Source organism: Clinocottus analis, unplaced genomic scaffold (genome assembly GCF_023055335.1).
Source record: "Clinocottus analis isolate CAN_PGR_092001 unplaced genomic scaffold, fCliAna1.0.p SCAF_7, whole genome shotgun sequence".
NCBI lineage: Eukaryota > Metazoa > Chordata > Actinopteri > Perciformes > Cottidae > Clinocottus > Clinocottus analis.
In genome coordinates, this window is record NW_027176229.1 from 5743148 (window position 1) to 5815236 (window position 72089).

Sequence of the window (72089 nt, forward strand, 5' to 3'; positions counted from 1 at the left end):
GATACAAACGAGGCAACCCTGCGTGACTGTCCTCTGCCACTTACTACTCAAATTGCTTTGTTTAAAAGAAACTTTCTCCACTGTAAGCCACAAAAAACTTTAAATATTAAATGTATATTCTCAAACATGTGTAGCCCTTACCCTAACTCTAACTCCTATGTATTGTTTTGAGGTTGTACATGGGGATTATATATTATTGTAGCACTGTTTTTTATGTTTATGTTGATACCAAACATGTTGTGTTTCTTTTTTGGGAAGGGGGGATTCATACCATGTTTTTTTCTTGATTTGTACCATGTGACCTGATATAAAAAGGTTCCCATTTTAGGGGACGCGAGGGCACAAAGATTGATTTTAACTTTCAATTGTTTTGTTTGTGGTGATGGATTGTATGAGCTGTTGGTCAGTGGAAATAAGAAATATATGAAGATGTTCCAAAGACGTGATTTACAGGTTTTATTGCAGGCAAGCCAACTAAAATAACAATCTTCATGCATCGCGTATAGTTGCCATCAAATACAAATCCATAGTTCAAAGTCAACTTTTTTTTGTCACATGATTTGCCAATAAAGGAGACTTTGACTTTGATTTCTCAATCAGCGAAAATATATTTCCCCTAAAATCCCAGGGTCATGTGCTCATGAATCGGTTCTGGAAACAATTTGCTCATTTTGTGATACATCGTTCAAGAAACTCCTCGATTATTCCATGTGACGACGATTGAAAGTACACGCTGCTGTGCAAGGCAGCGGGGAAGGAGTCATGGCCACCATCTGCTATCTGTGACCCCGATCACCTCGCGGAGGAGCCTAAATCAAATCCACACGGGACAGAAGCACAAAGCCTGCATTCAGCCAAGCATCACTCTTCCTCTCTGTCTCTTTATCTTTCTTTGTTTTTCCTTTTTTTTTTTTTCCCCTCCCATGAAAAGGAAGAGGAAATCAAGGTCAGGCCACCGATCACGTGAAGTTGCGGGGGAATAAATTTCCACATACTTGTCCTCTCCGACCCACTGACAGTCTGAAGGAATGTAGCCTTGTCAAGCCAGGTAATATATGGCTATGAAGACATACGGCATGTTTGCATGGGATGCTTGTTCACCGCTCTCTCTCTCTCTCTCTCTCTCTCTCTCTCTCTCTCTCTCTCTCTCTCTCTCTCTCTCTCTCTCTCTCTCTCTCTCTTCACACACACAGCATGCATTCAAATTCATATAGGAAGTGATGGGGTGGGTGGATGCTTGATTCATGAGTCAAAAGCCACAAGTCCACATTGTCAATGTTTGAGGAGAGGAGAATCTAATTAAAACGGCAAATGGGAAGAGGAGAGAGAGAGTGAGAGAGGAAGTGAGTAAATCAGGATAATTACAGTTTAGTGCAAACAACTCCACATTGTCTTTATTCCAATAAGTTAATGAGGTTACAGAATGGAAAATAAAGAATAATTCCATCACTGCTGTGGCCTGATGCAGGCCACCAAGGAGAATGAGCTGTCAGCCGATCTTAATAGCGACAGGGTTTTCACCGAGGCCTGAATTAATTTCCGACTCACAGGCCTAATGAGCAGGAGCTGGAGAGGCAGAGTGGACTCTTTGTCCGGCGAGTTTGGTGGAGAGAAAAAAAAGAAAAAAAAAGAGTAGGAAAAGCAAGGAAATAAGGAATAGTCGGCGCAGAGAGTAACGTCACTCGTGACGGAATACATCGCCGTGATTGGATTCTGCTCCTCAAGGGCAATGCCAATTCCAAGATGCCTTATCCGCGTGACAATAGGAAAATTAACAATGCCCTCAAAGTCTTTCACTACACACTGCAGAACTATGCACGAAGACATGATTGGGTACCTCCGTTGTAGCAGTAGTAGTAGTGGTGGCAGGAAAGCTCATCACAGCCTTAGCACCTTTACCTAGAACGGTGTTATTTGCATTTTTTGCTATTCCCTAAATGTAAAGAGCAGTTGTATTAATACATTGGAACCCAGTATATGACTGCTAATGACAATGAGGTCTCGTGATTGGGAATTTGGGGATTATTTTTGATTTATGGGGAGGTCATATTCTACAACACAAACTCCCTTAAAGGGCCAGTTCAATACAAAATCAAAAATACTTATTGTTCCTTACCTTTAGTGCTATTTATGAGGATATATTCTATAGTCGATATACTACCCTGCTCGCGACAAGGCCTGTAGATTCTCGTGAGTAAGATGGTCATTTATTTGCTGCCGTATTTAATGTGCCTTGAGGCCAATTCGATTAACCTGTTATTCACTCGGATGACTTTTAATTCCTGTCGAAGGTGAAATACCACGCAAATATCTACTTTTGCTTCACAGCAATCTCACGCCATAGACGAGAGGGAATCACATGTTTTTTTTGTTTTTTTTATTATTACAGGTGCCATATCGTCCCATTACGTTGGCAAGAAGTTAGACGCTGCTGCCGCTGACGTCTCCAAAACGAAGCAACTTTCAACAAAGTGTTCTCGATTGATGATCAGCACTACAGGTAAAAGTATAAATATATATTTTGACTGTCCTTTTAACACTCAGGCTGCCAAAAGGTTAAATTTAACTGATGCTGCTGCTTGTTTTTGTATACTAACTTTTTGCAATAAAATACCCTAAAAGGAAATCATATATCACCCACTGCTGTTAAATATTGCCAAAATAAAGCCAGATTTGGAAAATGTCCAATTATACCTATAAGTGCAAGCAAGTAAAAATGTAGCACGACATTTCCGCTGTAACCTCCGTGATAACACTTTTGTATTGATGGCGACACGTTCTGCTCCTGCGCTTGATAGAGCTGCGTCATAAATCAGCCATTGGACCCCTCAGTGCATTGAGTGAAGAAGCTGCTGATGGATCGAGCCGTTGATCCTGGTGTGATTGTGAGCGTAGTTATGAGAGGCATACGGCAACGAAACAGCACTTCAATGTTCAATCACAATCAGAACTTTTTAGTGCCAAGTATGTTACACATACAAGAAATGTGGCTGGCTGAATGGTGCATAACAATAAACACAATGCAGTAGCTCAAGGATAAGTCATGTCAGCCAGCAACACAGAGATGCAGGGAGAAATGCAGTCGGAGACTATTTTCAACTTCAGAAAAACATGGCAAACCAGAAAAAAATCATTTCTGCATTCCTGTTGTGCATTCTTGTGTTTTGTATTTGCAGCATAAGGAATGTACGCAGCCGCATCACACAGCCCTGTGTTGGAGAAGGGTAAACTTGACCTTGTGTTGAACATCGATGATACTGGCATTTCTACTCGGTGTATTCCAGGTTTGACGGCTTTGTTGGGGCAACTGCAATAAAGGATTCCATGTTTTTGTATTTCTGATGTTGTGGCTTGGAAACCGTTCCTTCATTTGGGGACATACCGTTGCCGCTTCACTTCTTAATGTCTCGCTCGAGGGCCCCGTCAGTACATTACTGGTTCAAGTGTAACTATGTGCTTCATTTGCATGACTGGGTTTGCAGTTTTTGCAAAAGCAAATATAGGCACACACACACGCACGCACAAATAAACAAACAAACACAGACACACACACACACATGGGCAGTACATTGGCCTCACATTGTCACATTGGAGACAGATGTGTTCAGTTTGAGTTGATTGAGCAGATGTGGATAGTAATCTGCATAATCTGTATCTATGAATCTTTTTTCTTTCTTCATAGTTTGGAACTGATATTTCTTTGATATCTTGATATTTAAGAGAGTGCATATTCTGCTCGTCTTTTATTACCAAACAGCTCAAAAACACACCAAACATGTTAGCTTGTTAATTCACAGCTGTTCCTGAGTTTATGATACTTTCTGATGAAAGTGATTTCAAACTGATGTCATGTCCATATAGGATGGATGATGATTTGTTAACCCATGGGCCACACGTATTTATCAAACAATGCTGTATTGTCATTTCTGTGTTTGATCACTTTCATCAAATATGGACGCCCAGTCTGTGCAAAACTGAAGGTTTCCACTTCATTGTTTTCTTTACAAATTGGGTTTTAATAATTCAAGTTTTCATACATTTTAAAGGGAAATAAACATTGTTTCGTAAGGTATTATTTGTTTTCATGATGTGAGGCCCAATATGTTGAGAAAATAAAGCCAAAGTCAACAGAACATCAAAGATTCACACACGTTTTCCTTCCTCCTGATACCTCTGCTTGTTTTGTTCAATAGGATTTCCATCACTGTACGAAGGTATTATTTAATGTGCTCTTGCTTTCGTATCTTCTGATGCATTTTATATAATACTGTGTGTGTGTGTGTGTGTGTGTGTTTGTGTTTAATGTTTGCTAATCCACCACTTTCATTATTATGTGCAGAGTTACGAGGCCAATAAAAATAACTCTCACTCCAACGATTAGTGTAAGAAATAACAGCACTGCTCTGAACATGGCTTTATTTCACAAACTGCCAAAACTTAGCCAGAGGGATTCCCTATCCAAGCAGGATTTGCATTTTTCTCTCTTTTTGTTTCCAACCGTTTTTATTTTTGAACAGTTCCTTTGACAACCTTTAATATTTCTTTCTATTCTTTCTCGTCATCCCACGCTGGAGGTTCAGGGTCAACGTTGGAAAAATACTACTATTGCCTCCAAAGTGACAAATGGACTCTCCTCTTCCAGCTCAGCTGCGGCTTGGCAACGGCCGACCACGGCGGAGAATGTGTAACGCCGGCAAAGCGCCTGCATTTCTTGGCCCATTCTTGAATATTGAAACGTTTTGGAGGACTTTGGAAGACATACATTCTCAGCCAGGACCAAAAATGTCAGAGCCGTGCTTTTGTCGTGAGCGTGTGTTGTATTGATGACCTTCTAAAGAGCCACATGACCTCATAACCTGCATCGCCACACTTTTAAAGCCTTCAGTCTCAGCTTTCATCCATGCCTCATAATTAACACTGGTCCTACTGTCACTCCTGTGGCAGTGGGACACGACTAACTTTCCCCATCACCAAAGGAAGTCATTTATGCCCCCGTTCTCCTTTTGATCCGTCAAACTTGTGATGAAAGAATGGCAGAGCCTCGGCATCGGGATCCGCTGCCTTTGAGACTCAACAGCTTGACTCGTTCCATTACTGCCATGAATTAAAGATCTTCAATCTCCTTTATTTTTTTTCCCCCCGCATTCGCATGCCAATGGTGCGCCTTTAGTTAATTTGCGGTGGTTTCGCCGTGCGAGGCCTCCAGCCTCAAAGCTCCCATGACAATTTACCTGTGTCCTTTTCACTGGCTGCCGCATATCATTGCGATAATGGAATGAGCGAAGGACTAAAGAGTGAGTGGTTCTGTTTTATAATGAGCTAGGGGAGGTAATCAGTTACAGTCTACCGTCACTTCCTGGTTGAAGCAGACACCTTAACCAGTGAGCCACGTACATATTTCCCTACCTTTGGTTGTAGTGAGGAACTCTGGGAATGTATTTCAGGGGCTATTTGTTGTGATAAGGTTAGCACAGTACGCTGTGACTTTATTACGATCCCATTTTAAATGCAACTCCAATTATAGTCGATTTAATGATGCTTCTGCTGTAAACGAATAGTTTTTTGTTTTTTTTTAAAAGGTATTTCACAGCATCACCTACATCACCAGAATATATTTTATATTTTCACTCTACAAATGACAGAAAATAGATGAATATTTGGGAGGAGAACGCTGCGTTTGAATGTGTCGTCCGTCTGTTGCCTCCCAGTGTTGTTAGTTGTGGTGATAACAGCGTTCTTGTTTATTTTTTTTTCCTCTTGAGAAAAGCCTCATGAAATCCTGCGCAAGAAATGGCGCTTTGCCTGTTGTACAGTACACGCCCGGGAATACAAACAAAGAACCTACAAATGCTTGACAGGATCGTCCACACACGTGTGTCTGCCCACACGGGAAGAGCAGGAGGGACGGAGACGAGCGTGAAAAAGGTGACAGCGTCTTCCGATTCTCTCGGGGTGACCTCGATCCCACCAGGTCGCCGCCGTGGCTTTGGACCGTGTCTCTACCGGCCATCTGGCCCTGCCGGTCTCCTCTGTGAGCAGCCATGCGAGTGGCTCGCCGACATATTCTGACGGGTGTGATTCAATATTAGTGGTGGTTGTAAGCTCGGCATTAGCCTGCAGCTCATCCCCCCCCCCCCCCTTACCCCTTTTCACTCGACTACACCACCCACCTGGCTGTGGTTTTCCATTCACCTGCTCCCTGCGGTAATGTCTTGGCTTCTTCCTGTCTCGGTCTCCGTACTAAAGTATAATTAACGCAGGCATTTCATCCTGTGCCAGTGCGCCTGATAACACACACACACACACACACACACACACACACACTATTGTGTTTGTTTTTGTCTGTGCCCTTTGTAGAGTTTCCCATATTGCAGTATAATAAGATGTACGGCAGATGGACATGTTCCAGATTCCCTCTATACATTGTAATGAATACAAACAACATTGTCTCCACTGTGAATTGAATAGTCTCCCTTGCAAAGCTTACAGACACAGACACAGTGTGATGCCTCGCTGTCTCTTAGGTGAGCATCTTCCACAGAGGAGGCTTCTCCTGTCGGTGCTGAAGATGGTGTTTCTGTGTCCGCCGGTAGGGGGCGTGTGGTACCTAAAGATTGCCGGCGCCGCTGCTGTACAGCCCTGTCCTCCTGGGCTTCAGCACAGCGAGCATCACTGCGAAGCTGCTCTTCGGTCCAGTCAGCAATGCCAGAGTGCGTCTCTGCTGCTCACTTTGGTCTAATCACTTCGTAAAAAGACAGCATTTTCATATCAAATGTGCGGAAACGGAATGTTTAAATGTCGGACTAGCTGCAAGGACATGCTATGCCTCGAGGCACTTTGAGTCCGCACATGAAGAAAATGCAGAGAGGAAAAATGTCCGCCTGTGCTGAAAAATAACAAATGACTGAAACTTATTTATTTTCTCCCCAAAATATAATAACAAACACGAGCAAACAATTGTGAAGGGGGGGAAATGAAGGGGAAACAGTCTTAGAATTAAAACACTAAATTTAAAAAAAAGGAAAATTATGGGATGATTTCTGGAACAGTCCCGGGGCTGCAGGTAGGTTTGATGTTGGGTTAACCAAGCAGAAGTGAATACAGCGACCGCCTACGACATCACATCCGAGCGGTCCCCCCTCCGTCCGTCCCCGTCACCCCCGGGGAGGCAGCGCGGGTCCCACCAGCAGGCCGGGCTCTTCTTTTTTGGGAGGGGGAGGGGGGTTGCATGCATGTGCGTGCCTGTCCGTGTCCTATCCAAATAGATTCCCCTCACGTCACCTTCCAACACCACCCACCCGCCCCCCCATCACCTCCATCGCACATAAAACATTCATTAGAGAGCAGCCCTGCGCTGCAAGAAATGTCCGTCTGAATAAGTCATTAAGTCTCAGATTCATCTCGTCTATAATCTTTCAAATCCATCACTTATGTAAACTCACTTCTGTTTCCAGTTGATTTTTTGAGTTGTGTTTGGTATCCAGTGAAGCAGGCAGAGCACACAGCAAGTTATAATAACACATACGTAAAACCCCGTGTGGCGATTCCACTTTGGAAAGAGGAATATATAGATAGCTATATAGATATATCTGTGTGTATATGTTTTATTTGCGTGACACATACCCATCAAACATTCATCTCTGAATCCTCTCTCCCTCTTTCCGCCAAGCGCGCCTCGCCGCCCCGCCCTCCCTCCCGCACCTCCCCGTGGTAAACGCACACTGACGCTCAGCAGTGCGGCCGACATCCGTGCGCGCATCCGCCACACTTTTTTTTTCCTCCGTTGTACTTTGGGAAATATACAGCGGGGCAGCAGATCGTACTGGATATGAGCTGCGTTTTCTAAACCATGGATCCCATACTGATGATTCGCCTGCGCCGTTGATGCTCCACTTGTGCGGGTAACACTTTGCGCTCCCTCCGTCTGCGCGTCCTACATTTTGGGGAGGTGTCGACTGGTGTGTCGGAGAGTCTGCTGATCCCAATTTGGATGTTTATTGCTGACTATTTTTTTCTTCTTCCTGAATCTCTCGTCCAAATGACTGAGCTCGGGTGCAGCCGAAGACGTGGCTCCCCACTCGGGAAGACCTACGGCTAAAGTTTGAAGGGTGCCGGGGTGCTCCGAGGCTGTGCGTCTCCCACTGCGCACTGGATTTGCAACTACCCATAAATTGCAATAAAACAGCGGATATCCTCTCCGTCTCCGCGCACGCTGGGATTCATTCGACTTGGATTTACACGGCGTCTGGATTCCTCCCCTTCCCCCCCCCCCAACGTATAAATCATGAAGAGCGTTATTATCGATGGTGAGTATACGCATCAGACAATAAGACGCCTTTGTAAAGTTTTAGCACATAAAACAAGCAGACAGGGGAGAGATCCTGCGTGCTTTACTGCGCAATGACCAAATCCACAGCAAGTGGCACTGGTCTGTGGAGAGCAGACACAGCCAAAAGGTACAATCACATGTCCTAATTGGAGTTTACTCGGCTGGCTTCCTCTGGGGTTTGGTGACACTGGTGCACTGCTGGAAAAAAACAAAACACCTCTAATCTGCACAAAAAACACTCCGTTCTCTTGTTTCTAGTGCGGATAAAACGCAGCGTCAATATCAGTTATTGCGGCTGTAAACGACCTTGACTCAGGCTCTTAATTGAGTCATAAATCAGAGCAGAATTTGTGCATGTCGCTTTATTTCTCCCCTCCCTCTCTCCCTCTCTCCATCTCTCTCTCTCTCTCTTTGCATGCGTGCGCGTATCCGTTCGCGAGACACCGTGTGTGTGTGTGTGTGTGTGTGTGTGTGTGTGTGTGTGTGTGTGTGTGTGTGTGTGTGTGTGTGTGTGGTGGTCAATATGCTCGCCATAATAACGCAACTTAACCCAGGCACCCGATCAGCGCGTCTGGACGCTGGGGAGCGAGCTGATGATGAAGTCCGCAGATGGTCCGCTTGGCGGCCCAAACAGGAACCTCTTTCATCTCCAGCTTGTAATTGCTGTTTTTGAGGCATCGTCCTACTCAGGGTGCCGCCAAAAAACACTACAGGGAAAAGGCGCGACTGGACGTGGAGCTATTCTAATGAGGACAGAAAAAGGCTCCTCCATTCCCGCCGGAAATGGTTGAGAATCGCGTCCCTTGGCAGGAGTGTGTGTGCGCGCGCGCGCGCGCGCGCAGATAGGTGGAGAGAGGGGAGGGGCAGGGAGGAGGACGCACCTGGCATGCCAGTGCGCGTGTGCTCCCGCACTGTCGTGGCTGCATGCGTGTTGTGTACATATGCTGAACGCAGTGCGGAGAGACCAACACTGACATGTGCGTGTGATGCCGCCATGATGGGATGTATAAGTGCATGTCGGCTCCATCCAATTTGTTCCATGATGAGCTGGTGGGAAGAAGAAAAAAAAAAAACAAACCCTCATCTCCACCCTGCCCCACCCCACCCAGACACACAGACACATGCACGCAGCGCTTATGCAACGCGCTGTACACACTCTCCTCTTCCTCACGTTGTTCATTACTTGGCTAAAACTGCAGGATTATGGCAGGAAAGCTGCAGATTATTGTGGGCCTACGGAGTAACGTTGCATTTAAAATCAAAGAGGCATGTGGACTAGTGGATTCTCTTTGATATGTCACAGGGTGATGCAAATTCAAGTGCACACCCCTCCGTTGGAACAGAGTGGCTCTGGGTCCCTCGGACCCCTCAGGCGGGTTTTCATCATCCAACTGGTGTGATTTAGCGCCACACCTTTTGTCAGATTGTTTTTCTTCTCCCTCTGCTACAATTTTAATTGGTATCCATCTCTGAAGGCTTCTGATTTGGATGAGAAAATATGGCCTGTCGTGTCTTGTGTTTAAAGTGTCAGCGTGAGGAGGGACTTTAATTTACACTCTTTTTCACCCAGTCAGCACACGATCAAATGGCTCTGTGGGAAAGCTGTTGCTTCGGGGTGCCACTGCTGCCTGTCTGCCAAGCAAAGCCAATCAAGCCCAAATTAATGATAAAACCTATTATGTTGGAAGTGAAAGCTTTCTTTCTCTTCGGGAGTTTTAAACCCGTACACAATGAGATCTTTGTTTCCTTCTTCATTAAAAGTTCAACTTTTGCTGTTGTGTTGGTGTGGCCTTGCCAAAAACTCTGCCCTATTTAAAACAGATGAAGATGAAGCATCTGTGGTGGCGAGATAATAATTGTTTAGAACGTATCAAGCCGTAAAAAAAATAAGACGGCAAGCAAAAAACAAATAAAAATGGGAAGAAAGGACTGACAATGGCTGATTTGCATGGTGGCATTAGCGGGATCAAACGTTGCGCCATAAACTGGCAATGAGACACGGCATCTTCCTTATCCTGAAAGAGAATTTGAAAGTCATCCATCCTTGTGTTTATATGGGTTTGCATGTGTGTACACGGGTTGGGGGGTACTGTCTGTGTGTGTGTGTTGGCTTTCATGAGTGTATGGGGGAGGGGTTTGAGGAAAGGAGGACAAGCGGAAGAAAGACGACGCTCATGAAATTGATAAGTGTGGTGGTTGTTTTTGCATCATGTGTTTCTGGTTAAATTGTCTTTCATCACATGTCGGTCTGGATGCTGCAGCAAAGCCGGAGCCTTTTTCTTTCGCGCTGCATCCATCAGTCTGGAATGTGTTACTTGGACACAGGATGATGATAATAAATCTGTAGCTGGAGCGATTGTTGAGCAATACGACGGACTCATTGATCGCTCTGGCATGTGCCAAGATTGCTGGCTTTCATTTTTAGCTTCTTTTTTTTTTATCCCGGCCTGTATTTCAAGACCCTCCCAGTCTCCCCGGTCTCATTTATTCACTTTTTCTAAGTCTTTAACAACTAAGGACGCTGCTATGAGCCAAACCTCTCGAGCTATGAAGACTCACAAGCCTGATTAGCTCCAAAGAAGAGGAGACGATAAGTCAACGTTGTGCCAATGTTGTTGCAATTCCTTCTGGTCAACAATAGAGGTCAATAAAGGGTTGAAGAGTGATACTTGTCCCCCGTGTGAGGAAGGGTTGGTGGGAAGTAGGAGTTGTGGAAGAACAAATGTGACCTGATGAGATCGGTACATCAGGATGTGTGGGAAGAGAGGAGCGAGAGCATTTCCCAGAAAGACCCGTCGTTTACACATGATGCCAAGGACATTCCATCAGTCAACCAATATGTGGCAATAAGAGGAGGAAATATGCGAGTAAACATCCATCCAGATGTGTCCGAGTTGACTCCCTAAGGTCTGATTGGTGGAAAAGTGGTGTGAAGGGCGGTATATAATTCAGATTTAGGGATTTTGATTCTTTGGAGCTGGTTGGAGTTGTTGGAAGAACAAGAAAATAGACGCCGACGAAGGCCGTCTTCCTCTTCATGCCGTCTTCCTCTTCATGCCGTCTTCCTCTTCATGCTTACGAAGCGATTGGCAACATTTGGCGACAACAGAGTCAACGTAACCTCGATGAGCGCAACATGTGGTTAGGCTGCAGACCACGACCAAGACCCGGTTCCAACCCGGCCCCGATGCTGACTCAGCGTGAGTAAAGCTTTGTGTCCGAGCTGGAACGCGCTCCGATTAAAAATGATGCGACCACTCGGACAAACGTTTACCCGTGAACTGCTCAAACATAAAGACATACGTCATACAGCTACGTCATAACTCAAAGGTTGCATTGTGTTTAATACGATGCACCTTTGCCTTGTCTATGAAAACAGCTGATGTGTTAATTTGATTGTAAAGTATTTTATATTTATTTAACACACACAACAAATATTTTGTATTGTTTGCTCATTTCACATCTATGTTAAACGTCCAATTATTTAATATTCTGATATTACTCTATTTAGATTGTTGTTATAGATCATTTACATACGACTTATGTGTATTGTTAAATTCAAGCATAAAGATCATTTTTTTGTTCATTTATGTTGTTTTATATTTCAATTCTAGATTGTAACTCAAATTAACAAATTACGTGGATCGATAAAGTATTTCTGATTGTGAAACCTTTTTATACTTTCCTTATTGGAGAGAGGAACGTTTATCTTGGAGAACTCTTGTTGAACTAAAATAAGAAGATCTATTTGAGTTTTTTACAAGTCATTTTTAGCAGCTCTTCTAATAGACAGAAAATGTCGCCTTTATTACAGGATAATATTCATTGATCCTTTTGAAGGACATTCAATTACAAGTGGGAAACATTTGGTTTAACCTTGTAAGATTAGTACAGCTATTAATGTTGTATTTCATCATTTCAAAAGATGAATGTTGATTTCACATCCAAATAAATGATCACTATTTACTTGTTATCAGAACAGAAACGTGAGAGCCATACATAGGAATATGTTACTTTTGAATGTGTGATTCTGCCAGCCATTACATTCAAATCAATATATTGCGCGACGCCGCCTCGGTGGTAACAATGCCTTAGTTACAGCGACAAACAGCAGATCCTCTCAGATCGCCTGCTGCAGCGTTCACTGCATCCGGATGAGCCCACTCCTTCAGGGGCTTCTTTTAATTGGCCGCGCCCTTCAAGTAGCACTGCATTTATTTATACAGTACACACACACAGACTCCCTGACACACACACACACACACACACACACACACACACAGACACACAGGCATGCTGGCCTCAGATATCCTTGGATCCATTCGCTCTAGGATGTCCCGGCCTCACAGCCCTTCAGTGCTAATCAGCAAGACAGAGGAACTAAGTGGATAAACGAGTAAAATTCTATTTGTTTATACAGAGGAAGCTAAGGGGCGACATAAGACAGAAAGCAGTCGAAATGAAATACACCATTCCCCCAGATTACCACCCCTTAATCCTCTTTGTGGGTTTTTATTCTACTGTCAGACTATTTAAAGGGAGAATGAGCAGAAAACTGTCGACGCTAGCCCCCTACACTTCTCTCCAGAAATAATACATGTTGGTTCTTCTTGAGCTGAGTGTGGGAGCAGAGGGAGGACCAGAAGAATCCGTGTTATGCAACGTGAGGGCGGTGGGGCGGGTGGAGTCTTTATAGGGGGATTTTATGCATGTCTTTTTTTGAAATTTTACAAAAATTCCGCCCCGACACTGCATCATAATCCCTCAAAAGGTGCAGGTGCATGACGGAGCAGATCAAAACCTCCCATGCGCCTGCAAGGCCAACCCTCAGATAGAAGACAAGTGGAGTGTGCACACACCTCGCGGTTGCGGCGTTGCGGCGTTCGCACCGGAGTCGTGACACTCGTTGGCCGGCTGAGCCACGCGGAGCTGCATAATCTGTCAAACGCGTTGCCCGTCACACGCCGCTGCCCGGCGTCTCCTTTTAGTCGCGGGGGTCGCTCTCTCGCGGCGTCCTTTGAACTCCACGCGCCCACTTCTCTGCCCGTGTAGCCATGAAAGTTGCACGCTCCTTCTAATCCCATTGCAGACGCGCTGCGCCTGAGCTGCCTGAGCGCCGGTGACGCTGATTATACCACAATGGGGAGGCTGACTGATGGCCTAGTAAATTGTTAATTAGACAGAGCAGAAGCCGCTCTTAAATTAGGCGCATGAATGGAGCCGCTGTCAGCCCTATAAGTCAACCTGTGGCCCCCGCTCCTCGTCTTGCAGGAGGCAGTGCCACTCCGAGAGATAAAGCGGCTGCCCGAGATCCGAGATGCGAGCATGAGTACACGGTAATTGAGCACAGTGTTGGGAGGAAGGCTAGCACGACTGATACACACGCTACGGCTAACCTTCGGATGTGCGGTATACCATGTGTTTAAAACGTCCGCTCTCATGGACAGCTTGATGATGGCGAAGAGGCGGGCCCATCAATACTTGGTTTCAGTAAACACGGAGGACATTTTGATATAATGAGCCACATTTTGCTGACATACGCTCTGATGTGAATTCTGCTTTCAGTCAGTGCACTGGCAGCTTTTAACAGCAGGGCTGTCAAATGTTGAACTGAATATTTCAGAGGGAGGATGTCCGAAGGCATTGTTTTTTGTTTTCACCCCTTTGGCTGGATAAACATCCTCATGTAGTCGTAGCCATGTTGATCTCATTAGCATCAGCGACGCGGAAATGGATTCCCGACTAGTCCTCGTGATCATCCTTTGGAAGGAGGAAAACAGTGGTCATTAGCATGCAAACCAGACAGATGGAAGTTGATATTTTGGTGCTGTGATTGATGTAGTCTGTGGACTAACTAACCGCCTCCCCCACCCACCCACCTCCCACCACTCCCCCTGTTAGAGTATATCTTTAGGATGAGGTGTGTTAATTGTATAACATCACAGCAATGAAACTGTTTAATCTGCAATAAACCAAGCGGTGCACAGCGGTGCTGCCAAAACAGTTACATAGTGGAAAGTGCTAAGCTTGTGGCTGGATGTTGGTGCATATAAAAGATCATATATTTGAGTATTCAGTTGCTTCTTGTTAGACTCATGATTGAAATCTCTGCTGAAGAGCTCTGTCTCCTGCTGCATACTTTAAGGGGGGGGGGGGGGTCTTCTCATTATTTATCGTCATTCAAGGCAATGTTTTAAAAGACTGCCTTAGAACGCCTCTGTGACTTGCACAAATAGCTGCATATATTGGTGTTTATTTTATGTGAAGGACACATACTGTATCCAGTATTTACTGCATATTTAAGCAACCTTTCAAAGGGTAGTTCTTCAGCGTGGGGTGAAATAAAAGAAAACCTTGAGATTGCAGAGCCCACCTGATGTCAGAGAGGGCAGCATTCTCAGACAGGCAGGCTAGACGAGCCATTCATTGGACGGTTGTATAAACTCATTCTAAAAGTCTGCATCCGAACAAGGTATTGCTCATTATTAGTTCGGTCTTATTTCAAGGTAATGCCGCTTATTTCTAGAATTTCGAAGGAGCAACTTGTCTATTTTTCGGTGCAACCAAAGAAACCTGTTGAGACTTGTTGTTTTAATAAAAATGTGTCTGTGCTTCCACTCGGCTGTGTCCACCGGATCAGATTTTGAGATTCAAACTAAACACAAACCAGGACATCTCGCCATGTGGTCTCACAGATCGGATCCCAATGAGAGCAAAATGTGGTCATAGTCTTGACAGTTAATCGTGTCCTGGCATGATCGGATGTCGAATGTTGCGTTGAAATGGTACCAAGGTGCAGAATAGCCGGTTACCTTGTTGAGAAGTTGGAGGTGGGCAGCCTGTATCCTGCAGCTCTTAATCTCACAGCTCACTGCTTCTTTCTGTTCTGAACCTCCCTGACACTAAAAATGATCCAATCTCGGGTAATGCAGTGACCATCGTCTTGTTCTGTGTTGTAAGATTCAGAGGTCGGTGCTAACGCAATGTCTTTAAACAGATTCTGCATTCATGTGTAATAGTTTCCCATCCAGCTGTTTGAGTCAGTATTGGCTCGATATCGGTGTCAGGAGACTTTGAGTTGATTGAGAAAAACTGACTTTGTTTTTTTTTAAACAGTAAGCGCAACGGTTTTCTCTGGACATCATCACTCAACTGCATGTCTGCAAGAGGTCAAACCTTTTTCATTCTTGTAATTGTGTGTCAATACGTTGGCCAGGGCCACCAAACTGAAAAGCTGTTAAGTCATTGTGTGAGCCTTACTGGTCAAAATGTGTTTTCACCATCGCAGTAAACCTTGAAAAAAAAAAAAATCAAATCATTTTTTTCTTCTTTGTTGAAGCCAATTGTCAATTGTAGTAGACTAAAACTAGCTGGGTGCTATTGTGTGTCAATCCCACTGAGCTTCCTGTATCTTATTCCAACAGCAAGTTAAAGTTTACTGGAAGTCAATACTGTACAATATTGTAGTATTAGTATACAGAAAAGAGGTATTGTAGAGTCTTTTATAGAGTACATATATTTGTGGACCAATATGTTACATGGACTGTAAACTCAACATTCACTTTTAATCTGTCATGAAAAGCCAATGAACACAAATTTAAAGAAAATGAAAATGAAAACATCTGTTCTATTTCAGTAGAAAACCACAAACATATCGTAACTCCTCTCTTCACAAACCACGACAGCAAAGACGTTCATACATATATGTGTATTTTTTAATAGTGATGAAGATGTTGAGTGTGATGAGTATAACCGAGATCAGATGACAAGCAACTCATCACTTTTGATTAGCAAGCCGTGTGCTTATTCTGCTAATTGTCTTTTGCGCGCATGTGCCAAAACGAGTACAATATGCTTCATTAATGAGACGATAAATCTTTTGCGAACAAAAAAATAACTGTTCAGAGATTTACACAATAATAAAAGAAAATTAAGCAAAAACAAAAGAGGAAAAAAAATGTAAATAAAGCTGTTAATTAGTCAAAAAGAGAGTGAATGGCAATCAATGAGGCTTATCAATGAGATAGAATTGCACTGGATTACATGCAAGAGTCATTTTCACGGATGCCTGCCATTCCCTCATGTTTAGGTCGGCTTGAGGGACGCACAGTTTATGGTGCTACAGTCTTCCTCACTACTATTAAAATACTGATTTACTAAATGTGATTAGATGACGTGGAGTCACTCAACTCGATGGATTAGTGGATGGATGGATGGATACATACGTAGATAGATGGATGGATGGATAGATACATACGTTGGTGGTTAGATAGATGCATACACAGATAGATAGATGGATGGATAGATGGATAGATAGATGGATACATGTGTTCTCCATTTTGCCATCGGCTACTCCCATTTAGAATTGAGGCAGAACAAAGCTTCAGAACTCAATGACAGATTGTGCTTTCATACAGTCACACTGAAACACATTCACAACAGTAATGTGTCCCTGTGAGCTCGGTGGGTAGTTCACAGCAGATAGATGTATGGGGAGCCCTTCAAAGGAAATAGGTCGTCACTCCTCAGGCTCAGGGGGAATTGATCTGTTATAGATGTGAAAGCTCGTGCCCCAGGTGCTCAACATATATAATACATACCTGCTCTGGCGGCTTTTTTTTTTTTACAAGACTTCCAAAAATCTTTGGCGGCTGATAAAACTTCTTTTCATACACAAATCAATGTCCTCAGTGGTGGGAGGAAACGCGCTTTGTCGAGCAGGAGATGCACGATCTTGCAACTGTTGCGGGAGTGAAGCAAGACTTCCCAAAAACAGTCTCAAACCTAAAAGTGGAATCAATGGAGCGCTTGTAGATGTGTCTGCTCCAGGAAGAGGGCCCCATAACCTTCCCTTTTAAGAGAACAACACTGTTGTGTATCGGGATCAAATTGGACAAGGCTGCCCTCTCAGCAAAATACGCGAGGAAGGGAAGGTAACTCCCTCCAAGCTGAGATGTAACATCTGTGTTCAGGGATGTTCATTTGAATCAGGTTTTGCTCTCACTCATCTCAGGGGCTCAAAGTAGGTCATTCTTATTAGAATGCAAATCTGACAAGTGCGCTTCACCGTTACTCTCCTTTTGTCCCACTGGATTGTGTGCCGAATACATATTCCTTCTGATTCTCTGCAGTCGTTCCTCACCGGCCCTCCTCTCGCACTGCGCCATTCTCTGACTGTCTCACCCACACGCAGCCCGTCACCTGTCTGTCCGTCTTCACTCTCAGGTGCAAACGCTGATCATCTCGTGTAGATATCGGGCCACGGCAAATTAAATGTGACCGCAGCTGCCCTGCCCGGACGCCCATTATAATGATATCTGTAATCTGTTGGGCTCAGGGGAAGCAGTGGGGAGGGCCGGGAAGACGGAGGGGCTGACGGTGGAGGGGCATTCAGGATGTATCTGGTCGCTGGATTTTCCTCCACTGATGAGGTTCGTACGGACTCGGACCACATGTCATCCGTGGGTTTAAGTCCCATAAACCAGAATATCGGCGAAGGCTGGAATAGCATCCCGAAGCTGAGGTCATGAACCATTGTATACAGTATGTTGTGTTGGCGAAAAGATTATTTAGAGTGTTGTTCCGATAAGGGAAATGTCTTTTCGATATTGCCTACAGGAATGGCTATTGGCAATATGCCGATCCAATATCAGGTTTTATCCTTCATCAGCGCATTTATGCTACACGGGATCAACAACTCGTGGCACTCTCTCCCTGACCTCTACATGCCGCCCGAGCATTACTTCATGTGTGCGACGTTCAACAGAGATGAGAAGAAAGACAGATGGCTCACTCGTTAGCTACTTCTGTCGCTCCCGCGTCCAAAATCTACTTAATTGTGATTGCACTTTCACAATTTATTGAAGGGAGTTTTTGATAATTCCTTCAATATCTATATCTTTTTTTTGTTGTTGTTATAGCTGGCTGTCAATCTAGAGAATAAAAGAATATTTTATGGCATTCATTCCCTTTTGCAAAGGCTTTAACCGGAGCCAGGAAATATCAACCATGTCCTTATTTTTTTAACAGTTGTATACAAATATGTCTGTATGGATGGAATATACTTTTTTTTTCTCCATTTTTAAAGCACTGGCATCAGAACAATATTTGACTTTGGCCGATACACAACTTTAGGGATCGAACTCTGTATTGGAAAGGATTAAAAAAAAGAAGTTTTTATTATCTTTTTCTCTTCCGAAATATTAGTTTCAGTCAAGTATTATGATCGCTATCTGTTCAGCCATAAGGTAGAAATCAACGATCAGGATAACCAGTTTTTTTGTCATTATTATTGTAAAATTACAGTGATATCAATCTTCCCCTAAGGGAGGACTTCACCAGGTGTTAACAGCACATTTGGATACTTTTCCCCTCATCTATCATCAGTCAGTGTTGAGATGTTTTGACAGGACTCTCATCGCATTAGAGCGGGAGGGAGACCTGCCCGAAAAATGTCCCATGGAATCCCTTTGGCACCGCGGGGACGAAGAAAACCACGGGAAGTTTAATCTGAGGAGCGAGTAGATTGTTCCCGGGGAAGAAGAAAAAAACGTCGGCGTCGCGAGGGCCGCGTCAGTCGGCTCGCTTCCCAAACCTCTAATTTCGAACTGTTGCTTGATTTCACATGCCCGTCCGTGTTCCCAGCGAAGCCCCATCATCACAGCGATTATTCCAGTGAGGGAGACGAGCGCTGCCAACTCTCCATCTCCGAGCTGTAAACAAATTATGCCGAAGGGGTCTTGATGTCTGCGCGAGAAACAGAATAATCTGAGACCAACGCTGATGGTCCCACCGAGCCTCCTCGGTTCCTCAGCCAGCAGACACTCGAGGGGGTGAAGCTGGAAGGAAGCTGGCTGCGCAGATGATTGGTGTCGTTGTGATGCTTTATTTTTTTATTTTATATATATATATAGCCGTTTTGCATCCCTCATCAAAAACACATAACCCGCTCCATTGTTTGGATAATGAGTTTTGACGGATCCAGCTTTTTCCTCTGCTGGCATAAATCAAAGCCTGAGATTTCCACCTGGCACTCTTAAGAAGTAAATGATGAAGATACCGCCGTATGTACCCCTTAAATGTAATTCAACTTCATACCATTCAGTCAGAGGAGGCTGATTTTACTGACGTGATTTCGTAATTAGTCAAACAACCGATGACTTTGTGTTTTGATCCGTCGCATGTTTGAGCTCTTTTGTCTTGCGGAAATTTCTGGCTGCTTTCAATAAATCTTTCAGTGTTTTTTGCTGCGGGTAATTGACAGGTTATGTTTTCTCCCCCTCCATCACTCCCTTGGAGGGCATTAGCATATTGAGTTTCGTGCCCGACTGTGAAGCGATTCCCACCATGCCTTTAAAAGGCATCGCATGAATAGACGGCGCATTACACCGCAGAGAAATATGAGACAGGAGAAGCAGCACACTCTCCCTCCACTTTCCCTCCCGGCTCATACGCACTTCAGCGGGATGAGCGCACACACACACACACACACACACACACACCGGCTGCTAGAACCCCCTGCTGCTTGCTGACTCACACAAGGTTTAGGAGGCGGGCCGCATTTCAGGTTGGGTGAGTCGGACATGTTATATTCCCATCTCCCAGAGTTAACTGCAGAAACAGCCATGAGATACGTGCACCTTTTCCCCTTCAGGTTAAAGAGACCTGAGTGTTCCCACCTTTTTCCAGTTGTTTATTGTGTGTTGTTTATTTTTGCTTATTCCTACTTTTGACTGGATCTTGATTTCATTCAGATTTTTTCTTCCACAGCCCTTGTAATCGATGTATTTTGAGTCGTCCCTTTGCATAAATGTTGCTTTACGTCCGATTGTCTTCATTCTAATTGACTACATAGAAAGTTTGTTGTGGGAGGAAGAGGATGAAGTTCAGCTTTTAGCTAAGTATTGTCATATCGATGCTGTGCAAAAGCTCCTGTCTGCACTTTGTGGATTTTGTATTGTTTTGTATTATGTATTGGGCATCCTTAACAAAAAGCATCCTGCAATAAAACAACAAGGTGGTTTTTGTTTTCTTAAAAAAAGTGATATTTTTGGTTAAGAGGTTTTGACTCTACGGCCATCGATACATGGGCCGGTTTCCGATGTATAGACATAGCAGGTCATTTTTTATATCAACTATAATTCAAAGAGGTCCAGTTAGAGAATACGTTCTCACACAAAGGTCTGGACCATCATAATATCTAACTTACGTTATCAATAGCGTACATATGAAAGTAATGTTAGCAGGCTAGATGGTATATTTTCCGTGTCCTAGGTTAAAATTTGTATATATATATATATATATATATATATATATATATACAGGCGGTCCCTTGTGGATCACAGTATTTCCCGTCAATGGATGCTATCGGCACACGTAATGGAGATCCGTAGTTTCAAAAGCTAAAGCACCATGCATTAGAAACCATAACCAACCATTAGCTTCCTCCAGCGTGAGAGCACTGCACCTCACCACCGGCCGGGGCGAGGCATTACTCAGCAAATGGAGCGACTGGAGACTGGAAACTTTATTGCAGATGAGGGGATGGAGGGAGAAATGGTTTACTGACATGCACTTTATGGGTCTCACTTCCTCAAAGTAGCCTCATTTACTGAACCTGCAGGGGAAGCATTTATTGGGCAACCAAAAATTCTTGACTGAAGCTGAAAAAAGGATGTTGGTGTTGCAGTATTATTTCAGAAAACTCTCATTCCTGAACGACAGAAGAACAAAAAAGAAGCTTTTTTTCCCTCCCCAATTGTACTGTACGTTGTTTGTTTTTCCACGCATTTCAAGGATATGTTTACTTTATTTTGACAGGAAGATGTCACAATAGTGTCCCTTTCCATCCACTGAAAATATGCCCGGCTGATGTTTCATCTCCTCCAGTGGAAACTTATTATAATGTAACCGACATTGAAACTGCTCCAATGAAAGGATTCCTCTGTCAATACAACAGCACTCTAATTATGGCTTATTTTGTTCATATGAGAGCAGTAAGTGAATACTGCCTGACGTCCCTCTGGAGTATGAGATACCTCCTTTATTACTGAATGGGATTTTCTGGCCCGCCCTCTGCCATTGCCGTGCTCAACCTTCTCAATGAGATAGAGCTGGAGCGGTGCATATTGAGACTGTATTACAGTATCGACTCCTCGTCCATTTAACTGGTGAATCAGCTTCGTTTACGACTAATTAAAGCCATTAACGGGGGCACACGCTAATGCATTTTTGCACAGATTACAGAAACATGGTCGCCGGTGGCAGCCGGGCTGATTTCACCGGCAGGTCAAGATGAGAGTAATTAACTGGATATTAACGGCGCAGCGCGACTTGTACGTGACAAGATGGATGCTCGGGTGCAGAGACCCGCTATACATGTGCTTGGCACTCTTCACACTCTCAGCTCTTATTCGTTGCTCTTTATCGAGGATACTGGAAGAAGAGTGACTGCAACCAAGCCGAGATGAGCATCACATGTTTATTCTAATAATAGATGTTGTAATGGAAATGGTGGATCAAAAGGAAAAGACCTGTATTCTGTATCTACAGGACAGTGTTGAGTGGAAGATGTTAGATTATTAATACAAAGCCTGATGCGGGTTAAGGCAGAGATAACGGGAGAAGAGAGTCCATCAGGGATGGATGTTGTTTGTAGGCCAACCCTGAGAGGTAGCATCACATGGGTTCCCTTGAAACAAAAAAGCCAAGAACATTTTTACAAAGAAACAACACTTTTATGATCCGATATCTTATTTAGCAACCTCCTTTTTTAAGGCTTCAGAAGTTTTGTTGTTATCGTGTAGATAGGTATCTATCAAGTATCTCACAAAAAGCCATTTAACAAAAAGAACTCTTCCAGACAAATGCACCAGAGGTGCAAAAAATGCTGACTGGTGTTCAGGTTTGAGGACTCCTTCCTGCAGCACTATATTAGGTGCTTGGGGACGCGAGGAAAAAGCTGCCTCCAAAAAAGGTGTTACAACTTCAGGAGCATATTGAAGACACTCGTTTGCATTGCAGTGTTTGCTGAAACACCGCCTCGCTTTGGAGCAATTCTCAAGAGCACCTCTGTAGGAAAATTACAGGTTACATCATCAGAATTTGCATAACATTGCCTGCCGATTAACTGAGTTTTGTGCCGCAATGTACTGAGTTGTTTCGACTTAATAACCTTCTAATGGAGGGTTATGCAGGTAAAAGGCATGAAGGACTTGCAGAGAAGCGATGCCTGCACACAGGTAGTCGTTATTGATGTGCACGCCGCCATCATTCCACAACAGCCTGAAGCTTATGAGCAGAAAGGGTTTTACTCGATATATATGCACGTTCCCATCGTGCAAACCAAGGAGGAGGTTAATTTTTACCCAGAGGTGCAAAGTAACATTACTCAAGTACTGTACTATAAATTTCTCCCCACAAATATTTGACAGCTATGCATTAAGTTTTACATACAAACCTGCATGTTGTAGGCGATGGGGACAAATGCATGGTGCCATCCATCCATGCGGAAGAATAAAAAAGGTGAATTTGTTGATACTATTTAAATACTATTATTTTGTAATGCTATAAAAATGCCCACAACAAAGAAATCATGTAGCACTACCTAGTTACTCCCACCTTGCAATGTTTAGGGAAAGTTGGAAAGACTATTCAGGTCTTTGGGGAATAACCTCCAGCATCATTTTATGAGCTGCCCGGACCTTACAAATATGAATGACAATTCACAATCACATTGTGTTGAAAAATGACACAAGAAAAGCCCAAAAATGTGTTATCGGAACATGCAGGAGGTCCCTAAAATGTTGACCTATTTTCCCGCCTTCCCATGAGATCAGGTTGCTGCGAGTGTATGGACAAGAAGACTGGTGGTAGAATTAGCTGCGATGGAGGGGGAACCAGCTCAAATCCTTCTGAGACTACATTGGTCAGCTCTTATTCAAGCAATAAGATCAGTTTAACATGCCACAATGTCAAGTGTCATTATGCAGATTGAGTACTTTTACTCTTCTGCTATACTTCCTCCAGCAGCATATAAGCATTTTAAATCCAGCCAGAAAGGAGAAGTCTGCCTCTCTCTGCAGGGGAGAATGTAGGAAGAAACAGAAAATTACACAGCTAAATATTCAGTGTCCAGATGTAGATTAAAGAAGACAAAACAAAGCCTGATCTGCCACGAGGAGCAAGATGAAAGCAGAGGGCTCTAAGAGTTCCCCCACCTAAGGTAAGCCGCCGCTAAGCTGAGTCTGCAGTTATCTCTCATCCACTGCGCTGAATACAGGAAGAGGGGAAAGGGAAGGGAAAATAAGGGCTCGGCATTCTGTTGCCAGATTGACTCCATCTTCAAAGAGATATTAACATAGCGCCAGTTTCCCTTTTATCTTTCTTTAATTTCAAGGATGCCAGCCCAAATTAAAATGCAAGGCAACTGAAATGAACCTTAAAATATCAGACACAAAGGAGCATAAAAAAAGAAGGCAGCCAGGTTGAAAACATTGATCTGGTAGAACGTAAACATCTCTCATGAACTGCAGCGTTTGCCAATAATCCATTGTGACACATTTCATTATCACAAACTAATGCGTGTGTGTGCTGATGATCCCAAAATCTAAATATGACATTCTAGTGGACTTTTGTAGATCCTGGCTGATTAGAGAGGCTGAGCTGTTTTTTTGTAATCAAGTTGCAGGTATAATAAAGAAATCACAGGACTGTTGGGTTCATTAACATTCACAGAGAATGATATTAGATCCACAGGGAATTTGGGAACGTAATAATAAGTAGGACACTTGGAACTGTAACCTTGTTGTTGTTACCTTTAAACTTGGGAAGTGAACTTATTATTTGGATTGTTTGGCGATGGCATCAGGCCGTAAAGCTAATCACACTGATTCTCCACTTATGGGATTTAAAAGTCTTTTTCATAGAATAAATGAAAATTCCCTTTTCAAATACACTGTCACAAAAATAATTACCACTAATAATTACCACTATTTTTCCATATTTACCAGCAGGAGCAGGTTTGTGAATTCCCTGGATTCCCAGGTGAAGGTTGTCATTTCACTGGTTTCGCAAAGCGGGCTCTGCATACCCTGCAAGAAATTGCTTGGATGACTTGCAGCTGTTCCCCTCGCCATTTCTTAAAAAACACATTTAAAAACGAGCTTCTGATGAGGCAACGTCGCTCGCCCAGATGTGGCCTGGAAGTAAAAGAACGAGAGCAAGTGGAACTTGCTCTGATTAAAGAATAGAGGGTTTAAATGAAGTCTGTGTAAGTCCCACCGGCGTCACCCAACATGGGATTGGAAATAGCGTAGTCTCGATCGCCTGCCACCACACAACAAAGCCGACATCTGGCATTGCGGCTGCAAGACAAAACCGTCCTCTCTCCCCCTGTCACCCCAGTTCCATATAAATATATAAATATATGTATATTTCATGGGCCTTTCGGCAGGTAGTTGCGTGCCTCTTCCTTCTCCGTGGAGCCAGCTGGCAGCAGAGCGTTCCAAATCGAGTGTCACGAGCGCATCCTGAGCTTCTCCAAAGAACATTTCGGCTGCTCTTTCCCTTATGCGATGCCGCTGTCACCGACATAGCATGTTTAAGATAAAGCGGGGAACAAAGCATCTTGCAAGGTGATGTAGCAGGGGCTGGTGATGGCACAGAATATCAGACCGCAGGAGAGAACTCTGGGAACAGAGGAAGACGGAGACGGAGAGGGGAAGCGTGCATACTAATGCCGCCCTCTGGATTCTCGTCGCTCGTTCACTATTTTGCATATCGGGGTTTTTCCCTCAACTTTTCAAAGTTCAGTTTTTCCCTGTCATGACGCCTCCTGCACACCATCCCTGTTTTCACATAACTTCCCCACTGAAGCACTCATGAATCACCGCGCTGAGGCTGTTTCCAGTCCGTGCCGCCAATCTGTCACCCTGATCCCTCCAACTGCCTTCACCGCCGCGTGGACCTGATGGAGGTGTCTGCACCGCATGGAAGTCATCTACCTGCGGTAAATTGCAGGTAATAACTGACACAGCATATTGACTGTGCTAATTGACTTAGAAATGATGGCCGTACGGAGATAAATGGCAGGGCGTCTGTGCTATACTTGTGTCATTAGCTGCAAACTGTAGCTTAGTGAATACTCAAGGAGGCGCTCGAATGGGTTGTCATATGAAAGTGACTGGTGCGGGCGTCCACTCAGCAGAGGCGGAGATGGAAAGGTGATTTTCAAAAGGCCCATATGGTCTTTGTTCAATGTTGAGATACACTGCAAATAGACCATTTTGATTCAGTGCAGTTTTGGCCATCCATCTTGTCTTTAATAACGACGTTGCACTCATCGAGTGTGTGCCCCAGATCCAGGAAGGGTAAAGAAGTCGGATGTGGCAAGGCACATGAGCAGTCAGACAATTACATGGGATTCAAACTATTCTGCAGTTGAGCTAAGCTTAACTAATGCCGAAAGTATTGTTTGTTCACTTAATATAAGACACAAGAGTACACACACACGAGTAAAACATATGGCAATAAAAAGAAAGTAAGACACAATAAATACATAATTAAATAACACTATTCCTTTTATGTGTGTTCATACTGGGTTCATCTCGTTGCTTACTGACCAAGAACATGCATAAAACATAATCTAATGCAAGGAAACTAACATTTGCAGGACGTTGCTGCACGAGGCCCAGCGCTCATCTCAGTTTAGAGCTGCGTTTGTAAACTGCTTCAACTTTGACCGACCGTTCTATGTGTTATTGTATGCACTCCTTTGCCCGGAGCATCAATTATTTTAGACATTTCTTGAGTGTGCACTTTTGGTTTCATGTCCAAATGAATATATAACTTGTTCACAGCCTCACAACGTTCACAACTTAATCAGTTTATGTTGCTTTGTTTCTTATTTTAGCTGGAAAAAAACACCCCAGTGACAGAAATGACAGCTAACGCAAAAAATAAAAAAGTACCAAAGTCTGACAATTAGAATCATAATCAACCCATCTGCCTAGTATTTTCTGGATGTATTTATTATTATTTCATTATTTATTATTACATTTTTATATAAAAAACAAAATATATCCAAGAGTCCAAGGTTGTTGTTTTTTTGTCAGACTGACATCACTGATGACAACAGAATATCTTTATTTGGGTTTTGGGCATTGGAGTCTCAAAAGAAGAAAAGGTCACACGTTGATTATTGAATTATTCCCTAATCTACATTTTAAATCATCGAAATATAGTTTTTTATTTAAAGTTGGAAAGAATGCGCCCCCAGACAGTGGAATGGTCTTTTTTTTAAAAGTAAAAGTGCACTGTGAGTAGATTTGACTCGTGTACAATACTAAATGGCGATGTTTAACTGCAGGGTTCGATGCGTGACAGAAAATGTCAAAATACAGTTCTGAAAGAGAAAGTAGGTCAGAAGTCGGCACGAGACCTCTGTCTCAACACATTCACACCACCAACACAACCGCCCCCAAACCAGTGCCAGGGTTCCCCCGCAATAGGACGGCAGCGTTCTCCGAAGTAGCTCACAGACACGTGTTCAGATTCTGGGTGACAAGCGTAGTCAACAGGTGCCAGAACAGAACAGCTGCTGCTGCTGTGACTCGCCTGCTCCGACGTTGCCCCGGGGAGCCGGATGCCAGAGCTGGTTTGGGTTTATCTTGCATCCATTTTTTTTTTTTTGCATTTCTGCAAAGGTTTGTTCTGGCAGAAACGAGGCGCCACGATGAAAAGGCTGACGGAGGATAGGGTAGGACGGGGGGGCGGGAGAGGTGAGCTGCGGGTGTGAACTGGTCTTTATCTTCTGTCATCTTTATGACATCTGACATCCTCCAGAAACAAGGCTCTCACTTTACAGTGAAAGTGATAACATGAAGTGGAGACAGGAGGACAGCTCGTTTTCGGAATTCAGAAAGTGTTCGGTTCTCAATCGACGGAAGCGCTGAAGGACTTCTTGAGTGTGGAATGCCCTCTCGACCCCTCTCCGAAATAAGAGAGATGGCGAAGGTCTCCACTCGGCTCCATCGGTGCCTATTTAAGGAGCCACCCGTCTGCGCTCCCTATTTTATCTGAGCCCCGAGCGGCTATTGGAGTCCGCATGATTGATGTGGTCTCATCTCTCCCGCTGTCACGGTCTCCTGATGAGCAGATACTTTATCGACTCCGTTTTGGAGAGTGCGTCCAGTCTCACCACTCACAAGAAAAGTATAATCTCTTTAAAGGAGTAGATTCCAAATGGCGACCTCAGCCTTTGGCTTCAACATGTCGATTTAAGTGTAACGTCTCATCTGATAAGTTCTCCTGGTAGGATATTAGTCTTGAGAAGAGGGCAGAACACAAACACAATGAGCTGCTGGCGCTTGGATACAATTCATATTGGCAAAGCAGGAAATACTGAAGGCTGAATAATGGCATTTTCTAAGGTGGCAACAGTCCATTGATGTTTGCTTTTGATCTGGAGTCTTTTTTTCACCCCAATTGTTGGCGCTATGCCGCGGCCAATAATGTCTCGCTGGTCAGCTTGTACAAACATCAATCCTGCGAGCTTCTCAGAGGAATGAACCCCATCGCGAATGCCAGACAACACAAACCGACCCGATTGTACATTTAAAAGTACAAGCCGATTGCCCGCTCCTGTTTGCTCATCCCTGCTTTGTGCTATGATTTTCAGTTTATGGAGGGTGGGGGGGGGATATTTAAAAACTGTAATTCACAAATTCTTTCTCTTTCCTTGCTATAAGGTAATGGCTTTGCATTTTTTCACTACTGAGCCCTGCCCGCTGTATCAGAGGGCAGCGTTTCTGTGTTGGGGGACCATCCCATAGCAGAAGAAACATGTGAAAGAACTGGAAATACTGTGGAAAAATCCATTAGAGGAGATACCGTCTTTTGAGAGGGATGTGTGCTTTTCCCACTGTGCCCTTTTCCCCTTTCGTGTCTTGCACTGCGTAAGGAAGTCGTGGTTAAGGCAACCAATTTGTTCCACTACGGGAAGCAGAAATGCTTAGATAATAGGTCTAAGTGTCAGGGGATTGTCAGCAATGTTTTTTTATGCCCTGTTAAATCATAATGAGAGGACAAGTAAAACATAATAAAAGAGTGATCCATAAATCAGTTCGCAACATTTGATTAGGAATTAAGTCTGTCACGTTCCTTTCTGCCTACGTGACTCGGCTTTTCAAGTTGACTCGTTCAAAAAATAAAAGAAAGTGTCTTTCATTCTGCTTTTTAGACAAACAACCTTTTTGAAAATCTTTTGAAATCCTGCAACCAAAACAAGCAGCTGGTTTTACTACAGCGTGTTGTTGCACGTAGGTGTTTCCTGCCCCAACCAAGAATTGGCCCTCAACAAGCAAGAGTTTTGACTGGAAGCCAGCGTCGTAGACAGTCAGGGTTCCCAGTGTTAGGATTCACAGACTGCGGAGCCTGGGAGTAAAAATACCACAAAGTAACACAGCAATAACACTACACCACGATGTGTTACTCGTTTGATAAGTTATAGAAATACGAGGTTCTGTATTGACCATTGTCTCTTGTTGTGTACATTGGACTGGATCTGAAAGGAAGAACTGAGTAAGTTCTACCCAATGTTTACTCTGTCCGCACTGTTGCCTTTGGTCGCGCTGTTAGCACTGTTAGCAGCGTTAGCTCCTCGCTTCTGGCGCCGACGTCTCCCTGTACAGAGTCGCATGCAGACAGGCGACTCCCAACTGTACGGGCAGCACTTTGGTCCAATCACACGTCACATTAAATTGAAGTGTCAGCAAAACCATACAAATACATTGTTGTTTTTTTCCGGATCTAAGCACAAAATAGAACAACGCTGAAGTTTTGAAACCAGTCCAGGTATCGAGTACCGTAGCCCAGCAGTTGGATCACCAGCTGCTCCTGCCCAAGTGTCCTTGGGCAAAACACTGATCTTTCTCCTGATGGTCAGGCAGCGTCTTGAATGGAAGCTAACTGACGTCCCTGTGGGAGCTGAAAAAGAGGCAAATTATAAAAGCGTGATTCAAACTACACACTATTCCTAACCTTTATTTGGATTCAGACTTTTTGTAAAAACAAAGTAATCTAAGTAATCTAGTTCTGGGAACTTTCCCCTATTTTCTTTAAAATGTTAGAGAAAGCAATTCATCAAGTAATTAATCAAACAAATCAACAAATTAACCAACAGTGAATGTAATTGATACTTGTATATTTACATTGGTTCATATACACCAAAATCAAAACTTTGTGTTCATGCATCTCCCGCTAGTACCATGTACTACAATTAAATTGTGATTCTTACATCAGAGATATTTGTAATTGCATTAAACTTCACATTTTGAAGATGAATAAAATCCATACCAACTCATGGCTTGGCTGACAGGACTATTGATCTGGGTTGTGTCCACTCGTCCGCTGATGTAATAACCTAAATATGTTTTTGACAAGGTGTTGATTGTGGGAATTTACCTTGATCAGGGCTATTGACACTGTTCACTGATATTTCTACAAACGCCATTGATACCCATGTCAAGCCAATGACAGCAGAGCAGCTCCAGTCACTGTGCTGTGATTTGGCTTTTATACCGGCGGCTGCACGGATCTGAGCTGTCAAACTGCAAAGTTTAGCTCCACACAAAGAGATGAGCAGACAAAAACATTTCAGAACATATCTGGTGCACAAGGGAAACATGTCGCATGATGAATGTGCCTTTTTACCTACACAGACAGATATCACCTGGGCCCCTGGAAAATGCTAACAAAAATGGAAATGAAGTACAAACACTGATATACGCTGATCTACGAGATTAGATTTCACTTTTCAACCTTTTTAATACAGCGTTGGGCTTTTTTTTTAATCCTCGTTTAATCACTCGTTTGGTTTGTCCAGGCATGTTGCATGTAAATAGTCTTTTGTGTTGTCTTTGTTGGCTTGCCCTGTGCTGGCATTTCAGTGTTTGAATCATTGCACATTATTAAATAAAATCTGCTCCTGGCAATACAAAATGGAGAACTTCCAGAGCTGAGAGGATGAAGGTCTAATTAATGGACCACATTCTTTTTTATCTTCTTCAAATAATGAATCTTTCTGACTTTGATGTCGATTCACAGGCTTACACACAATTAGTTATGACGCTGTCTACTTCTTACTCCATTTCTTGTGTTTTTTTCCCCACTTTAAGACACACTTTTATCATGGCCTTTGATGTACAATCGCTATATTATTCATCAACATACTTGAACACCCAGAAACAGAACACATTTGCATGCTGGATTCACATATCCACGTCTAGCAGTCTCCGCGTCTCTATTTATTTATTTATACAGTAACTATCTACAAAGTAGGTGGGCATGGTGGTCAAATGTCGGTTAAATAAATGATTATCTATATAACAGTGACAACATAAAAATGAACACGGATGGCTTTACAAGGGTCCTCCCTTTACCAGCAAGCCCAGACAAATTTAAATCGCCGACGAGGCAAGAAAAGTCCACTTGTTCCCAATGCAGCTGTCCTGGTATGAGAAGATGTATTGAAATGAGCATCACTATCTTGGAAAAGGGCAGATAGCTGCACTACAATCAGGAAAATGACACTCTGTTAAAAAAAAAAGATCTCGGAGAAATAAGATGAAAACTGTTTCAATACTCATATTGCTCTTTTGTCAGACTTTTGTTTGTCCTTATAAAAAAATAGGATTTTTGTATATGTAATAATTGCCATAACACCATGTTTAGATGGAGATTGCTTTGCAGCGTGTCGTTCTGCCGGCATCAGGGACTGGAATGAACACTAGGGGGCAAGCTTAAGCCTCTTTCTCATTTCTATAGACTTTATTTTGGGGGTAATTATATCACCACTCCCATCCTTTAACGCTTCAGATTGCTTCACAAGCATGTGACAGACATTGAAGTCACACGTTTGTTCATATTCGTTTGGGTATGGGTTTGCGTGTGGTGAGCCACCCACAATAATCTTAATCCAAGAATAACATCCATTTGACCATGTCGCGTTCTGATTAAAAGCAAGTTCTATCGACTTCTGCCATCTCAGGATTAAAAATCCCAAATCTGTCTCTGTCCTTCCCCTTTCTTCCTCCCTCTCTCTCTTCCTCCCTCTCGCTCCCCCTCTCTCTCCATCTCTGCAACCCCTACACAGTACACACACTGTCAAATCTGCTGTAGCAGACTGTCTCTGACGATACAATATAGTCTTTCTTTATCTTCCAAAGCTTTTATGCTCTCATTGTACGGCGGCTGCATTCACTTTTCTTTCTCCCATTGTCTCTCGTCCGAACCCATCGTCTCCCTTTCTCCCGCTCCCTCTCTACCTCTCGCTATGGCGAGTCTCTCTCATTGTGCGCCGGCTCCTTTGCAGTGTCGGCCTCAATTTGCATCGGTCCTCGGTGTGCGGTGTCAGCTCGGGCCTTCTGATCAAATCCTAGCATCTGATGACTGCTTTCATCCCACATTTAGCTGCTTCTGCGTCCGTGTGCATCTCTGCCTCCCGGTTTCCCACAGTTCATTGCTGGTGCGGGAGCGGTGCCCGCCTGCGTCTGCCGGTCTGTCTGTTTGTTGCTGGGGATCGGCGAACAGATGGCGCGCTACGTTTCCCCCTGCAGAGTGTGAGGGCTACAATGTGCAGCATCGTGCACGAATGGTTTTACTGCAGAAACGACTACCACAATAGATCTCTCTCACTTAGTCCATCAGCACAGATAAATACCGTCTTATCACAAACCATGCATCTCGTATACCTTCCTGCATACCGTACTTTCCTGTTGGCGGAACAGTTTATCCTCGTGTTACTTTATTTTTTAAATATTTGATACTCACAATGCGCAAGTTTCCCCACCCAATTTATGCTGCAAGATTGTAAGGATTGTCCTTGACCGTTCTCAATGGATAACTGGTGTATTATTAAGAGCTTCGTTAGGGGACCTCTTTGTGGTATAGTACTCTGAGATCCGCAGTCGTTTGACAGCTCCAGAGTTCTGTAGAGATTATGGGCTTCAGCAGAAGTCCCTGGGCAACGCTGCTGCAGCTAGAAATATATTTGTAGGAAACTAGCATTGGTTCAAGCATGTAGGCAGGACATCCCCCCGGGAGGGTGAGTGGGCTTAGATGATAACTCTCAAGAGGCCTCTCTTGCTAAAATATTAACAAGGTGGATGAATTTATTCCACTTAAAAGACTGAATTTAATTTCCCGCCAATGAGTGTTGCCACTGATGCCGCCAGAGCGCGCGAATGGCGGAGGTTGGTAGGTTGGATAACATCCTGCGCTGCCACCACCACGCAGCGCAGAGAGTTGTTGCCACTCGCAGCAGAGGTGCATTTTCAACGGCTAATGAATCAGTTGTGTTCGGGGGCCAGAGCCAGCCCGGCACTCGGAAGCCAAGATTAAAACTCTGCTCCTGCTAATCATAACAAAAGCCATGGGATTAGTCATTGGAGATAGAGTCAAGGTCCTTGCCCACACAGCTAATTGAGCTCTTATCTCGGCCCTGCCGGTAATGCCATTAATCATAAATGGCATGTCATGTTCGTGGAAAAAGTGCAGAAGCTCTGTAAGCTCCCGATGAGCTCTGAAAGTGCACAGTGCTTTGTTTTCAGAAGCCCATGCAGAGCCTTGAGGACATTGTGTGTCGATTAGCGTATCGGGGGTGTGCTGCTGGTCGGCTTGGACTCTTAACAAAAAGGTAACACAAAACACGCTGTGATTTCTTGCACTTCTTAATGGCCACATTCTTGCTCAAAGCATTGCGGCACAAACCTCCTCTCTTGCTTTCTGCTCGCTGGTGAGACTAATGATAATCTTTGGAAGCATGATTTGTTGTTCACAGCAGACACAGAGCCCCTACGTTCCCCGCGCGTTCGACTTTACCCGAGGCGGTTTACCATAGATATAGCCAAGAAAAGTGGAGGAGCAAACATAATCTATTGTTAACTACTTCAGTTGCTGCACAGCTATTTCTGAATGCCCTGTAGAAATGCAGTGGTGTACCTGCGAAAGCATACGTGTACAGCCGCTAACTCTCACAGCTTTCTGCCCAGGAGCTATTTCGCTCTTTGGAAAAACATGTTTGTATAACCATGCACGGTTGTCTTATGACCTTTGCTTGAGCAGATTTTTTCCCCCCGGGAGGCAGCAAAATGATCATCTTTCTTGCTCCGGTTCGACGCCATGCATAACTTTAATTGCCAGCCCGTGATGGGATCTGTGAGGAAGCTCTAAAACGTGAGCGCTCACCAGTCATCAGTGTGGACTAGTAAATTAGCATGACAGTGGCGGGTGGCAGCGTCGGGAGTAAAGAGGGGGAGGCGGCGGGGGAGATGGGGTTACGAGCTCAGCAGAATGATTGAAATCCCAGCTGTCAGGTGATGGCTGCTCAGGTGATGCGGCACAACGCGAGCGCCTCTCTCAGCAGAATGCGGAGAGAGGACTTTAGAGGTTTCCATATGAGAGGAATTCATCAAGTACAGTCTGCATCTTTCTTGATTCTTGTCAAGCCCACATGTGGCTTGAAACATGTACGCAATTATACATAATGTGAAGGGGCACGTACAGTTCCAACCACCCGCGATTTCAAATGCGTCACTTGGACATGAGGGCACACTCATTCTGCCACATACGTTAGACAAACAAACATTCAAAGGATGGCAAGTGGAGAAAACGAAACAAAAGTATTTTAAAATGTGCTCGGTTAAAAGTGAATTTACCTTCATGTACCATAACAGAATTGTGTCAATTTGTAAGTATTTCCATTTTTAATTTTCTGTACCAATTGATATGTAAAATAGCCAAAAGCAAACCCAAAACAACTAACATTACAATTTAGCTTGCACTGAATCAGCAATAACAAACCAACAAATATTAGAATATTAGAGATCTAGTCATTGACCATGACAAGAGTTTCACATTCAAACACAAGAACCCCATAAATGTTAAACACTTTTATATTATGTCCATCAGGGTTTGATGGCTGATGTTTAATTTGTTCTTAAAAAGAAAACCTCTTCAGTTACCCGCTAAATCTAAAAAGAGATACGATTTGGGGTAGAATTCACTTAAATTAATTTAAATGTTGACGTGCTCTCTAATCAAGTTACATTCAAATTTCCAATAATTTTGTGTTGTATGAATTAAGTCACTCGATTAGATTGGAAACGGGCTTTCTCCAACTGTGGATGTTAGTGTTCTCCTCTTGTGTTTTAACCTTACAATCGCATCAGTCTAGTCGTTAGGTTGTATAACTCACACGTATAATGTATGTAGTGGCATTATGCAGACTGTTCAATCAGTAGGGCATGGATGGACCAAAAGTACCGTGAAAAGCACTGTCATGCATTTGTATTATTCAGACATATCAGCCCCATTAGCACTAGGAATGGCATTCATTTTACAAGCCACCAAGAGCTTACAAGCTCGAGCTCCAGGGAGGAAGGAACAGCTGAAGGATGCGGTTTAAAAATACCAGATTGTTTTTCTCCAGGGCTGGAATGACTCATTACCCAGGCAGCAAAGCAGGGAGTCTTGTCACTTGGGTCGTCCCACAGTACAGTGACGCGCAAATTGCGCCGGCGCATCACTTGCAGCGCTACAACCGTTTTGGGATGGTGACAACAACTGCTATACACACATGCACTTGAACACAACTGATCACATGCAAACACCTGTGTTGGAATCTGGGATGTGAGCAGAATGCGTGTGCGGGGGGAGTTCGGGTAAAGTCCCAGATGGTGGCCATATGCCGACATGTTTATCCCTTCTTCTCATCTCGTGGCTCACTTGTTCAGAAGCGAGGCTTGTTGGAAGATAGCCTGACCAACCCGCCGCCCAGATACTGCCGCGCCTCCGTGACAACTTGCCACTATTGGATCTTTTACTCTGCTTCTGTCTGGCGGCTGCTCTGCCGCCAGGTGTCGCGAAACCGGCTCTGCACGTCACCAGCTCTTCCTATCGCTCGGGATGCAGCACAAGGAGGTGCGAGGGAGAGATGTTGAAGGGGTTAGAGGGCGTATTGGGGGCACACTGGCATGACACTCAGCCTTGGATGATCCCTCACTTGGGAGATAAAGGGCAGGAATGATGACTTCCCAGCTTGAACTGAGCTTTGGGCCAGAGTTCGACCTTTGCAGTGAAAAAGGTGACTGATCCATGGAGGCATCTGATGTAAAGAACTGCCCTTATCAGGCCGACAGGGAGGAAGAGGAGGAGATAGCAGACAGGCTTGCGCAAGGAAATTTCACTGATTCTGGGCACGGCTGGGTGGGAACGTTCCTAATGTCTTTCAGTCTTCATCCCCTCCTTTTCTTTTTTTATCCTTTCCTCCCTCTATCCTTCTTATCTGAGCTCCCCCGCAGAAAAATCCATTTTCCTGCAGTAGGCCTCTTTGTCAGCGCAGGGCGCGGCAGTACTGAGGCGGGTGGTAAATAATGCACAAGTCTTTTATTCTTCCAAAGGAGGGAGCACTCACTAAGACCCTCTCTGAAGTGGGCTTATTATACCAACCAGGCCACAGCTGTTGCTATTTCTTTTTGTTAGGGAGAGGGGGGGGGCAAGGTGAGGAAGAATTTCCCAAACGGGAGATGCTTAAATCCTGCAGTCAATGCAGAAATATGCAGAGAGATAACTTCGCCAACTTGCTGATTGATGGCTTCTCAGATGTTGCTTTGCCTTGTATGTGTTTATTCTAAAAAAGCAAGAGGGCCATCATCTTCTGGACAGGATTCAATGGCCGATAAAGTTCAAGTTTGGAAAGCTCGCAAACTTTTCTTGACAGCGCCGGTAGCAGCGCTGTAACCTTAACATGACAATGATGATTTATACTGGCATGTCCTTTTTTGTTTTTTCCTTCCTATTTGGAGGATCATCTTTTACCTCATTCAACTTTTCATACTCCCCCCCCCCCTTTTCTTCCACAAATAAAGATTGTATTTACACCTAATTGTGTAACTTCCCTCCAGTGGCGTTTCAGTTTCAGTCAAGATGATGCAACGGTTGTCATTCTCTTTAAAACATAACGGAGGATAAAGATCTTCCAGTGTGTTTGAAGGACTCTATTCTCAGATCTGCTTTGTTACATACAGTATATATGAGTCAACAGAGGATGGCTAAATTCAGTTTCAAAGCTGCAGTTTCACATGCTTGGGGTTTAAGTGGAAGGTCTGGGATAGAGAGTGAATCAGAAAAATGCGGAGGCAATGAAAGATATGGAATCCTATACTTCACTAATGTCAAACATCCACCTACATACGCTCACATAACGTAGTGTAGCCTCCACAAATATTTACCGTTCTTTCAATAGTTTCCTTTGCGCAACAAATCCCGACATATCCTCTTGACAGCACTATTTTGGGAAAAGACCTGTACAAAACCCAATGTGATGGGAGCAACACACTGATGAGTACACTGCTCTTGTTAGAGGGCAGCACAGCAGAAGCAGGCCCTGTGTTATTGGCCCTAATACAATCCTGCTTGCAGGAACTGACTCAAAAGATGAAAGGAAGGGAGAGGTTTGTCTTTTTCAGGTCAACAGGCCTCCAGGGCTGCCTACACATCCAAAATAGATGGATCCACAAGAACGCTGGGCAGAATTAGTTAACGCTTGCACAATGATCTACCTAATTTATTTATTCATTTGATGCTTTTCATTTTCTGCTCGTCTTCCGTCCTCTGGTAATTTCTTTTAGATGCTTGTGGGCACATTGTGTCTCTGTATTGCTTGCACAGCGTCGCATGGTGAGTAAAGGCACTGGGAGCAAAGAGGAATTAACAAGTCATTGTTTAAGATAATGGGTAACTAATGGCTGCCATAGGAGATGGCACTTGAGAGCGCGCGTTGTGTGAGATGGAGCACTCGAATATGCCATCAAGTACGATTAAACATGTTGACATTCTGATGTGATGAATTAGACCATGCAAATATCACAACGACAGAAGTGTCAAAGCAAACTGCAAAGTGGGTTGGCCACGTCATCCGACTGATCTGCCTCATTCATTTCATTCTGTCTCCATTTAGAGTAAGAACAAATGACATCTGCACTGTTTTTGACCAAGGCTTTTTAGTATAGGGTGCTGTACTTAGTATGAGTTTCTTGTTTTCTTTATCAGTTATCCAATGAGCACTTGAGACAGATGGCCAGTGTTGAGGATGCTCCACCTTAATCATAGGAATGTCAGGATGAAAGACAAAAACTAAATTATGATTGTTAAAACCACAACACATTCACCGAGTAACCAAAGAAGGGAGGAGGATTTAACCATCCTCTTGTGTTAGCATTCTGTTAGCATGTCTTGTGTTAGCGTTCTGTTAGCATGTCTTGTGTTAGCTTTCTGTTAGCATGTCTTGTGTTAGCGTTCTGTTAGCATCTCTCGTATTAACGGGTCGTTTTTGACCCATTTTCTTAAATCAGCTGTAAAATACACTTAAAACAAGTTTCCATCATCCAATGTGTTTCTCATCTCTTAGTCACCTTGTTAGGCTTCCTTATCCATGAACATATTGTTGTATGTTTTAATATTTTTGTTGTGGGCCTTTGGGCCTTGTCTTTGTCAGGATACTCCTCGATTTCAATTTAAAAAAAATGTTAAAATGAACCTCAAGAGAATCATATAAATAAATAAAAGCTTGTTGTGTTACCTGAATATTGCTGAGGGGTATTATAACACATCTCTTAAATACATTTGTTTTATCCATTTTTTTATGTTAATATTATTAACTATAGTAACATGTATGGTGTTACGGGTCAATTTTGACCAATGTATATTTACTTTAAGAAAAAGGCTAAAAAGTATTTTTTTTTTTTTTTAGCAATAGGACTTTAATACAAACACAAAATGAAACAAAAATACATTGGTAGAATCATGTGCAGACTAAATCTGTCTTTTTCTCAAACTTAGCCTTAAAACACATCCTTGACACATAACAACTTATTGGTTGAAATCCAATATTCCCTTTCCTTTTAGCCTCCTTTTGACTCTGTGCCAAATCTTTAGCAGCTAAACGCTCCGTTATGTTAACACTAGCTTTGGATTGGGCAACGCTGGAAAAACCAGCCAGACTATTGTAAAAGGATCAACCAACAGCCCAGTGTTGCCAATTCTTTTCTGATGAGTAGCTCGCAGCAGCTCCAAACACGCAGGAAACTCAGAAAGAAAGTCTCCAAGTCGGCAACATGAAGGGCCCGTCCCCTCAGGCCTCCCCCTAAAGTTACCCTCCTGAAATGATTATTCTGAATGTAAATATATCATAATGAATGTAAACAACGAACATGGCTCTTGTTAGTGCTCGCAGCTGTCGAGTGAGCAGCTTGTGCAAGACTCTAGCGACACACAATGAGGGCAAAGTATGATCAAGCAGGCAGGTAGACGGGCTGAGCAAAATGATTGGACGGGCTTATTACAGTCCTGCGACAGCCACATTTACCTTTATTTTCTCTCTCTTTTCTCTAAGTGCATTTGATTTAACGATTGCTGTCGGATGCAATTAGTATTTCATCAAATACATATACTCAGCTTTAAACCAGATGGTTTGGATGATTATAATATCTGAGTTCGTCACAACAAGCGGCCCCATTCACAGAGTCACGTTGCAATTCCATCCTTTGTTAATCTAAATCTATTGAATTCAGGTTGACGAGTGTAGTGATAGCTCACCTTTTTTCTACTTTCTCCCTTTTAGGACAGATGAGTTTTTTCTCCCCGCTTGAATTAAAAATGTCAGGAACAACTCCCGATGCTTAATTACATGTGTGCATAATCAAGCCAGCAGATGCAATGGTGTGCTCAAATCTTTAGAAGCATATGGATCAGTGTGCACGTGTGTGAGTGTGTGTGTGTGTGTGCTGACATATGGCCATAGAGCCACCGTATCCCCCCTCAGTGAAGACAAACTCAGTGATATCTGCGGCTCTTTGAAGCCGTGTCTTTCTGCGCTGGCCTTGTGTCACTCAGGCAGGCAGTCGGAGGTGATTGCAGATGACACATTAGCAGACAGTCTGCATCGTCAGCTATCCAATCCAGCAGACTGACATACCGCAAAACTGGAGAAGAAAGGTTAGATGACACATTATGGCAGTAAAAAGGGTGTCAATAATGGTTTGTCTTGAAGAATTCTCAGGGACATTTGCACCGCCTCTCGCCTCAGGCAGTGGATCCACCTGTATCGCTCATTGCCTTCTTCACATTAATGAGAAATCTGCCCACTCAAAATACCACTCTGTGCTGTACAGCACATTCACCTATGCATAACCTTGGAGTGACTAACGTGTGAGTCTGCAATTGTTTCCATCCCGGGCGCAAGGGCCTTGCAAGGTTAAGTAGAGCGTCCATGTCAAGAGCAGAGCAGCAAAAGGTGCTGGCAATTTAGAAATCCATTTTCGTTTCCCCCTACAGCTACATTTTCCTAGACAGCAATTCTCCAAACCAACTAAACTGATTACTCACGAAATGACTTTGGTTTAATCTCGACTGGTCAAAGATTAAGTGCTCGTTTGATGTATTTCCCCCCCAGTTGTAACTCACACAAACACAACACTTCATCAGGACCTAGTTTCTCTTCAAGGAGCACAACAAGTGCCAGTCTGAAAGGGCCGCGGCCAAACACAGGAATATTTTGTCGTAATGAAGCTGTCAGAAAGATGTGGAGTGGATAACGTTTGCACCCGCTTAACAGAATAGTCCATCCTTTCAGAGCTTAACTATGCCTACAGCTAAGACAAGCCACGATGACATCAAACTGCATACCCCCTCATTACGCCGTGTTCTCGGCTCGGACCACCTCAGTGTATTTTCTCGTCTTCACATGCCCAAAAACGAGGCTGCCTGCGGGCGCCGTCGCTGCCGTCTCCCTCTCCAGCTGACACTTCACACGAGGAGGTGACAGCACTATCTAAAGCTATCATCCAATATTTACCGGAGCCATTATCCTTTTTAGATAATACAGCAGTGATTCATTAGACCTCGTTTGCTGTTGTGCCAGTGCAGTGCATTAACCGAGAGGGCTCCCAATCCTCACCATTTCAAATCGTTGACACCAGAGCCCCAGAACTGCGCGAGGGACCCATTTTGGGGGTGGTGAATCATGTTTTGTTTTTCCTGAACATCTGACATTCAAAAAGCTCACTTAAAATGTGAGACGCCCCTGATAATTATAATAAAAATAAAATGTGTTTTACATAGCGCTTTTCACAATACTCAAACACTGACACACATACTGCTGGAATCAACACCACTTATTAAATCCAATGATATTGATTACAGACAAAAATGGAAACTAGTAAAATTGAAAATCATCAAAATGAACTTGCATCAAGAAGTATCACCACATTTTAACAGTTGCTATGGACTGGAAGTAACATACAGCCAATGCAGTTGGGCAAGAAACGCCATTTATTATTCAGTGCACCAACGAGAGTTAAAAATCACAGATTTACAAGACGTCTGCTCAACAACAGGATACGACCACAATGGAAAAGGAGTCAAGTGAGGGAAGGAACAAAGGGACGGCGCTAAACCATAAAACAAACAAAACAAGAACCCTAACCCTCATCTTTTCACTGACTACCATAGCCGACATCTCGTCGCACCGATCTTACCTGAAACTAACGCTCTGGCCGCCTCCCAAAAGACCAGTGTTTACTGGGTCAGGATGCCAAGTGCCTCGTATGAGTTAACCCTTTGAACACACAAGAAAGACCTCCGTTAACTTCAAAGTCAGCTATCACACAGGTGAACGTTGCAACACAGAGACAGGGGGACCGCTCAGCTGCCCCTGACATTTACACAAAGGGGCTTTTATCAGCTCGGGGCGGCGGATCAGGCTGCTGATTGGAGGCTGGAACCAGAGACAAAAAGGGGGAGGGCTCAGTCAGAGATAGAGAAGCCTGGGACGCAAGTGGGACGCAAGTGGGATGCCGGGCAGCGTCGGCAAGGTTGGTTGACGTGTTGACTCTCAACAGTAAGACATAACAAGACCATCATAAACCTGTGCTGTAAATGTCGATGCATGGCACAACTACGTAAGACTGAATGCCATATAGGACAAAGCAGATTCGGCATTGAGTTCAGTTAAATCAATTGGTTGGCGTACTCCCAACTGATATTGTGCCGTTTCCTCATTTTTGTGTATTTCTTTGAAGGATAGATTTTCACGCAAATCCTCTTAAGTACTTGAGGGGATGACACTTTGTTTGAAAAGAAAAAGAAAAAGACTGTTGTTAACACCTGTGCTAAAGTCTGCCTAAGAGCTAAACAACACCAAGACACATGGGGCAATGTACTGCTGCAGCTACTCTTCCCTCATTTATTTTCTCTCCAGCCATGTGTAGATAAGATAAAGCCGTATACACTCTGTTAAGCAAAAATGCTTGGCTGCACTACTGGCAGCTCGCATGCCACAAACCCCCAAAGTAGGGCATTCATTTCCAGTCCTCTATGGCCTAAAGAGTGCATCTGGACACCCTCATACACTCATGCTCGACCGAAGCCAGCATTATTTTCAGTTTACAATACTTGAATATTGCATTTCACATGGTTTCACATGTGAAAATTGCCCATGTCCGTGACATGTGGAGGCGGGCACAAAGCTGGATTTGAGCCATTCTGCAAAACCTCACGGGTAGACTTGACTTCCAACTCCTTCTGTGGAGCATTTCACAGTGAGCTGTAGCAGCACTGAGGGCGACTTGGTTCGCTGCCAACTATACAATAGAGTTGTGAGGGATGTGCCATTTTTGCCCCCTAATCCAGTGGCGCTTTGCCACCGCACGGCAATTAATCCTCTGTAGTGGCATTTAAGGATACCGAACTCTATTTCAGCTATCTTTAAAAGGCAAGAAAAAGCATTGTCATTTTAACGTCTAAGTTGATTGATAATTGTCGGCGTGCCGCCCATAAGCAGTCAGTGGTGTAACTATCCACCTTTTATTTAAAAGGACACCAACTGTATACGACTATTAAAGTGTCATGAAAAGTATTACACAGACTGTTAAAAACTGTTGAACGATTCTTTTCAGTGGCTCTTGAGGAGCTTTGTCAAGTCTAAGTAATTCAACCTTGGCGTATAGACTACACATTTGTGTCAGAAAACCAGCAATACAAACTGCCATTGGGTTTTAAAGACGTGGACATTAATAACCATCCTTTTGTAGACCATACCTGCTTGGTGATCAATTTGCACTAGAAGTTATGGGATATATGTTTTTGGAGCTTCTGCAGTCCTCCACTGCAAATGTGATAAATTGCTCTCTTAAGCAATACCACAGAGTACAATACTCCATGACGAGTAAAAATCAACAACAAAAATCCTACTTAAAAGCCACACTTAGCTTATCAAAAGGCACAATGGCTTATGGAAGCAGAGTGTCAGTGTTGTCAGTGGATTAATGTGCAGGCAGCGTAGTAATGTTAAAGCTGGTTAAGGTGGAGCTGATTCGAACTTGTAGATGTTTTCAAAGTTAATTCCATCATCATATTTCATAAGTGCTTCAAATGTGTATCCTAGTACAGTGCTTAAGTATCTTCCACCACTGTGGGCAGCAACAACAGTTTGTAAATGTAGAGCACAACACAGTCTTGACTGATATCCCGCTGAGTGAGGATTTGAGCAGCTCGGAGGTCAGTGCATCACTAAAGGGTCGATGGTAATTTGATGTCAGTTATTGAAAGGGAGAATTCTTCACTTCCTCTTTCGCTTTCAATTGTTCGGCAGTCAACCGGGGATTCAATCCGACAGCAAGCTCATTCTCTCTGCGTCAGGATATTGCCAACCTTCTGCATTTCACTCCGACAAGTATCTGATACCCATACCATGTGCCTCTGGTGGACTCTACATTGGGATAACGTCTTTTCCAGTGTTGAAAATATGATCAAGTTCCCTCGAGGGTGCCCTTCAAGTGGAGAAAACTATTTGAAGTGCCCTCAAGGGTGCCCTACCAGTGGAGAAAAAAGTTATCTCGTGGATCCCCCTATGGTTTGTGATACAGTGCCTTCCAGGGCGGCCTTAAAATGGAGAACATTGATGCAGGGTGAGCCCTAAATGCTAGAAAAGGTCCTGCTTGCTGCGCCCCCCCCCCCCTTATATGCAGCTGGTGCCCTTCACCTCTGGCCTTCAGACAGCCTGAATCCACCACCGCGTTGTGCACACATGTTCAGATATATGCAAACAGATCCATACAGACCCTCTTTTTCCAAACACACACAGGGGTCTGGCTCTGGTTTTCCTTCTGCCTGCCGACCTCCGGTTCCCTCAGTTATTCATGAGCCATCTGCTTGGGCGAGTGCTGTGTCAGATGTGTGTCAAACAGGACCTCATCTGTCCCCCCCCCTGTTCATCTTCTAATTGTGTCCTCGTCTGCATACTGAAGCCGCCCACTGACGCGTCTTCAACGCTCCATGGTTAGCCGAGGGACTCCAGCTCAACTCTCTGGTCCACAATGTCCTAAATAACCAGTTTGATCTGTTTGCATCTTTATTTAAGATCATAGCATCTGCTTCATTAATATTGTGAGGGAAAGCACAAATCTGTTTTTGGTTGCATGTATGTGTGTGTGTGCGTTTTGCATGTGTGCGTTCTTTTAGGAAGTGGGTTGAAGAGGACTTTATTGAGATACAGAAACAGGCAACTTTTTCAACAATATACGTGTCATCAAACTTTATATTGACTCAAAATTAAATGGTTGTGCACCCATTACAACAAGAATCATACCAAAACAGTTAGGACGCCAATAGGAAGTGCAATTTGATCAGCATCTAGGTCAAAAAGTACTGGACTGTACGAGTGAGGAAATATAACTTGAACTTAAAGTGAGATGAATTGTGTTGAAACCTGAGTAAAAGTAGAAAAGTAGCTCTTTTGAACCCCATGACAGGGTGAATGTGGGAGCCATAAAAGGGCCAATTCGGCCTTCTGATCACAACCTTTATCCAGATGAATATGCCCTACCAACAAATCCCTCTGCAATGCTCTGAAGAAGACCATTTATTCCCTTTAATAAAACTTTTTTCACTTATGCTATGCAGTAAAAGATGTTCAAAGCAAACTTAAATGGAATATTCTCCTGGTCTGCCATGACAGTGTGACTGTAGGCTACTCTGTTACTCTCCCCTTTCAAAAGTTGTACTTCATCAAAAAGTCTACTTGAGAGGAGACTGATTTTGGAATGTACTCGGAAAAGTTAAAGTAGATCATAAGGAAGTCATTGACAATAACAAGGTTGCATGTTGCTTTACATCCAGTGAGGCATCAATCAAAACCCCTCAGAGCTAAAAGTGAAGACTTGATGAATCACTCAGGAGTTGAAAACCCAAATGTGTGTCCAAAATACTCATTGTTCATTGTCTTTCAGTTTTCTACGATGGATCGAGCTCACCTGTTTGAGGAAAAAGCCCCGAATAAGCATAGACGATTGTAATCCAATCATAATTGCGGGTGGGCCTGAACTGAACATTGCAGATGTTCTGAGAGTGATTAAGGAGCATTTTTGAACTAATTGCTTTTTGCCTAGTTTCAAATGGTTTAGCATGGCTCGACGCCAGGCCGACCACATCTCACATTTGTTTGTTTCTTGAAAAATAGCTATAAACACCAGAAGGGAGAGCAGAAGGAAGTGGAACAGTCAGCCATTGATGACTGGCTTGAGAGAGAAAACAGACATAAACAAATGAGTCCCAGTCACCTACCAAACAAAGATATATGTGCTGCAGTTAGAAAATTGAAAACTAGAATCTCGGTCTCTGGACATAATGAGGAATACAGTCAGTTAAAAGTTTCCACAGAAAAAAATACCTTTATCTTTGTGCAATAATGTACATTTCACATTTAGCTGTATTTAAGTTTTTGTTTGTAAGTTTCCGAGCCTGCGTTGCACCAAATTATTGGCCTTTATTATTCTCAGTTTGCATTCATTCATAGCTGCATTCACTGTGCTAAAATTAGACCTCATACAACTGTCAGTTTCTCTAAGTTATTCCTTTCAAAATGATATAAAAGCAATTTTTGCATGCATGGATGGATTCACACTCGACACATGACCTTAGCGAGAGGATCATGACTATAATAAATGCAGGCCCGCCTCTGAGCAACACAATAATGCATGATTTCAGAAAGGGGCCAGGAGGTCCCGCTGGAGAACTGCTGTGATTCATCTCTGACAGAGACATCACTTCCACTCTGGGCCGAGGGGATAAGACTGTCATGTTAGCCGTCCCTGCCCAATCCCGAGCCCTTCAAAGTAAAGCCACCGTGATGAATCGGAGAGGCCCTGTGAATGTGCTGTCCCAACATGCCCTGTGTGTTCATTGCGACTCTTGGTGCACGAGGAAGGGTTTGAAATGTGTGCTGTATTTTCACAATAAGACAAACGGGGCGTGCTCAGAGTTTTTGCTTGGAGCGCCAAACATTCCAGGAACACATGCAAATGAGCGAGGAGTCTGGCGAAGTGATGCACTCGTACAATAAGTAAACAAAGCGGTCCGCGCCCACTCGTCCTGCTGCGGGCATCTTTCTGTTTCGCTACTGAGTTTAGTGCTTTTAGGGAACTTTTTTTTTCAGAAGTTGCAATAGCTGTTTATTTAATCTACATGTCTCCACTTTGACCAAAAATCGCCTTAAATCCATAAAAATGCAAATCTCCGAGGTGAGTCGTTGAGGAAGAACAAAGCGGATTCATTGCAGGTCTTTCACATTGTCAAGCCTGGAGCTAGCGCTGAATAAAAGCTTCACTCATCCAATTCAAGCAAGGGACACCGAGAGGCCAATATCCAACATTTGTTTTGGTAAAAGACCAATATCAGCACAAGCATCACTGGATTTTGGAGAATTTGTTTTGACACACAATTCAATTAGTCAAGCGTGGAAGCTGTGTCACGACAGGATACTGGTCGTCCGCAATTCTTTAAGCTGCCATACATTGTCAGGCTGCCATTGTAAATAGAAGTGTTTGTCTCGGAGGAGAGGGGGGAGTTGTGATGCATTTTACTCAAAGCTAAAGGGGCCACAGTGTCAGTCGGAAACAAAGAGGCTTGTCTGCTCCTAAACAGAGTAATGACTGCTACTGTACAATAATAAAGCGCTCAGAAGAGACGCCACCGGCAGGGTCTGAAACAGGAAGGCAAAGCTCGGAGCCATGTTTTGACACAGCAGATAGGGGAAGATTAAGCGTTGAAACCAGAGCTGGCAGAAGACGATAAGGAATGGATTACATATATATTTTTTTGCATCCATAACCTTGTTTCTGTATTTTAAGATACGTAACTTTGTGTCAACAAACACAGATTATTGCGTAATCTTTGCAACTTTTTAGATTCGGGGCAAAGACAAGAAAGTGGTGATGACAATAAAAAAGGTGGAAAACCCGCATTGTTGAGCTATCATTGGTGTGAACACAGCTCAGACAGCAGCTATAGATACATACACACCTCTGGAGTGGAAGGTGAGAAGTGAACGGGTCATTTGGAAACGTGTTCATGAAAACGTGGCAAAGATGTCCAGTATACGCTCGCAATGTTTATTAATGCAATCAGCGTGACGCAGATGAGAAGACGCTGTTAGTGAGGAAAATATAATTGGGACGGAGTTGATGACATTGTGGGGCTTAAGCTGTCACTCAACAGACGCTAACAAAGACAAGACATATAATACCGAGAGCTGAGGAAACCAGGCTTTGACATGCAATGCGTGGGTGGAAATAGCCCGTTAATGAATAGACAGCAGAGGGGTGAAGAAGAAAAAATGAAGACGGTGGAGAAAGATACACGGAGCGTGCTGTGCGATAAAATATGGCTATTGTTAGGCAGTGCTGAGGGGAAATGTGCTGCGATGCAGAAAGAGTGGAAAGTCTTGACAGCTTTCCGGTGGCAGTCTGACGGCTGAGCAGGGAGATTGGAAGGAAAGTGCAGCAGAGGGCTGCTGTCAGGCCACACCAGAGCTCCGTTTAACAAGGTCCAGAGATGAGCTGCACCACAACACATTGCAGGGGAATGAGAAGAAGGGGCGAGGGGATGGAGGAAGGGGCTGTGAGGGGGTAAGGCTGAGTAAGGCTCATGCATTTTCCAGAGCTTCGCTACCTGTCAAACCAGCAAGTCAGGGATTCCTCACATGTGCATGGGAGCAGAGATTGGAAATCCTCAGTAAGGACAGGAGCTTCAGAATGAAGGAGTACCTGACATTATATGCCGCTCCTAGACATGCCGTGACACTTTGACACCATCATCTCCTCATGAAAGGGGACTATGAGCACCAACAGATGCACTCTCTATTTATATATTTTTACCTTGGCTGCACCTACAACAGTGTAATGTCAGAAGTGATCATTCGCATGTGATGATCCAGCCCGGTTCACTTATCCTGGCTCTGTGTTGCGAGCTGATCCTTGTCAGAGGCCAAGCAGAAATAATTAATGTGAGCAAATGCGGAATACGCCTTATTTTAAAACATGGATGCCTTCCGGGGAAACACATTCAAAGATCTTTATAACTTTTGCCCAGAGTGCTACCACACCTCATCTCACCGCCCTGCTGCGCTTAAAAAAAAAAGAGGCTTCAGTCATGGAAGAAGTGGCAACTCTCGTGGGGACTCCGTAGCCCTCTTTCCACCTTGGCCCCGGGCATCAATCTCTAAGCCTGGCATGAAAACTTATCTCCCAGCGTCAGGCTAAATGTCAACCTCAGGAAAGATGAAACACCATTTGTTATGTCCGCCCTATTAGGGAAAGCTAATTCTACATAAAAGCCACCCACCCAATTGAAATGAGTCAGCCTTCACAGGACTCTCTCCAGCTGTTTAGGTCCTCACGTCAGCGGGAGGAGGAGGGGGGGGAGATGTGTCCCCAGATCAAAATAGCATCACGGTTGGAAAAGAAAAAAAGAAGAAAAAAACACTGTTATGTCGAGGATTCCCCGTTCTGTAGTAATGTGCTAAATGTAACATAAAATGCTTGGTATTTTGTCGGTTACGTTATTTCCTGGTGTGTGCAGTGGCATTGGCTTAAACTGAGGATCCTGGATATTGCTTAGACATCCTTAATGTTTTCAAAAACATCATATGGCACATCCAGTTTATTTACGATAACTTTGCTCATGCTCTATTTCAGACTGATTCTCAAAATTGTGTTGTCTAATTATAATGTCCTGTGTTCTTTCAAGGGGGTTCATGCATATTACATCCTGACCTTAATTCATCCATTTTCACAGATTTTTGTGACTCTATTACCACTGTGATTTTCAATATTTATACACCTTATTTTCTAACCCATTGATGTGTGTTTCTCTGTCTCTGCAGGGGGGCGACTCCTTTTTCTGGTGATGTGGCTGAACCTCGTGCCTCAAACTGTCAGCTGCCCTGCCAAGTGTGTGTGCTACAGCGAGCCCAGGCCCACGGTGGCCTGCCAACAACAAGGACTGTTTTCCATCCCGACTGAGATCCCCGTGCGGAGCCAGCGGATATTCCTCCAGAGCAACAAGCTGACGGTGGTGAGGTCCACCAGCTTCAGCTCTTGCCACAATCTCACAGTTCTCTGGCTCTACTCCAACAACATCAGCTACATTGATGCTGGAGCCTTTTACGGCTTGGAAAGGCTGGAGGAACTGGACATTGGTGACAACGGCAACCTCCGCACCATCAGCCCGACGGCCTTCCGGGGCTTAACTAAGCTGCACACCCTCCACCTGCACAGGTGTGGCCTGTCAGAGCTCCCTGTTGGAGTTTTCCGAGGAATGTTCTCCCTACAGTACCTTTACCTGCAGGACAATAACATTCTCACCCTGCATGATGACACCTTTCTAGATCTTGCCAACCTCACCTATCTCTATCTGCACAATAACAAGATCAAGATAGTGACAGACAACATGTTTCGAGGCTTAATCAATCTGGATCGGCTGCTGATGCACCAGAACCGGGTTATCTATGTCCAGCCAAGAGCTTTTACTGATCTTGGTAAGCTGAAGTCGTTGTTCTTGTTCTTCAACAATCTCACCGTCTTGACCGGAGAGACCATGGACGTGCTGGTGTCTCTCCAGTATCTGCGTTTGAACGGGAACCAGTGGATCTGCGACTGCCGGGCCAGGACCTTGTGGGACTGGTTCAAACGTTTCAAAGGTTCCAGCTCGGAGTTGGAGTGCAACGTTCCCGAGTTCCTGGCAGGAAAGGACCTCAAACGACTGAAAAGTGAAGACTTGGAGGGGTGCGTGGAAACGCCTCAAATCCAGACCAATCTCTTCAGCTCCAAAGGGCCGAGTGGAAAATTCTCTTCCACCGAAAATCCTCTTGGAGACAACATTCCCAGGTGTTGCCTTGGAGATAACGACAAGTCCTCCATCCTGTCTGGCAAGAGCCGTCAGATCACCAACAACCCCCTTAAGGAGAAGGAGAACATGTCTAAGACTAAATATAAGGAGCCGGAACGAACGAAAAATGAGACCCAGAATAAGCAGAATGACGGACCACTGGGAACCTTGTCCAACACCCTGGACAAGTCTTTGGAAAATCTGAACCCTGACCTTATAGACAATCTGGAGTCATCCACAGCGTCAAACAAAAACAAAAAGAAGTGTCCCAAAAAGCCCAAATCAGATGCCCACTGCATCAAAAGCCGGGGTTCTACTTTGCAAGTGCTGCGTTGTCTCTTCTTTCCCATGATCTGGATATCTCTAGCCATGTCTTAGGACTCCTACCATCACTCTGAACACAGAACTCAAGATTGTTGATGCTCATGACAGTGACTGAAAAGCGAGGAGTTGCGTTGACCCAACGCGGGCGAGGACAAACAATGATGATGAAGACGTTAAAGTACATTTAACAAAATGGATGCCTTTACAGAACACTACAGATCTAATGTATATAAAATGAATTGGTGCCCAAAATTGTTTGTTCTCTATGTACTTAACTGTACTGTGTCAAAGCTACACTCCGGGGTCTTCTCCCTTTTTCCCTCTCAAAAGCTTTTACTGCTTAGACAGACCACCGGAAGATGGAGAAAAAAAAAAAAAAGACAAAACAAGACAACAAATACAGGAAATCAGAGAGAGATAGAGCACACAAAGAATGTTGGGTCGGTTTAAAGAAGATAAACGATCTCCCCCCCCCCCCATTATTTATTCAAAGTGATGCATTTGTTGGGTAATGTTATGTTTTTTATGTTCATGAAAGCAAATGTTTTACCTCCCCCCTATTTTAGTTATATTTTCATGAAAGGGTTTATGGGTAGCATTTACCAAAATAATGCTGCCAATTTGTTTATGGAGATTGCAATGGAACCATAGATATGCATTTTATTTTACTTGTACAAGTATGAATATATTATGAATAAAAGTTCTTATTTCGTAGATATTGTGATGGTGTGTGGTATTTCCCAGGATGAATTAGACTCCAACTTCATAAATGTAAGGATACACTGCATTACATTTGTAGAGGTTTTGAACTGTTGGTTGAACACACAAATTCAAGACATTGGGTTGTAGTAACATTTTACTCGTAAATAATCACAAAAAGAATTAACAGATTGATTTTAAAAATAAAAAAAAAATATGTTAGTGTGCTGTTTTAAAGCTGAAGGGGCGATATTCTAAGATTTTGTCAGCAAAACTGCTCTAAATGAGCACCAGCATGTGTTTGAAATTGGCAATAACAGCAGTGTGTATTCTGTCTCACTAACCACAGTGAGAGCCAATCGACATCCCTCCTCCCAAACAGATGGTGGGCCTACTGCGTTGTGTTCATTGTTTTCAGGATTGTTGGGAGCAGCGATGACCGACTGCCTTGTCAAATCTGGCCTCATCCCAAACCTCAAGCTTCCGGATCCAGTTTGTTTCCTCCTCGGCCTTCTTTAGGGCGACTCACTCCTCATAAGACGTGCAGCTCACCTGCAGTGGAAGAAAGAGAAGAAATAATGGGAAAACATAAATGACTCTTTTCCTGTACTTTCCAACTCATAACCACCTATTTAGTTTGATCTCATATTGGTCTCGTAACCATGAGAGGATGAAATTGCCTGGGCTCTGTCTAGTGCGTATTAGTTACAACCTCTGTTTGTGCGACAATCTCCTCAGGCTTTCTAAGAGATCAAACAAATCAATGAGTATGCTTTTATATGAGCTTCAAACACAGTCAACATCTGCCAGTGAAGTACATTTCCAAGTCTTAAGTGACTGCTGCATGTGCAGTATGATGATGTTGAATGGAAAGCCGCGGGCACCTTCAGCAAAATTCTGCATATGATTGGACCCAGTTATGTATATTACAAACACTGCCACATTTCATCTAATTTCAAGTGAATTATTTATCGCTGTATGAAAATGCTGTAAGAATATCCCAAAAAAGTGTCTCTTCACATCACAACCTCAATGTTGAAAGCAGAAGAGACCCTGAAGGTACCATATTAAGTACCGTCTTGCTTTTTTGATGTGAAAGTCCCTTCTTCACAGTTCTTCTGGGGCTAGTTGCCTGTGGTGGGCCCATGCTTGCATGCCCACAGGCCGGGAGAATGTTAGAACTTGTATCCTGAACCGAATTAAGTCGAGATCTTGTCAACAGCTCTCAATTTATCTCGCACAAAGTGACAGGATTAGAAGGCAGGTTCTCCGCAAATCCCTGGAGCTTTCAATCACCGTCGATTAACCCTCGAAAGTATGAGGACTGAAGGCGACCTGAGAAGATATTGATCTTGAAAAGAAATCAACAGGAAAAATCAACAAGGCCCCTCCAACAGACTGCCTTTACCCTCCGCTGACACACAAGCACCTGCAGTCTGAGGGGATGCCAGTAATAGTTACCCATAAAAAAGCACTCCCTACTTGAGTCCCATATATATGTTAAACTGTTCAAATGTTGTGCGTGAGACCCTGCATCTACTCCAACTGAACGTCTACTGAAGGGTTCAACAAGTCTTCTGATGAAGTTGTGGTGGATGAAGAAAAAACCTGCCGTCTTGTCTGAAATGAGAGGTTTAAAATATGGTGAAAAGTAAATTAACCTTTAGTTCAAACTAAATTTTGCATTTTCGTTTTTTTCCAGTTTGCTTTTTAGTTAGCTATTTAGCGTGATAGCTCAAAATACTGCAGTATCATCACACAAGCAAAGAAAGGTTAGGTTGAATACATCTTCACTCGTTTGTCATGTATCTTTGCACGTGAATGAAAATCAATACATTTGCCACAATAATTTCCTATTGTGACAATAATGTTTGTATAATTTGACTTATTTTATTTGTCCAATTAGAAACACATGTGGAGGCACCTCTGATAAATATTAAATAATCCACTTGTCAGACGTACTCTTTTCCTAGATTTTTTGTTTCCGGTCCCCAAAGAACAGACAGGAAGTGCTGAACCCAGTTCTGCTCTGAAAATGCTCCATCTAAAAGGTAAAAGGCTAAATTTACAGCTGCTGGCTCTCTTTTCTTCTGTCAGCTATGCTGGCTTTTACTATTCATGATACCATATATCCTTCTGTTCTTTTCAAACCACCGCTGCCGTTTTGTATTTAACAGAAATCCCCGTTGATGCCGTTGCGAACATACAAAGTGTATCTGGTCCACTGGAAGGAATCACCACTGGGTGCTGTAACACTGCTTGTCCTGGATAATTACTTTTATATATATATTCTCTGATAAAAAAAAATATGATGAAGTGTCTTGACTTCAAGAGCCTACTTTTAAATGAGTTTGATAATCAGAATAATTTCCATGCTGGCAAACACCAGGCCTGCGGATTTGAGACTTTGAAAAGGAGACTCACGCTGAGAGGAAGCGAGAGTTCCTCCTGGCATTCGGAACATTTTGAACATTTGTGAAGATGCAAGGATCCGCCCTCATGACTACACCACATCTCACTCACTCATTGGAGGATATATTTTCTCTTTACATGCTGAGTCATGCTTTTCTTGCAGCTCTTTGTGGATATCCAGTGGGATTCCTTTCAATTATGTTTTGTTATTTGACAACATTATAAAATGATGCTTAGTTTGTACGAGGTTTGAATCAAGCATGCAGATGTGGTACGTGCTTAAAAATCAAGACATAACGGGACATATTTGTGGAAATCATTAAGAGATTTTTGAAGTAGCGGTGGAAATTTGAAGTGATTTATTGGGGACTGTTTTCCATTTTTTTCAAAGTATTTACGAGCCGCAGTTTGCGCGACAACCAGTTTTCATAGTCTCAAACGATTCATTTTTTTTATAACATGATGCTGTTAAAAACAATTAAGAATCATCACCCATTCCTGTGATTCATTGTTGTACAGTGACAGTTCACCCCAAAATCTAATTTGCTAATTGTCAAAATAATCCATTGTGGATTATCTTGTGTGGCAAGGTAATTAATTTCTCACATCAAAACAATCTTGATGAATATGTAGCAGTACAAATTACAATAAAAATAATGTTTTTGAGGTGAACTTTTTCTTTAAGCTCAAATTACTTATTATTTTAAACGCATGGTTTGTCACATCTGTCACAATACAAGCGCCGTCATCTTAGATCATTCTGTCTTGTAAAATGGTCTCAGTATTGCACTAACTGCTGTGTTTGTACATGAGATAAACCTTTAATCACTGGCGAGCCGTGCGTTTTCGACATAGGCCTTCAATGAGTGCCGTATAGTCTACATCACGGGCGGGCTCGGGGGCAAAATTGTCCCGGGAGTTACTGTCACAGACCGACACACTCAAAACACGGCACGTTCATACAATCCACCATGTGTGGACTGCAGACTTCGCTACACCTACTCCACCACTATGATAGCACCTATGTAGTAACACAACCAGCATTTAACTCACCACATGACCCTTACCCATTTGTAACTCTTCCCAGCAAGTCATCAATTAATCCACCAGCAAGGTAGCTTTTTGGCCCCACCGACCAATCACAGCGCATGTTAACGGTCACGCGGGCCCTGTGACCAACCACACGTCCAGACACTCTAGAAGGCTGTTGCATGTATTTCAATTAGAGAAAGAGAGGTGAGATGTGATTGATAAGCTACCGTCAACCAGCTCCCAAGCCGAGCCGTACCAGAGGCCTGAAGGAGCAGAGGAACAGATGGAGGCAGCTGTGCGATGAGAAAATAAGCTAATTAAGAAAAATAATTATAATACATGTAGTGTATTTGTGAAAAACAATTACGTTATAAAATAGCTACAACTTTGTGATTCTGTTCAGGCCACCTGAGAAGGCGTAAAAGGCCCTGACGGCCCGCCGCTGCCTTTAAATGTCCTCGATTTTACTTCTCCCCAGTACAGCAGCAATTAACCACACTTACCCTACTTTTTATTGAAGACATTGATAGCTTCAGTCTGACAAAGTTAAAATGCATCTTCACACAAGTATATCCTCTAAGTTCTTATTTCTGGACCTTCAAAGTTGATACGTTTCTCTTCCTTCCAACACACACACACTATCAGACACTAACACTTACGGGATCATTCCAATTTTCTTCCAGCTGACTGCCCAAGGAGACTAATAACCTATCAGCCCTGGCCTCTTTACAAGCCCCCAAAGTTGTCTGCGGGCGGCTGTGAGGTCTGACAGCCGTGCCGCGCCGGGGCCACAGCTCCATTTAACAGTGCCTAGAAAGAGGATGACCTCAGCTCGCCGGCGCCATGCTGGACTTCACGCATCAGACTGAAAAACCCACCCCTCGGTCTCTCCGCGTATTTCTTGGTCTCCCTTTGACAACAACAGTTTTACCCTCCTTTTGCACTGATGAAGGGAAATGAAGCTAATTACGGGCACTCCATCTGCAGCGAGGGTCCGGATGCAACATGGATTAGCATCTTGGCAGGGGATCAAAATAACTACAGGATGGGGAAGACACTCTGGTAAAGGAAAAATAATCAGCACAGCAAAATATGACATTCAGCTGTTGTTTTTGTGCTCTGCAGCTGACATTCATGACAATCATGCTTACGACATGCCTCGAAAGCCATTTGATATTCTTGATTAATATCAGGAATAGATCCGTCTTAAAAGTTCACATACGACGCTTCGTATGATTTCTTAGAAAAAATAGCTTTAGCAGACAAATCAGTCTTGCGGGCTGCGAACGGCTCACGTAGCTTTGTCGGATAGTCAGACATTTTGGGCGACGCACGCAACCACGCAAGATGGCTGACGGGACTACGCAAGGTGGCCCTTGCGGGTCTTGCGTCTCGGCGTAAACCCGAGTATAAATGACCCTTTAGGTTTCGGCAACATGACTAATTGGTAAGGTTTTAAAATAACTGTGAACTCCCCGTGGTAATACACCTTCCCATGAGATCAGGTTGGAATGCAGTGCTTTGCTTCAGATACACACTTGCTATGAACAGCCTGTTACGTCTTTAGTTCAACAGTTACGGGTTTGGATGTGAATTTTCTTGGATAGAAGAACCCACTTTTTAATCATATCCCAGTAGCCATCTGGAAATTCTATTTTAAAAAAAAAACTGTTTTTCTCCCCATCATTTTAATTGTTGCACGGTATAATATTTTGAGAAATGATGAACCTCTCGACGCACTGAAACTTACCAATAAACTCAAAACAGCTTAAGAGAAAAATATATCCTGATCTTGTCTCGCATAGGTGGGGCAAGTGTTACTAAGTGTTATTTCCGAAGCAGCGGAATAACGACGACTGACTGAAAAGTCAGGAGATGTGAGTCAGCTGGAGCAGCGGTTAACCTTGATTTGCTCCAAAAACATTTCATATTTCCAGAGAGCACAGTCCAGCTGCTGAAACTTCAAAATAGCAAGTATTAAATGCATAAATAAAACATAAAATGATCAAATTAAAATAGCTTTTTTTCTTCTATTAATCAAAATGAACTAAATTGATGAATGATTAACTTAGCTTAACTTTGCTTATCACCTCCCTTGTAATGAGAAGGAAAGGTGTCTGTTGTGCACTATTTAGTAATGCAAAGGGAGTGGAGCAACAATGCTTGTAGAACAAAGGGCCGCGCTAATGCTGATGAAGCAATAATTACAGTAGTGTTGACCAACCTTGTCTCACTGACCAGCTTTGCTGCTTTCCAGCGATGCTCCAATCCTGCTTTTCTGCCTTGGCCCAGTTTATTTCATCATCATTACCATTATTAATATTTAAGTGTATTTTGATGCATTTCTTTCCTGCCCCACACTTATAGACACACAAACAGACAGACCACAACACAACTATGGCTGTTTCCTATGTATACATGGTTATTACTGATGCATGTGATTCTGCACGTGACAAATCTACACATGTACATACATGTATCGTGTTGTTGTTAGTACGCGATTCAAAGAGGGCACTTGACTGGTTGTTGCAATGACAGTTATTTTGTACAACCATTACTATTTATTTTGCTAGTATTTACCCTTTAATGGTGTGTTTTCTTGTGCATGTTGTTGTATTTTCTATGAAGGTTTTGCACATGACGTATTTTCACGTACATACATGCACTTCCTATTCATAATTCGTAAATCAGTTATCTTGATTGTTATACTTCTGACTTATTCTTTCTTAATGGTCGGGCTGGTATTTGGTTTGTGATGAAGGTCGGTGATCACCAGCAGATTCTTGGCAGATTTTTTAAGAAATTTCTAAGAAGGGCCCAGAAGAGCCTGGGGCTGCAGTGCGTTTGTTCCTTTCGGCTGCTTTGCTTTATTAAAAGTATATTGCAAACATTCTTATTTGCAAGCTATGATCTTACCACGCAGTAAACTTATGATGTCTGAGTTGAGCATGCCATTTCTTTTGTTAGACCACAACACAACCCATAACCCTCTTTTTTAATTGCGAGTGCACCTTCACAATGGTTCTGGATTTGAGTTTGGTTCTGTCTGTGTTGTAAGCCATGTAATCTTTAAATTCATAATGTATCTTCATTTATTCATTGATAATGACTGCATTTTTTTTTTCAAAAGAGTTCCATCATTTTCATGACATTGACATATTTTAAAGAGGCAACCATTCATTTGATAATTGAATGCAAACTGGAGGGGACACGTATCTTTCATGAGTTTTATATTTACATAAATTTTTGTATTCTCAGGTCAGAAAGGAAATTATGTTAACTGAAGGAATTTAATGAAATTAAATAATGTCAAGCACATTTTATTCCAGGTTACAGGGTCAGAATTCAGACAGACAAATGGACTGAACTCTTTGTTCCTAATACTCATTTATTTAGACGTCATTACCTCTGCAAACAACAAACTCCCGCCGGTTTGTGGAAGTCTCTCTCGTCACTGAAAATGACCCGCCTTCAACATCTCATGCAAATTCTAGCAGACGCAACATGTCTCCTCTAGAAAACACCAACCTTTGATCATAAGTAATAAGGCTTTTTTTTTCTCCTAGCCTCAGTGAATGTGACTAAAATGTTTGAGTTCTCGGCTCGAGGCGAAGGCTTATGTGAGAAAGTTTAGACCGCTCGCTGCAGAGGAGTCTCAGACTTCGACAGAGGGGCTGAAAGTGTTGGCCTTGCCTTCTGCATACTAAACGCTGCAAAGTTATCACACTCTCTTTCTATCAAATCTTACTCTAATTCGCTTTCTATCTCCGTCGATTTATTTTCTGTCACTCTCCATACTCACCTTTCTTCACCAGCACACAGTCCATCAGTCTATAACCGCATCTGGACTGCATCCAGCGGACCCCTCAGCACACTGCTAGCCTTCTTTAACTAACTGGTAAAGGAAGTTAGCAGTGTGCTGGGGTGTCCGCTGGATGTGGTGGAGCTGGTGGGAGACAAGAGGATGATGGCTAAACTATCATCCTTGATGATACACCTCCCACCTGCAGGACACTCGGTGTGTGAAGGAGAGGTACAGCAAGTCCTTCCTTCCTGCTGCTGCCAGGCTGCACAACCAACCGAGTATCCAGTAGACCACAAAAACTCTTTATAACACTTCAATAAGTTTCAACTGGTGGGTGCAATATAAACACTTTTTACTTGTTATTTCGTCTGTAGGTATTTTATTGCTATTGTGAATTTTTTCTTCTTTTTTTTCACTGTTTTATTGTTTATTTATAGTACATGTTTTTTTATGTTACTATGTGTCTCTTATATGATGTAATCCTGCAATTTCCCCACTATAGGACTAATAAAGGATTATCGTATCTTATCTCAATTCATATGTTGGAAATATATATATTTGGGTTTTCTTTTGTAAACCCTGCATGAAAATGAGAAAAGGGTTTAGAAAAGATGAACTATCATTAGTCTTTTCAGGACACTAAGTCAACCGTTTAAACTGTGATACAAGAAAAACATGTTTTATTAATCACACAGTTGACCATTCTGATGGAAATTTAAATAGTACACAGTTATGGCTCTGTTGTAGGTAGTTACGCTGTAAAAGTAAAAGTGTAACTTATCTTTTTGTCTAATATGTGAGAGTTAGAAAATTGATTGATACTATTCATGTCTCTCTAAACATGATGCTTTTAAATATGGACTGAAAAACCCATTCTGGTGATTACCAAGTTCCTGGAATTTTATGAATTTGCAATGAAGTAGCTTTATAATGTTTAAAATGTTACAAAATAACAGCCACACCTTACCTGCTAACAATTATTGTGGAAACTACACTCAATAGTTTGATAGTAATGGACACGATGCATAAACGCTTGAAGAACAGACAGCACAGACTGGGCTCAAAGACAGTCAAATGATCCCACATGAAATAACTAACCACTTAAAACTCTTTCAACCACCAGAAACACAAATCTGGACACACATTCAATGAAAATCCCTTCGACAATTAAAAAAAAAACAGTAGAAAAAAGGGATAGCGTGAATATTTTTGCTTTACCCGCTGGTACAATGTGTTATGATTTACACAGCAGATGATTTTTCTCTCCTAGCAAACTACAGAACTTTGTGTCATAAAAGTGAGACTGTGCGTTCATCCAGAAATGTAAAAAACCCTCCCATTTAAAGAGAGTATTTCTTAGACAATGTGAGTGGTGTGTGAAATACACTCACAATTATGAATAAAGGTGGCTAAACTCTTGTGATTGCACTGACCATCACCATTTCCAAAGGCCTCTTGAGCCAACCACAGAATTGTGACTGTATTGGCTTCAGCCCCCAGAGCTCACTCTGGAGGTCACATCAGCACAACCTTCATCCTGATCCTCTTTAAACGATGAGGATCATGATTCTCTTTCAGCCATTAGCGCTATCGTAGCATGGAATGCTGCTCAGGGATTATCTTTGAGCATTTTAGGTCCGAGTGGACTACCAATTTGGCTCTTACCGTCCAGGAAAGTTCAACGTCATAATATTTTAACACAATTTGGAATAAAATTGTCCAACTATCGCAACATTCATTATAGAGCAAAACAATGATGGTAAGATTGACACCAATAAGGAGTACCTTCGACTGATGACAGTCCTATCCGACATCCACCGATTGAGGCTTGTTTATGTCCATTATAAGTCCGTGCGTCATGAAAACCAGCTCACTTACTGGCCAGGAAAAGGGGCGAGCTGTATAACTCCGAGGGGATAATCTCGTGAACCTTTTATGTGGGCTGAGCTGCTCATTATTTCTCAATCGCAACTGGATTTGGGAATGTAGAGTGGCAATTTGTTCTCAATCCTAATTCAGACAAATTAATGCTTCACGTATGTTCATACCCGGGGCCTGCAGCAAGGGGACACCGAGTCCCCACCAAAGCTGCAACTGGAGGCAGCTTTTGCAGTAGATTAGGCCGGTATCCAATAGGATTTGGACCTGTACACCTCATAAAAGCCCAGTGTAAATGGGTTCATCTAATGATCCAACCTAATATGATTAAAAAGAATAAAGCTACCCATATACAGATGCTCTCTCTCTCTCTCTCTGTTGGTCCATCCCCCCCTCTCTCTCTCTCACACACACTTTGCATTGCCCAGGGCCCTGCACATTACCCGGTTCTACGCCAGTTTGTGCAATGGTGTGTGCTGGTGTGGTTATCCTCACAAGGCCAACAGCACAAGCAGATATCCATAATCTGCTGCAAACCAAATGTCCACAATCCGTAAGCAGGTCTCACACCATGTCGACTGAAAAACACCCAACAGCTCTCCGAGCGGCTAATCCACTGTGACGTAAAACACAAATGCAAACCAACAGCGACGGATGCAAAGCGATAATCTGCAAGTTCATGTTCTTATTCATGAAATAGTCATTTAATTTTTTTCATGAATATCCTTACGTAATATCTTGTTGTGTAAAATGATCATAGTTGGGAGGGTGCGCTGCAAATAGAACGCTTTATCATTAAATCAGTGCAGCCGCTGCTGTGATGTGTTTTTCCTTGTATTGTTGTTGCAGCTTCTGTTCCTGGAAGAGGTGCTCCTCTCCGGGTCTGTTTAGAAATTAAAGGCAACTCTCAATTTTTAAGCCTGTGACGGTGAATGCTTCGGATGCAATTATAACCAGAACATCCGGAGACAAAGTTTAAATCCCTAAATCTTGAAAATCTCCCCACTTCCTGTTGACCGCCCCAGTCCAGTCCTTGTTGTTGATGGAGTTTATGCTTTCGATGGATGGCTTCTTCTTCCTTTTAGCACCGGATCACAACAGCTGTAAACCAAACCAAGGACGATGGAGAGAGGCCCACAAGAAATAGAGGAGCTGGAAGAACAATGTATTAATGACACATCACCACTTTTGAAATATTACATTAACTGATGAGCCCCAGCGCCCCTAAAACAGGGGGCAGAGTTATCATCAGGAAGTTTTTCACTCTCAAAGTCCTCATACGCCCATTAATCAATACCAGGGCCACTAATGTGACGTAGCAAAAACAACTGCACAGCCTGGCCTTACAATAGCTTATTAGTCCATTTTATATGTTTATAACACAATTCAACTATAGATATTTCCATAAACCTTGAATATGCCTCGGGAGGACTCAAAAGTGACTTCAGAGAGCTCCCCAAGTTATGAAAATATCAATTTTCATATCCCTAGCTTGACGCCACACATGAATGGCACACATTTCTGGAAAGCTTACCAAAGATACAAACCAAATCCCCTGTGAGACAAAGCAAGATATCAACCACATTCCAGCCAAAAAACTGAAATATGACTTACTTATGGATGAAACGATACTTGCTTGGTATGTGATGGTGCATCTGCTCGAGCAGAGCCCCTCTGTTGTGGAACCAGAGGCGTTCCAGGTCCGTGAAGAAAGTTAGGGCATTTTGTCGCTCAGCGAACAAAATATGCAGTAATAATAACTAAAAATATTTAACTTCACTTAATCAAAGTCAAATCTTGCAGAGATAATGTCGACACATAGTGCTATTTCATAGTAGAAAGAAGCATCATTAAAAAAAGGAAATACATCCAGGAATTATTCCAGAAATCTTTTTTTTTCTTTCCTGTGTTCTATCGTCAACCTATAAACCAGTGACACATATACTGCAATATGAACCTCTTTCCTAGTCTCACAAGTGCTTTCTGTATATTATAGTTCTTGAAGTTATTCAAACAGCCTTGTGGTTGAGGAGATATTCTGTATTTAGTACGGGTATGCAAAACCATTCAGAACTTTTTTGAAAAATGGCTGAGGCTTAACTTGGGTTAAAAGGTCAAACTTGGACCATTAATAAAGTGAGTCAAGAAGTCAGTCTTTCAACTGGAGGGTAAAGAATTAACAGAAACCGACTAGCTTCACCTTGTGGGTGTCCCCGATAGCCAGTTTCATCAGGGGAGACTTGTTTTAGAGTTTAACAATAATCTATTACAATTGCATGTTAGCCGCTGCTAAATAAAATTGGTTAAAATCTGTTTTATAAATAGATTCATCATTTGCCATTAGTCTCGTAAAGGGGCGGGTAAGTGGAGTAGCCCATGTGACACAGAAACAGAAAACTTCAGTCTGGTGTTATTTTTCTTTTCTTTTCTTTTACCATCTGTGACCTAACCCAGCTCTTATATTCATTTTAGTTTTTGCGGCGTAGAGTAATCTACTCTGCTCCTGACAACCATCACTGCATGCAGCAAAAAGATAACTAATGCACATGCAAAGATCATGTCTTTAAACAGCGTTGGAAAAGCGTGACCCTTTTCTTCCTAACCCATACGCTAAATGGTGAAATATGACCGCAGGACTCAGCTGGCATCGAGTAGCATGTTGAATTAATGTAGTCTGCACCGCAAAGCCATCTTTACGGACAGAACATGCTCTTGACGGGGAGAGCATGGCAAAGCCAACATTTCTTGATGTACCTCAGGGGCCTCGGGGGACTGATGTTAAATTCTTTACACTTCCATGGCTCCAATTTTCACTCTCTAATGGAGTGAAACATGTTTCAGTGCTAAAGAGTTTAAAAAAAAAAAAATAGGATGGCTTTGATTCCCTACAGCACTGCAGGACTATGGAGTCGCAAAACAGTAAAAACTAAAATGGAACAATTTTTTCCTTTTCGTCTCCTATGAATTATTCTACGAATAAATGACAATGTTGCTTTAAAGTCATTTGACTAGAGCTTTACTCTTCCCCCACTCTTAAATCCTGGTAATACCATCATTAATATTTATTTATGCATGTAAACAAACAAAGACCCGTTTCTGTCAAAAGCAGTCACGACATGTTTCTAATGTTTTCTTTTAATTTTCTTATTTCTTGCACTTTTCCCACCGGGATCGGCAGACGATGTTGCTCCTCCACTGCCAATAACCTGCTGGTGCCTCGCCACAGGCTGAATATGTCCTGCTGTTCACTCCTGTAAATATGACTGATTCCTTTTAATCCGCACCATTGTGTGCTCGTTCGTCGCACGGGTTCTCGGAAATCTCTCCATTCTTGGGTTTCGACAGTGAAGAAAGCAGAAAAGGAAAAGGGAGAAAGGGAGAAATAAAGGGAGAGGAGAGCCAGGGAGGGCGCCACTTGTGATGCTTTTTATTGCTGGAGTAACTCCAGCCCAACCCATCTCATTAGTCTGTTTGTGATTAAGAACTACTCTCAAGCTGATGTCATTAACCTGCCCACACAACCATACACTCTCAATGGGGCCTTACAAACTAGCAAGAAGAAATGAGCTGGCGCCTCGTTTGCGAGCTCTAAAATCACCCACTTTATTCGAAGCTGCAACAACAAAATCATGAGGGTGTTTCTTTCATATACATTGGAAAATATAAAGAAACAGCAAAACATCCGATATTGGGTTGTAGATACCGGGAGTAGACACTGAGTAGCGTGTTGATGGGGTGAAAGAGGACATTCGCCGTCTATCAGCGATTAGAGTGGAATCTATAGCCTTTTCCCCACTGTCACCATTCATAATCCCTTCCTATGTTCCCTTATCTGATTGCAACCCCAGTCACAAGCTTCTCGGTGTGAGATTACAAACATCTGGCGGGTCATCTACTCTCAAGCTGTTATGATAAACTCGGCAGCAGAGAGGGCTTCTGGACAGCCGCAGGAAAAATTCTGCGATGGAAAATCCCACGAAACCGAAGTCCTAATGTAATGCTTCGTCATTGCAATGAGATCCACCGCCTAATGCCCTGCTGGTGTGGATATGTGATTAAAAAGCGTAATGTGAGAGGTTTGTATAGACTGATATGCAGTATATCACCTCACAGCCAGACTCTCTCCTCTTCGATGCATTTTTAATTCACTGTCTACCAAGGTGTCAAATGTTGTATCTAGATCTAGCGTTGGTGACATGGGTGGTGGGGAGTAAAAATAGGAAATTATAAATATGCAAAATTGTCCCTAGAAGATAGGAGAAAAACACTGAAATTGTGGCGAGGATGAATTAAATGCTCCTCCTGAATATTCTAGTCGATATACAGCCATTACCATCTTCAGATCAGAAAGGCTGTTGAATCCCATCCAGAACATCTGACACGCACGGTCTGGCAAAAGATCAAACCAAGCACCAAATGGAGGAGTGAAGCTTGTGAGAGCGTTCTTGCAGGGCTGGGCTGCTCTTGTGCAGTTAAAGAGAGCATTAGTGGAGTTTACATCCCAGCTTGTATGATAAATATTCACTTTTAAATCTTAATCCTGGACCCGATGACACAAAGTGTTTTAAGGGCATGGCTTTAGAGACGACGATGCTGTTCAGTCCGTTCGTCGCTTTCGTTTACACTGAAATATCTCAAACAATCATTCGATGGATTGCTAGACATTTTGTACAGGCATTCATATTTGCTGTTGAATGGATCCTAATGGCTTTGGTGGTTCTCTGACCTTTCCTCTTGTGCAACCACCCGGTCAAAATTATCACTTTTTCAGGGGAATCGCCAATCTGTTGGATAGATTGACATGAGACTTGGCACGGACATTTGTGTAACCCTTTAGGATTCATTGTAATAACTTGTGATCCCATATAGCTTTCCATTTAATCCCACTATCGCGTCAAAGTTGGTCGAAAACTTTCCCCAGATTCAAATAATTGTATTTATCCCCAGAAAGGCAATTCACTCTTCGCTTTATCCAGTTCATACACACCACATCAAAATAACAGGCGTGGTTTATGTCAGAGGCAACAGATCAACATACATGAATCATTACAATGAACAAAAAGCATCAATCAAAAATAATAGACCATCTTGCTGTAACTCATTTAAACCCACATTGATTCAGATCAAGACCAAGTCATGAGCAAGACTAGATGGCATTGAGACCAAAAAACATCAATCCATTGCCTTAAAATGACTGCGGTCTCCGTTTAGTAGCCTGATAGCAGAAGGAATGTAAGACTGATAGTAATGGTTTGTTCTACTAAGGGTCACATAATAGTGCGGGCCTGAGGGCATTACAACACATTTACAGGACAGAACATGGTCAGGTTGGTTGGTCATTCCCTTTGCTTCTTTTTTGGCCACCTCTTTCTCCCAGAGGAAACCAGAGTCTCTTTACCTGCTTCCAATTATCCTGAAGTAGACTCTCACAACACCATTTAGGCTGTTCTTGTTCTCAGACAAGCCACTGACTCAGGTAATAAATGAAAAAGTTAGAAGAATCCCAGTGACTGGTTCCACGCTGAGGGAATTCTCTGTTGTCCCCTCCTGACAACCCATTGTGTGAATGCGTCAAACTTGAGTTTAATGAAAGGAAATAACATCAAACAACTGGAAAACTTTGAATGACATTTGCAGTCTTCTTGTGCGATATACAATATGTACAACACGATCATGCTTATTAACCAACTAGATGGTATTTACATTGCTCCGAAAATACTTATAAGAAAGACAAATTTAATTTGAATTAGAGACAATAACAAGTAAACAGATGCCCAAACAGCAATTGCGGCTTTGAGCGATTAATCACTTCCCGAGCACTAAATATAAGTCTTTTGATTCCATCTTCCATCCTTTCTTCATCGAGGCTGAAAGCGGACAGATGCGCCGTAAACTGCTATTTTACACTTTGGGCAAAGTGGTGATTCCTGCCAAGCGAGTGTACTTCAATGAGCACCTGAGATACAAATTATGCGGCCTCGCTCTCGACACACACGTCTCCGTCTCCTTATAGCAACTTCAAAGAATTTCAGGAAACCGAACTTCACTAACGCCAAATATAACTCTGGAGTGTGGCAGGAGACACAGCCAAGGAAACTTTCAAATGAGTCAACCTGCGAAGGCGCCCCGCATGATCTCTATCAAATTTTTACTGTTGCTCCTCAGTTAGCAGACACTGCAGTGTGCAGATGCAAAGATTTTCCAGGAGAGAGAAGATGAAGGGGACGGGGAGGGTGCGGAGGCAGAGTAAGAAGGAAAGAGACATTAATAAACAAATTGTGATTCTTCTACGTCTCCATCATGCAACCCTTTCTTTTTGTTATTCTCGCCCCAAATCCAACAGCTGGTGCCACAGAAAGGAAGAGAGTTTGTTTTGATGTTTGTGCAGAGTTGAGGCACTAAATTGGACAGGGATTTAGCAAATCAGAATTCATTGCAGAAACTTTCTGATCCTGGAGGTTTAAGGGCTCTGGATAAACAAGACTGATTGTTTCAGAGGCATGCATATATTACCCCTATTTGAGCCTGAGCTATTACACACCGACAGCTAAGGGAATATAAGCCAGACTCATATCGAAGGGATTGTACAGAAACGAACATGGCGATAGATCAGTGGATTACTTTATTCGAGTGACATCGGGCATCGAAAGACAAGTCTTACAAACTGCTCAAGCCTCGATGCATGACAGACATTATGTTAAATGCCTTCAGTCCCGCTCAAACAAGACGCACGACAGAATAGTTTGTCGGGGGCCACAACAAAAGGAACAGCTGTCATGTTCCCTTTTCATCAGGAACGTTACTGACAACAGCTGACAGCTAAATGCTGAAAATATTAAGAGTAGACCGAAAATATCACCGGCGCCATCATCATCTCCATGCGTGACCCCAGACTTCAGTGAAAGGAGAAAATGCATATCTAATAATACTGCGAGGGGAGTGTTGACAGGATGGATTCACAACATTTTGCCGCACACGTCTGAAGGCGAGACACTTCATATTTTTGCAGTTCACATGAGGAACACGCGAGTCGTTCAGCTACTCTCCACTACGGCTCAGCCTGCGTTTGACATCTTCATTTTCCACTTCTCAGTGACGTCTCAGTGACGTTATTTCATTTGAAAGCTTAAAAGTCCCCTTTCAAACTCCTTTAAGTGGCAATAAGTGCATTTTTTACTGCCCCGTTGCACCAAATGTTCGTAACGTATAGAATGGGATGGCATTAATGGGGTTGTAGATCAATACCAATGACTCAACGATTAGCAGGTCCGGAGATTTCTGGCCATCAAAAATACTAATAAAGTCCGCGCCCGGTGATTTCAAAGCACTTAAAACCCTACACACTGTACTGCCCTCCAACACACACACACACACACACACAAGCATAACTGTTCATTCACGTTCATTCTCATGCCTTTAATATACTGGAGTAGTACTTATTTTGTATCTTTCTTGCTTACTTTTTCTGCTCTGGAAATGTGAGTTTGTTGTTTTTGTCGATTCCAGGGTGACTGTAGACTAGGGGGTCACTATCAGGCGGACCGCCGACCAATCATTATTACCGAATTATCAACTGTTGATGGATGGCTTCTATTTCACCGGCACAGCTTTTCCACATCCTTGAACCAAGAATGAACAAACTGTTACATGTTTATTGTTCCCACAACCAGTTCAAAAGCAGCATGTGTCATGTTCAGCGCCATGAAAAGCAGCGATGTGAAGAGCCACCACGAGACAAAGCACACATCTTTCGAGCAAACGGACCGACTCACATCTGAAATTAAAGCACAGAAAAGAGGTCAATATGATCAGCACCCTAACACATGAACTAACTGATCAACAATGGTGAGGAGAAATGAGCTGGAACAAGTGGTTTAATAACCAGATCAAGTCCCTGAACACACATTTCTCTTTTTAGATGACCAAAATATAATATGTTGGCTCTTTTGATCCATTGACGCCCCTATGAGCTGAATTTGAAACCGCATGAATTAAATCACTTTTTCTAAAATGATAAATGTAATTCATTTATTTCATTTATATAAGCACATTTTTAAAAAGCTTTCTGACTTTATTTATCCAGCCTTTATTTCACTTGAAATAAGATAATATATGTATTATTAGAGTAAGTGACATTGTAAATGAGAATTGGTTCTCAACTGATTTTACCTGGTTAAATAAAGGTCAAATAAATAAATACAAATGTATTATTTTTAAGTAGTCCAGTGAATTGGAAATCTGTAATAATACATATTGTTCAGATGTTTATCAATTGAACTTTATTTAATTTGACACTGAGATGTTAACTACACACAGACGTTCATACAACTGTTGGCTACTTCAATACATGTGGCACAAAATCATGTAGCACACATTTTACATTATTGTGATGCTCTGGACCTTTGCATGAGGACATTCTCTGGAACTGGGCCTCGCTGGGTTGTAGTTGAATACCCCGCTGAAGAGGTGTGATGGGTCAGGCGCTGCCATGTCACAGAACTGTGTAGGAGGAGATTAGCTGCATCGACATGGTTAAATCCTGCTGCTTGCCAAAGAGGTCAATAGAGAAGCTCACGGAAAATGTAATGACCACTTAAGTTGTGCGACACTAAGAGTTCAATAATGTTCAAAGCTTGGTGGAGAAAAAAAACACACACAAGTGATGAAAAAAATAAGGATCTCGCTATTGAAAGATAATATGAAAAAGTTAAACTTTTTCACACCACCTCTGCTCTTCTAAGCAATTAGGCGAGTCGTGCTTCTCCGTTACCAAACTTTATACCAATTACAAGCTGGTTCCAGGAAACGTTGCACCTGAGGGTCAGAAGGTCATCTTACACAATACAGGCACGCGGCTGTGAGAGAAGCTAACAAAAATTGTGTTGATTTATAGTTGAAGTAATGGAAATTGACTTTTGGAAGATGAACAAGTAATCTGAAGATGTCCTATTTGGACTGTGGAACATGCATTTGTCACTGCTATTAATAGAATAATCAATATAATCTATAAACAGCCCAAATAAGCGACTGCTCTCCCTCTTCCACATTTCAGTTAAGTACAACTTTTTTTCTGTTGCAGCTGTTGATTTAATTAATTGGCTGGAGGACATGATGTCATTATTAATAATAGCAGACAAGGCTCAACTCCGGGAATAACGGGAACAGTGGGAGTTCCACTATAGTCCAACAAGCTCCATCTCCCATCTCGCTAAAGTGATACAAAAAGAAAACACGTGGACGAGTGTGCCGCGTCAACGCCATGCATGTCATATCAGATTGGCTGAGCTTTCTCCAGCAATGGCTTACTATACCTGCAAAGGCTTCCAACAGGGTGTCTATCAGGGTGTCGGACTGGAAAATTTCATTTCATAGGCATCTGAGTAAGCTCCCATCCTTGATCCACTGTAAGAAGTCTATTATGTGTTTGCTACATCCCATATGCTTTATGTAAAGCCTGGGTGAAAGGTATTCTTCTAGTGTGTCCCACTGCATATGATCCAGAGCGTAAAGGATTTCTACCCCTTAAATACCACTCATACTGAACGAGGATGGAATCAACAATCCACTACTTCAAATAGAAAAAGCTTCAGATTTTCGGTCCAGATTCCTATTTAATCGAAGATTGAGGTCGTTTTTTTTATTTTTTTTATGAAAACCGAATGGATGGGGGGCTTAACTTGCACCTGACGGAACATGACTCTTCAATACGACCGCTCCAGAGTGCTGTCGCAATACCACGGGGGTGTTTTTCGCGGAGGAATTCATCAGCCGGGGAAGGTCATCCGAGAGGCAGTCACCCCACGATCCCTTCCTGGAACAGAACCCATTAAAGACGGACGCGCCCCCACTCGGGGAAGAGGTTTGCTGTTTTCATACTGAGGGATGGAATATCATCGTATGTCTGCACGGCCTTGATTGTCCACCGTTTTAGCCAGATATGACAAAAGAAATCCAAATTGGTCACTCGTAAAACATTGCCTTCAAGTCATTGGCTGTGAATCAGTCTATACTTTAACGCCATTAATTTAACAACAAAACGGCAAATAAACTGTTGTAGGCCACCATAAAAATGTTTACGACTGAACCGAGTTTATATTTTCTTGTTTCCAGAAAATATTCTCTCGGTGAATAAATATTGTATCTTATCCATGTTTGTGGGTGATAATTCTCTGTGTGCTAATCGCTACGAGTATCCTCTTTCATGTAACACTGAATAATTTCATACATTTCTTTTTACAGTTTCAGAATATTGATTGGTGGTTTTGCCAATGGCAGCAACACACGCCTACACTGGTCATGCTCCGATATTGCTATTCCTGTAACAACATATTTTTCACAATCTGTTTAAAATCAATGCTAATTACGGCCTGGACATATGGGAATAAGACGTGCATGTAACATCTTACACTGCTTCATGAAAATGTGCAAGTGATTTAACAGAATGTATTTTTACCATTAGGCATCGCTTTGCCCCCGTCGGCTCTTTAAGACCATGGCTTCCAGAGTTGGGTGTAACTTCACAACATCACATCACATAACCATCTCATTCCCTTCAAACAGAATCTAAGTTTCACCAAATGGTTGTGAGAATGGGCTGTTGAAGTCCCTGCAATGTTTTAACCTCGTAGTTTTGATCGCTCATCTTATAGCGGCAGATTTGAGTTATTTCCTGCCTTTCCATAACGATATGCATCATCAACAACAACAACAAAAAGATATGATTTTACTTGCAAGTAGTGCCCTATTTTAGTTTTCTTTTTTTGAAGTGTAATGCGACAGAATGTAGTTTGTAAGTAGTTTCAGAGCTTCTTCAGATTCACTTCATACTGGAATACTGACTCATCTCCGTCGCCTTTTAGAAGACTCTGCAGTCGCTGCCTGGTTGTTACCATTTAACCCAATCCATCATATTTCAGCATTGATAATGTGTCCTGACGACTGCTATCGGTTTGAGAATCTGCATTTTGAAGGCGCTAAACTTCCCGAAGGATCCGGATGAAAGTCTCTTCTGGTGATAGCGATCGGGCAGGATTCTGACATCCATCTGTGGCTCAGTGCAAAGCCATCGATGGCTAGCGCATCGGAACATTAGCGAACGGCAAACCTTTATATGCCGTTTGTGTGCTCACAGAGAGGGTTTGTGCTTTGTGTGGTTCAAAAAAAGCCACTTTCAGTACAGAATATGAAGATTAACATTGTGTTTAGCGTCAGTTTGTTTTGGCACCTCCAGGAATGCATGGTGGTTTGCCAGAAAAGCCACCTGGAACCGGGAGCCTTGTGCGATTATGGAGAAAGCTACGAAAGCTGCCAGGTACTGCGGCTACCGTTTCCCTCAGCATGTCATTATGAAACCTCATTTTACGCCACTTTCCAACTAAGTGTCTCAAACCCGTCCTGCTGCACGCTCTCCTCCAGCATGATGGTTTTAAAATACATGTTTTCCAACACTCATTTGCCTTTCATGGAAAATTTGGTCAGGAAAAAAAAATCCCAAAGACATGTCAATCTTGAAAGTAGCATGAAGTTCACCAAAGGTATGGAGTATAGGTTTAGCATTCTCAGAACATTGTATGTTGTTTTCATGAAAACAATTCAAAGAAAATTGTCAAAAGGACACTACTACTATTAACTAAGAATATACAGCCCGAGTTCTGGATTCCCAACATGCTTTGCAAAGATGTACCAAATATAGTATTGTCATGTATAAACACTATAGTTGACATTACAAATGTGCGCAGTTCAAAGAATCTACAATAACACACAACCTTGTTGCAGTGCATGTAAATAACAGCTAATGGGGAGTAAACATTGACCCAAGCTGTTGCTTAGCAATGAAAATCCATTGAAATGGTCTATGCGCAGTAAATCAAATTTTGAAATTGGGAAATTGGGACTAAAATTATAAAAAATGTTGCTTTATTCTAGCTCTCGGTGCACCTGACTGAGACATGAGTAGTGAGAGTTGTCGTAGTGTAAAGCGGAAGAGATAAGCGTGGATGACCTTCCTTGAATCTGAGGAAAGAGGGGGGGGAGGAATGCTGACATTTAATAATTCTCTGTAGCAGGAAGCGGATAAACTCTGCTCTTTTCTCTCACCTTCGGCTCAACAAAAGATAGTGTCGCTTCATACCAGTACAGTTACTTACTGCAGTGGTCAGATTCAGTTCAGGCTTCAGAGTGTATTCCAGACAAAATAGTTGGTCAGTGATTCATGAATCAAAACAATATCGACGTTCCAGTGAGAACCTCAATAAATCTGGATTGTATTGACGCGATATTTGTCGTCCAAATTTGTTTACTATTGGAACAGCATCAGAGAACAACGGCATT

At 42.9% G+C, this 72089-nt stretch overlaps 1 protein-coding gene across 1 annotated transcript; it reads left to right on the forward strand.

Moving 5' to 3' along the window:
- The first annotated feature begins 7713 nt into the window (after positions 1-7713).
- rtn4r (reticulon 4 receptor) lies at positions 7714-50038 on the forward strand. The gene is made up of 2 exons (XM_068605227.1): positions 7714-8306; positions 48606-50038. The coding sequence occupies exons 1-2, from the start codon at positions 8285-8287 to the stop codon at positions 49985-49987; spliced, it is 1404 nt and encodes a 467-aa protein (XP_068461328.1). The 5' UTR covers positions 7714-8284; the 3' UTR covers positions 49988-50038.
- The last annotated feature ends 22051 nt before the right edge of the window (positions 50039-72089 follow it).

What these genes read in the sequence shown, in the direction of transcription:
- rtn4r (XM_068605227.1), top strand. Translation starts at nt 8,285, where the DNA reads ATGAAGAGCGTTATTATCGATG. An exon ending in GAAGAGCGTTATTATCGATG is followed by an intron (nt 8,307 to 48,605) that starts GTGAGTATACGC and finishes CTGTCTCTGCAG; the next exon opens with GGGGGCGACTCCTTTTTCTG.